The sequence below is a fragment of the Gastrolobium bilobum genome, unplaced genomic scaffold, assembly GCF_033153095.1.
Source record: "Gastrolobium bilobum isolate Gb01-03AN ecotype WA unplaced genomic scaffold, APGP_CSIRO_Gbil_v1 utg8540, whole genome shotgun sequence".
Classification (NCBI taxonomy): Eukaryota; Viridiplantae; Streptophyta; class Magnoliopsida; order Fabales; family Fabaceae; genus Gastrolobium; species Gastrolobium bilobum.
This window is the reverse complement of record NW_026898089.1, coordinates 370,751-436,977: the sequence shown is the minus strand read 5'-3', so window position 1 is coordinate 436,977 and position 66,227 is coordinate 370,751. Positions and strand designations below refer to the sequence as shown.

General features: G+C 33.3%; 6 protein-coding genes across 6 annotated transcripts; 4 read left to right on the top strand and 2 right to left on the bottom strand.

Annotated features, from left to right (window-relative positions):
- Positions 1–8,362: 8,362 nt before the first annotated feature.
- LOC133312795 (receptor like protein 29-like) lies at positions 8,363–11,572 on the bottom strand. Its single transcript, XM_061514065.1, has 4 exons — positions 11,527–11,572; positions 10,193–11,493; positions 8,819–8,927; positions 8,363–8,643 (listed from the first exon to the last, which is right to left on the bottom strand). The coding sequence occupies exons 1-4, from the start codon at positions 11,570–11,572 to the stop codon at positions 8,363–8,365; spliced, it is 1,737 nt and encodes a 578-aa protein (XP_061370049.1).
- A 12,904-nt stretch (positions 11,573–24,476) lies between these two features.
- LOC133312799 (uncharacterized) lies at positions 24,477–25,479 on the top strand. Its single transcript, XM_061514069.1, has one exon. The coding sequence runs from the start codon at positions 24,545–24,547 to the stop codon at positions 25,355–25,357; it is 813 nt and encodes a 270-aa protein (XP_061370053.1). The 5' UTR covers positions 24,477–24,544; the 3' UTR covers positions 25,358–25,479.
- A 2,297-nt stretch (positions 25,480–27,776) lies between these two features.
- On the top strand, positions 27,777–33,178 carry LOC133312782 (protease Do-like 5, chloroplastic). Its single transcript, XM_061514047.1, has 8 exons — positions 27,777–28,166; positions 28,603–28,752; positions 29,132–29,194; positions 29,340–29,429; positions 31,070–31,192; positions 31,816–31,903; positions 32,342–32,416; positions 32,937–33,178. The coding sequence occupies exons 1-8, from the start codon at positions 27,912–27,914 to the stop codon at positions 33,041–33,043; spliced, it is 951 nt and encodes a 316-aa protein (XP_061370031.1). The 5' UTR covers positions 27,777–27,911; the 3' UTR covers positions 33,044–33,178.
- Positions 33,179–36,628: 3,450 nt separating this feature from the next.
- On the bottom strand, positions 36,629–37,870 carry LOC133312798 (uncharacterized). Its single transcript, XM_061514068.1, has 2 exons — positions 37,770–37,870; positions 36,629–37,201 (listed from the first exon to the last, which is right to left on the bottom strand). Exon 2 carries the CDS (start codon positions 37,180–37,182, stop codon positions 36,847–36,849), a length of 336 nt encoding a protein of 111 aa, XP_061370052.1. The 5' UTR covers positions 37,183–37,201; positions 37,770–37,870; the 3' UTR covers positions 36,629–36,846.
- A 2,398-nt stretch (positions 37,871–40,268) lies between these two features.
- LOC133312768 (KH domain-containing protein At4g18375-like) lies at positions 40,269–49,338 on the top strand. Its single transcript, XM_061514026.1, has 8 exons — positions 40,269–40,426; positions 41,183–41,793; positions 41,943–42,434; positions 44,636–44,875; positions 44,961–45,236; positions 46,356–46,411; positions 46,548–46,644; positions 47,287–49,338. The coding sequence occupies exons 2-8, from the start codon at positions 41,206–41,208 to the stop codon at positions 47,416–47,418; spliced, it is 1,881 nt and encodes a 626-aa protein (XP_061370010.1). The 5' UTR covers positions 40,269–40,426; positions 41,183–41,205; the 3' UTR covers positions 47,419–49,338.
- A 7,029-nt stretch (positions 49,339–56,367) lies between these two features.
- On the top strand, positions 56,368–59,339 carry LOC133312767 (F-box protein At5g46170). The gene is made up of 2 exons (XM_061514025.1): positions 56,368–57,987; positions 58,862–59,339. Exon 1 carries the CDS (start codon positions 56,841–56,843, stop codon positions 57,963–57,965), a length of 1,125 nt encoding a protein of 374 aa, XP_061370009.1. The 5' UTR covers positions 56,368–56,840; the 3' UTR covers positions 57,966–57,987; positions 58,862–59,339.
- Positions 59,340–66,227: the final 6,888 nt, after the last annotated feature.

The window sequence follows — 66,227 nt, the reverse complement described above, 5'->3', positions numbered from 1 at the left end:
GGGCAAAAAGTTCTGATTCCATAGACGACAATGCAATACAAGTCTGTCTTTTGGATTTCCAAGTAATAGCAGCTCCACCCAAAGTGAATGCATATCCACTGATGAACTTACTATTTCTGATTTCTGAACACCATGACGTATCAGAATATCTATCCACAATTGAAGGATAACCAGAGTAGTGTAGAATCCCCAGGTAGAAAGTAGCTGCTCAATATAATGAGTCTGGCTAAGGGAGATAACTTGCCTATCAAAGCTTACTTTCATACCAAGAATGGTATTTGCAATACCAAGATCTCTCATGTCAAATTCTTTAGCTAAATTAGCTTTTATGTCATTCACTACAGAATGATCAAAACCAAGAATTAACATGTCATCCACTAGTTGTCTTTACATCCATTTCATGCACTACATAGTGTTCAATAGATGTCAAAGCAAGAAGAATTCTTATAGTTGATAGATAACACACAGGTGAGTCGACACCAAAATAGTCTACTTCACTTTGTTGTCTATAGCCTTTAGCTACTAAATGTGCTTTGTATCTGGCTATCGATCCATCACTATTCAGTTTCTTCTTCACTACCAACTTACAACCTATAGCCTTAGCCCCTTTCGGCAAATTGACTAGCTATCAAGTATGATTATGCAGCAGAGAGCTCCTTTCATCATCTATGGCTTCTGCCCACAGTAGAGATTCCCTAGATCTCATTGCTTCCTGATAGAAGAATGGATCATCCTCTAGATGGTAAGTGACAAAGTCCTCGCCAAAGTCTTTGGGAACTCTCTCTCTCGTAGATACTCTAACTGGAACTGATTCAACAACCAGTTGTGTGGGGTAAGTGTCAGAAGGGCTTGCTTCAGATTCTATAGGAGATTCATAAATCATATCTGTAGATCCGGAAACACTCAAGCCATGATCTTTGATAAACTTATTCTCAAAGAATTCTGCATCTCTGGATTCTATCACCGCATTTGTAGATAGATCCAAAAATCTATTTGCAGCACTGTCTTCTGCACTTCCTAGATATACACAAGTAATGGTTTTAGGTCCCACCTTAGGTCTCTTAGGATCTTGTATTCTTACATAAGTAATACATCCCCAAGTCTTAAGAGGATCATATCTACAAGAGCGCTTATGCCATATCTCATAAGGAGTCATAGACAACTTAGAGTGCGGCAACCTGTTCAGGATGTGATTGGCAGTTAGAACTGCTTCTCCCCATTAGGAGGAAGGCATACCAGCTGTAAGTAACAGAGTTTAACATTTCAGTTAATGTCCTATTCTTGCGCTCAGCAACACCATTTGATTGGGGCGAGTAAGGAGCAGTGGTTTCAAGTATTATGCCCTCCGAAGCGCAAAATTCCTTGAACCCTGTCATTGTGTACTCTCCTCCTCTATCACTCCTAAACCTCTTATTTTTCAAGTTGAGTTGATTTTCTACTCTTGACTTAAAAATCTAGAACCTTTCAAAAAACTTCATCTTTCGATTTCAACAAATAGACATGACAATATCTAGAAAAATCGTCTACGAATGTTATTAAATACTTCTGACCACCTCTAGTAATATAATTTCTAAAGTCACAAAGGTCAAAATGTATCAGATCAAGAAGTTGTGTGCTTTTAGAAACTGACTTAAAAGGTTTTCTAGTGATCTTAGTTTGTGCACATACTTCACATTTGTCAAATCTAATAGAAGCATTTAATAGAGTATCAAGAGTTTTAGCTAGATGTTGCATTTTCTTGTAGTTCACATGTCCAAGTCTATTATGTAACAACTTTGGATCAATTAAAGTTGAACTCACATGGTTTATGCTCACAGTATCTAAACTCAATCTATACATACCATTAATCATGAATGAGCAACCAAAATAACAAGAGTTAACAAATAAAGTTACTCTACCATTCATAGTTGAGAAAGGCATACAAGCTTTATCAAGCAAAGATATAAATTTTCTTTTAAGTAAAAGTACTACTCTAACTTGTTTTAGAGTTAGTAATTTACTTGAAGAAAGCACCAAATTTGCAGTTCCAACATGAGTCACATCTGTCTCATTACCACTGCAATTTTCCATTGTGTCTTTCACTTCTATGACCTTAGTGAGTAAATTTCTATCATTTGTAGTATGACAGGTAGCACCGTTCTCCAACCACCACTCAAAAAAGACACTGGCCTTTCCATTCTTCATCATTCCAATGAAAGCTTGAGGCTCAGGTTCATTAGTTAACATATTAGCCTCATTTTGTGGTGTGTTGTTTTTTTTTTAACTTATTTGGTAGCTTACACTCTGCTGCCCAGTGATCTCACTTTCCACAGTTATGGCACTTGTCCTTCTTCTTCTTTTGAAGATAGTCTTTTTGGCCTCTAACTATGAAGAAGATTCACCTTTTGGTGACTTGGACTTCTTCTGAGGTTTATTGGAATGTGAAACTAAGTAGGCAATTAACTTTTATTGTCCTATTTGTTCCAAACTCTTCCTAGAATAGTTTTGATCCTAAATATAAATAAACCCCTTTAATTTATCCAGTTCACTTTGTTCTTTCAGTCTTGAAAGAACTCTATTCAGCAGATAGTTTACTCAATGCAAGATCGACAAAAAGATTATCAGACATATCAGATTTATCATCTTTTAACTTGTTCCTTATGTTCTCAAGTTTAATTAACTGAATTCGTATTAAATTTGAATTCAAAGAACTTCTCTGCTATGAGAGCTTTGGAGAGCCCCTCTTGTTTTGGAACTAAGCATTCAAGTGATTTCATATCTTTTTTCATCGTCTTATATTCACTACAAGTCATAGCGAGATGAATATTTAGAGAATTTAGCAAGCAATCCCTACAAAATTATTCATCTTTGTTCCATTGATATTAGTCCACAATTTTCAATGGTAAATGCAAGATCATTTAATATATTATGAAATATTTCATGTTCTTCCATGCCAAATTGAACATGTAATTTCCAACCATAAAATTCAATAACATCAAATGATTTCATTTCATAATATCATAGGAATTATTTTTAGGCATTTTAATCAAAGCTAAGAGTTAGAAAGAGTGCACCTTGTATCTCTCTCAGACTTCGCAAATTAAAGCAAAAGCTCCAACTTTCATCAACTGCTCTATAGACTTAGAATTTGCCAAAACAGACCCCAAAAACAGATCCGAAGCGCCCAAAAAACTTAAGATGGACTACCCCTATGGCCAGAAACTCACCGGAACATTTTCTGATTTTTAAAATGTTCCATACAGAATATTCCTCAACAAACAGAATATTCCCTCAGAATATTCCTTTTCGCAGGAATATTCTTTTTAGCATAAAAGTGTACCTATAACTTCAAACAGTCATATCTCCTTCACCCGATCTCCGTTTGAGGCGAATGACCACTCAAAACGATCGTCTCGACGAGTAGAACAAAGCCCAATAGGTTTCACTTTCTGAAATTGGCTAAAATTTCCGGGATCTGGACCGAAAGGTTGCGGCTGCAGTATCTTCAAACTCAGATCCTGGAAAATCCTTCCGTCGAATCACGAAAGTGATTTAAAATATGAGTTCCTCTCGTTGAGATCTTTGAATAGATAGCTCAAATCCGACACCCGAAGCTAATACTTTAAGATTGTTGGAGGTTATGAGGTTGAGAGAGAAGGGTTCATAGGTGCTTAAAGTATTACACCAAGAGATATCAAGGTTGGAATGCTCAACAGTGTTATTTAGGAAACCCTAGATATAATACAAGCTATTGGGCTCCAGCCCATATGGACCCAAATAACCATACTTTCACCTATTGGGCTTATATGTGAACATACTATTATTGATTATACTATTAATATATCCAACAATATATTGATTAACTTTTATTTTGTAACATGAGATAAAATTATTCCTTACAATTAGATGTGTAAATGGGTCAGACTTTGGCCTTCATGGTCTAGGCCTACGTAAATATATTTTGAGTATATTTGGTCTATTAATCTATTAAAAACTTGGTTTATAGGTCAAGTCCAACCTACTGTTAAAAAATAAAACTCTAACATGGCCTGTAGGCCTTTTAGGCCTATCAATTATGATATATTTATAAGAATAATATGAAACCAATAAATTTCGGTGGGAACCTGGCTTAAAATTCTCTTTTTTCTAACTAAAATTTCCAACGAACGAGTTGGTGCTCCAGGGAAGGAACTAGGGTGAGAAATAAGAAGCGACACACAAGAGAAGGAATTAGGGTTGTGAGTTGGGACTTAGGATAAATGTATAATAGTTAAGATAAATATATTATTTCATTTTAAAAATTAATAGGCCGGCCTACAGGCTTGTAGGCCAGGCTTTTCTTAGTTAGCCTATTTGTTAAATAGCTCTTTCTACAAGCGTAAGCCTATTCTAAATTCCAAAAAGGCCAAGCCAGGCCAAACATAGGTCAGTCTGACCCACGTACACCCTACTTACAATTAAAAAATGATGTCATTTTGGAATGTGAGAAAAAAATACAGGATATTTTAGTAAATTTTATAATATACGAGGAAAGTAAAATTTACAAAATACTCTATTTTTTTTTTCCTAAATCCCGAAACGATGTTATTTTCGGGTTGTAACTTGTAAGAGATAATTTTATCCCCGGTAACAGGAAGAATTTTGTTCCTACATATATAAGGGAAAATGTTTATCTTGTCACGGGAGATAAAGTTATCTTTTGCAACTCTAAAACGATGTCATTTTGGGGTTGCAGTAGATAATTTTATCTTATGTGACAAGAGAAACGTTAATCTTATATATATATATATATATATATATATATATATATATATATGGGATGGATCTTTTGACTCCAGAGTAAGACTTATAAGTCTTGCTCCCCTTATCAGTCGTTGATGGACAAAAATCGACAATCGTCATTTATAATGTAATTAACTAATTAATTAATATGACTTCCTAAACTATAACCGTTAGATGAGCTAGGCCAAGATGGAGAATAAGACTTGTAAGTATTACTTTGGAGTCAATATATATATATATATATATTAGCTAATTAGTTATTGTTGAATGTGTCATTATAACTATCTAAGCATGAGATAGAAACAAAGGTTGCTCTATAATTCCAAAATAACAAGTTATTAATATGTGAACTCTTAGGCTCCCACCATAAAGCAGTCGTGAAGTGAAGAAGGGGCTAATAATGGTGGAAAGTTTTGTGAAAGGGAATGCAAAATTAAAATTCATATGAATTTAGACGGGGAAACATAACAGTGGTCAATATGTAGCTAATTATGAAGAATTCTTCAAGTTTTCTTCGTACATAAGAAATAATAAGTGCGAATGGGGAAAATTTATGTTACACTACTTTTCTTTTAAGTCTAAATGTAGTCTAAAATAAAAATTTGATGAATTTGAGGGGGTGATCATCCATCTTAGCCCGTTCTCTGGCTCGACCATTGTGGGCTAAGGTGGGTGATTGGTGTAGCATAAGTTTTCTCCCTCAAGCTTAATCTTTTAATTTTGGTTTTTATTATTTCTTATATACAAAAAAAAATAAAATCTTTTCAAATCTGACTATATATTGACCCATTATTGTGTTATCTGCGTGAATTGTGAGACCATTTGCCCCCTCTCATAAAAAGTTTTTTAACTCCACTTTATCCTATAGTTGTGAACAAGCAGAGTCTCCTAATATCTCATAAACTGGGGAGCAAATCTTGTGCAGTCTCACTCTTGTTGAAATATGGTCATGGAACGGGTTATTTCTAAGTGAACTGCAACCTCTAAGTCTCGTAGGAAGGAGAAACCACAACATTTCCTTGGCAAATGTAGAATTCAAATTCTGAGGAAGTCTCTAAATTGAGGCTCTTATGATTCTTTGTCGAACATATATATGAACTACTACATCTCTCATACATTACTCTGATATTAATTGAACAAGCTAAATCATCAGCGAATTAAATGATCACAAGACTAGTTACCCGTATCAGTTATGTCTCTTAATTGAGTTAAGCATTCTGTAGTTTAATTTGCTATAATGGTGACGAGACTTTCATATATGTACAAAAACACCAAATGCTTCGAGAATCAGAGCTTTAAAAACATCTGTCCCTCAACGAACTCTAAGATAATTCCACCCTAAGGTATTAGAATGCCATAATTAGTTATGTATTTAGTATAACATTAAACAACAAACTATTGTATGTGATAAGTGTCAAAGACACTGTTTCTAGGATCAAAGATATGTTAGATAATTGTGAATATGGTCAAGAACATAGTAAAAATTAATAAATGCAAAATACTTTAGGGTTTTAATGTTTGGACATGATTTTGACTTCGAATTATATTAATTTCAGGTTTAAAATGAATAAATCACAACATTGATGGATCAAGGAAGTTGGAAGAGACAAAGTTCAAGTCAAATGAAGACCGGAAATCATCATTTTGTGCTCGCTGGCTTGCTCGCTCAAGTCCAGCAAACTTGCCCAGAAAACCCTAATTTAACCTACTGCTCACTGGCATGCTCGCCAAGCAACTCGCTTAAGCGAGCAACTTAGCGAGTAGTGACCCAATTGATGGCCCACAAATATTTTCATAAAAAGGGCACAAATTAGGTCAATTTCATTGATTCTTGTGCTGCCAGAGGTATCTGAGAGAGGCAGAGGAGCAGTTTCTTGAGGAGAATAAAGAAGAACATTCAAGATTTCATCATTACTCTTTAATCACTAAGTTTCCTTATGACTTTTCATTGTTTTTCATCTCTTGTTCTTGTTTCTATGACAATACTAGGTTAGCTTTTTTTATGTGGTTAGGGTTGGTAGAACCAATGGGTTCCTAATGTTCTTTACTGCTTTCTTGTAATTGATAGACATGTTTCTCGTTATGCAATTAATCGGTTTCCAATTCCTAGTCTCGTTTATGATTTGGCCAATCTTGAAGGAGCATTAGAGTCTTGCATGACAATAGGAATGTTAGTGTTTGATTTCGATTGATTAATTGTTGGGGTTTGTATGATCTAGGTATAGACTTATGAATCCTATGGTTTTATGATTCTTATTCTTATGTCTTGCTTTAAAAGAAATCACTAATGGATTAGGGTTTTGAATAAAGTAAAGGATTAAATCACCAAGGGATTGAAGTTTAATTAATTTAGAAAGAATCATCAATAACATGTTTTTGAATATTGATTACATGAAAAGATAGATTCATTGGGAAGACATTGGGGTAAATCGAATCCCTAGCCACGCTTGATTTTAATTGATTTCAATCCATTATTGTCTTCGTTCTTGATCTTGGTTTTGTTAATAGTTAGTTTTAAAATTCTGTTTTTTTATAATTTAAAAATATTCTCAAGAAAAACCATTTTGATCAATCCAACTTTGATCGTATAAATACGTTAGTGCTTGATACATCAATTATCGTGGGTACGAAACCCTACTTTTTCACTATATTACTTATACGACCGATATATTTACCGTGATCGCAACAGCTTACAATCATAATTTTCTAATATAGCAGGAAGTAATGAGTTTAAGATCACACGTACCTTCAAGGTGAACCATCTTTTGCATGGCTGTGGGAACAATCATGATAGGCATTGATATTTTGAAGCTCAATACGTTTATGGTCATGTCTATCTTGCATACATCAATTTGAATAAGTGATCAGAATTCATAACCTATTTTAAGTGATTCAAACAATTTTTCTGAAAAAGTAACGGAGAGAAAGATTAAAGAAAAGAATTGTAATGAAGTGTCAATAACGGGAACATCTAAATGTATTCTTGGTAATCAAAGCCAAGTATAATTAATTAAGGATCTGTTTGCTTGTATTTGTTTAAAGAAAATAGTATTTGTTATTAAAAAGCATTTGAAAATATTTTAAAAAGTTTTTGTACTTTTATCGAAAGCCAAAAACCAATTAACCGGTGATACAATTGGTCCAAGTGAGTCAATAGATCAATCATGAAACATACCCGGTGAGAAAGAACTGGTTCAACTCGGCGATTTTTGGCAAAAACTGGTGACCCGACGAGTTTTCTTTGAACCGGTTCACTGATGGATCATGCAATTTTTTTTTTTTTTTTTTTTTAAATAATTGTTAAATGCAGAGTTTTTACACTAATACCAACAACTCAAATCCTTAAATTGCAACATACCTATATGTATATTTAGGCTCTTTGACTCATTTGAGGTTTCTCTATATGATTTTACCCCACTTTTTTTTTCAACTAGTTCCTTCTCTTCCCTTAGCGGAATTGATTTTTTTTTTTACCCAGCTCTGACCCCTTCCCCTAACGGAGCTAGTTTGTTTGTGTTTTTTCCAACCAATTCAGCCCCCTTTCCCAATGGGTTTCCTCCCTTTCGATTACAACTTCACGACCATCAGCAAATTTGTATCTTTACACAACACCATATGTTCCATCACCAATCTTGTTCTCAAGTGAGAAATTGTTGGTTGCTGCAACAAGCTTAGCAAGGGTGAACTCCTTTGCCATATCTGGATATTTTGTTGATGAGGTTCCACTCCTCTTCCTTCTCATTATCCTTGAACTCTGATGCCTAATGGTAGATGAACTCGAAGGTGGACTATTATTTGAAACAGACACACCCATTGACTCTGCCACCTTTAGTGATTGTTGGTTGCACATGATTGTAGTTTTTCTTCTTCCCAAAACAAACCCTAATCCACAAGCAATAAACTACTATGCAAATACCAAAAACACCTCCCACGGATCCAACATTGACAAATGAAGGAGAATTTATATTCAAGTTAATAAAAAAAAGTTTAGCCGGGGGAAATGGGCATAATTAGTTGAAAAAAAAAGGGTTTCACTAGGGGTGGGGGGTGCTCGAACTCGCTGGACCCCTGGGCGGAACCAAATGCATCCTAGCGGTAAAATCATCCCACTTTGCACTAAACAGGTGAATTGGGTGCGGGAAGACCCCAAATAGGTCAAAGAGCCTCTGTATTTAAGTATTTGAATATTTATGTGAAATATTGAATATAATATATAAATTTACATGTATTTATATAGGTCAAACGGGTTAATCAATGACCTACTGATTAAACCAATAACCCACTAAACTAGTATCCTAACCAAGTTAACAAACATGAACGAGTTTAATAACATTGCTAAAAAAAAGAGTCAAGTCTTAAAAAAATTATATCATAAAAGTATTTTTTTTTTAAAAAAAAACTTCACAGAACGGACTCAATTGTTAAAAAAAAATAAAAAAACATCCGAGAGATGAGATGGATCCGTGCTCTGCTGCTTATAGTTCCAAAGGTGTACAAACCCAATAATTGTTATCTAGACTCAGACAAGAGTTGCATGCTTACAAGGATGACATTGACAACACTATTCCTCTCATGGTACTGGGTAACATTAATTTAGCAGTCTGCCTTTGTAGGCTTCAAATAACAGGCAAACATATCATCATCTTGCGGTCCATCCGACAAGTTTAATACTATACATAGACAGGGAGAAGTAGAGATTGAAAGACCAATTTGTAAAAGAATCCTGATCCCATTTTTTTTTTATCATTTTCTATTGTTTCTTATTATGAATTGCAGGTCAAGTGATACATATCTAGCACAAATTATAAATTAATTTACAAAATTATATAAAACAAAGCTCCATAACACATTAGAAACAGTCCATGCAGTTTTTCATAATTATTAATATTATTTCTCTCTGTTCTGTTCTATACTACTACTCAAGTACTCATTGTGTTAAAACTTTGCAAGTTGCAGGTAAAAATTGAGAATTCCTCATAAGATTCTCTCTATGTGTCCCTCTCAACCAAAACAAGTTCTGAGGTGTGCATCTTTTTTATGTTGGCAGCAACAAGGGTGCTTGCAGCATGCTCATTCGTATCAGAACCGACAGTGTCCTGTTACTCTTTCTAAAAGGCTGCCACAGACAACAACACTCGAGCATTGGACTTGTGAGTTGAGAGCCAGCATTTCCCCAAAGATACAAAAATCAAATAGAAAAATCCAAATGTGAACCTTTTTTCTTTCACCTTTGCATGTAGATGAAGTCCTAGCATTACACTGCATGGAATTTTTATAATAATTTCCAAGGACATCTCTAACAAGAACATTACCTATTAATACACTTAAAGTTTCAGTACCACCAAATATATATATGAGTAAAGCATTTTATAAAATTACATTCCCAGTCTCACAAAAACAAATTCAGGAAACTAAGGATAAAATTTAAAACCAAGTTAAATTGGATGACTTGTGGATCCAGCCATGATGAAGTTGAACTTGTGTTGCTTTCGTACCAAGATGGCTTTATTCCCGCTGGATCTTCTGGTGGTCCTTCAGCAGAAGAGTTGCCATTTCTGGGTCTTATGCTCACACAAGAGGGTATTTCCAAGTATGAAGAGAGGTTCTTTTTGTTTTGCTGATCATCAATGATGCACAGGTCACTGTTTCCTCTTACATCCAACCTCTTACCAAGCTTTTCAATGAAGTCATCAGGGAGCTGTAGAACTCCATTCAGCTTGTTGTGGCTAATATTCAGTTGATCTAAGTTTGGGAGCAAACCTAGATTTGGAGGAACTAATCCACTGAGGCTATTGTTATCCAGTGAGAGAGCTGTAAGGTTCTTCAAGGAAGAGAAAGAATTGGGTATGGAACCAATCAATCCACACCCTGAGAAGCTCACTGATTTGAGCTTCCAAAGGTTCCCTATGAAGGAGGGTATCCCTGCTTTGATGGGGTTGTCATCAATGACTAAATATTCTAAAAGCTCCAAACTTGACAGGTTTTCAGGAATTGGCCCACCAATATAATTATGACTCAGATCAAGCAACACTAACCTCTTGAGCATTCCTAAATCAGGAGGTATTTCTCCACTAAGCCTGTTTGAGCTCAAATCCATCTTTTGGAGAAGTTGAAGTTGTCCAAGAGAATAAGGCAGATTCCCTTCAATTTCATTCCAACTAAGGTCCAAAATGGTCATACTTCTCAAACCTCCAATTTCCATGGGGATTTGACCACTGAAGTTATTATAACTCAGTTCAAGTTGCTCTAGACAAACCAAACCACCAATCTGTCTTGGGATGTTTCCATGTAAGCTATTCTGGGACAGGCTAAGGACCCTAAGACTAGTAACACCACCCAAACTTGGAGGTATTTCTCCAGAGAGTGATGGGTTAGACTGCAAAGCCAGGTGTTCTAAGGAAGAGAAAGGACCAAAGAGAGTTGTGGTTAGAGTGACTGGTGAAGCAACAAAACAGTTAAAAATTGAAAGGGTTTTCAAATAACTGAGTTTCAGCAAGGATTCTGATAAGTAAGCAGAGGATTTGCAAGGTGGGGAGAGTATATCAGGACCAATGTGGATCTTTGTGACATGAAAGATTGGTGGGTCACTGCTAACTTCACACTCAACTCCAGGCCATGGAGTGTCTGTACATGGCTGAGGGTGTGCTTGGGCCCACTCAGGATCATCCACAAGAGCATCCATCACTTCAAACAATCCCAACAACTCCTCCTCTTCCATTACCATTTCTTCCCCTCGTACATTGCTTCCCATTGTCATCAGTTCACCAGCAAACAAAAGGAACCAAACAAGGAGAAGAGACAGAGAAGCCATTTGAAGACAATGGCTAAACACTAAGAAGCTCAAAGTGAGACAAAACCACAAATGGAGTTTGCAAAGTTAGTTGTTTTGGAGCCAATTGAAAAGACTAAGATCCACTTTCTCCATATAAGCTTTCTTGAATTGTGTTGATGGCAAAGGAGAAGAATGTAAAGGTAAACTCTAAGCATCTCATTTTTGTGAAGGCTACCAAGAAAAATCCAAAACTGTCACCCTTAGCTTCCCACAATTTGCAATTGTGAGTATGACAGTGTTAGTTTGCATGGAAAAGGGTGTGAGTGAGATGGGGAAAGACAAATGGTTTACTATAAAAGGCAATGTACATTTCCAGAACAGTTAAATGGTTAATTCAAATAAATGTAGCATTGATAAGACATGGCTGTGTGCGCATGCATGGGACAAAGTCATGGACCCCCGACCATACACTACACTCAGTGATAATCAACAGAGACCTACATTCTTTTTCAGTTTAATTCATGAACTCATGCAAACCTTCTTCAGCTTTTGAAATACCCAACAAAAAATTTTCATTGCAGAGTTAACTACTACTACCCTTATATACCCTTTCCTAGTGTACTATAAACACTTGCCTCCCTTTTTCTACAGTACATATTTTACCAATTTTAAAATAATATTAAATAATATCAAAGCTATAAAAGGTTTCATTTCGTCCTAGATATTCCTATAGTAATTTACAAACTTCAAATTTTAATTTGTAGAAGTTTGCACTCCCACTCTGTGAATCTAGAAGTTGTTAGTTTGGGCTTTAATGTATGGGTTGCTGATGAGACATGGCCCAAGACATAAAGGACCACTTGGTCCACTTCTCCAACCGTTTCATTAAACGAAACCCACAAACGAAGTACTTTTAGCAAATTTCTTGCGTGTTACCGAGGAGATACAGATTTCCTCATTCTAAGCCAATGACTCACTGAGGGTGTGTTTGGTCAGAGGTTTTTAAAGAGATTAATAGACAAATGTGAAGTGGGAAAATTGGATGTCCATGTTTGATTGAGAGAGGTTCCTAATTTAGGTACCTAAATTCCTTTGCTAGCAAACCACTTTATCTAGCATTTTGAAGCAAGAAAGCAGGCCAAAGAAACCCTTTTCTGATATGGTTTTCTCAATTAGCTATGCATTTGGGTATACTGTGTAATAAGGAAAAGACTTATTTTTTATGGGTAAAGGGCAGTTAGCCTCATTAGACCGTACATCTTTCTTGGTATATCCAGATAGTAGATAGGAAGATAAACTGAAACATTCTGGAGCTACAAAGATGGTTATTAAATCGTTAGCGCCGCATAAAAACATTTCTCCTAGAGTAGCTGTTAATACAAATAACATAAACTTGTTATAGCTTATCAATATTTTTTAAAAAACAAGGATATTTTTATAATATCACAATTTTTCCCATCTATATTTTACCAAAAGTCAAACATAGATTTTACAAAAGTTACCTAATTTTCCCGGTAAATTTTTTTTCTATCAAACAACTTTTTTTACATTTTCCTACCAAACTAATTTCCTAACCATTTCCCTATTAATCACATTTCCCTATGATTCATAAAAATTTCTCTTCAACCAAACATTCCCTGAGAGAAAGTGAGAATCTTTGCAACAATTCACCCACCTCCAATTTAGGGTGTGTTTGGGAATTCATAGGAGAAGAAAAACGAACGAAGAGAATCCAAAAAAAAAAGAAAAAGGAAGAGAGGAAGGAAAGAAAAATGAAATATATTATCACTACTTATTCCGGAGTTAAAAATATGATAATCGAAAAATTAATGAGACATATTTATAATTTTATCATTTCTTAAAACACTAATATAATTATTATATTTTACGAATGAAGTTAAATTTAAAATTTCTAAAATAATCATTTATATAATTTTCATATTTAAAAAATGATTCTCACTCTCAACAATTATTTTATCTCTCATTCTAAATTTTTTTTTTCTCACGAAAATTGTCTATTTCACATTATAACTAAATTAAAATTATTAAAAAATTTATAAATTACATATATAAAAGTAAATCACTTATCTCAAAACAATACAATTGAAAACAACAATGTACCAAAAAAAAAAAAAAAAAAAAAAAACAACAAGAAAACAATTTCCTCAAATAACTTTAAGAAAAAGCGGAAAGACATATAAATAATTTATTATATTTTTCCTTTCAAACCCCCAAATTGAGAGAATTCTGATTTTAAAAGTGAAAAGAGTATTTGAGGGTTTTAGAAGGAGAAGACATAAATAAAACCTTCCTCCTCATTTCATTTCGCTCCGAGCAATCGAACCAAATGAGAATAACAATTAAAACGAGTGAAGACAATATTAGGGTTATTTTAGGGATTAAAGTCATATTGGAGTGACAAAAGAGTTAACTCAACGGGAGTGGTTCTGAAATTTCTTAAGCAACTAAAGATGTTTCAAAATTTTGTTTGGATTACTAAAGTGGGTCACCCGTTTTAATACCTAACTTGAGCTTTAATTATTGGAAAAAATATTTATCCTTTTAAATGACACAACTTATATTTTTTCATTCTTACAAAGGGGTGAGACTCATACCTTTATATTTTTTTGTCTACTCTCTCTCCTCTTTATCTATCTCTTTCTCTCACTAAAAATGACACAACTTTACATCCTTTAAAATAATACACATTTTTCACTTAATTGTTTGGATACAAGCTTAAAGAAAAATGACAGCAAGCAAACCACAACTCCAAATCGTGGTTCACTTCAAGGAAAACCACACAAACCCTTTAAATACTTGTCTGAGTTTTTTTAATGAAGACAAAAGTACTTATCCTAGATGAGAAAATAATAATTGTAATCTGAATAACAACCTAATAACTATAATAAGAAGATGCAATTAGGATAAGATTAGCTAAATTAAAATGGAGACTATCCTATTAACAGTCTCTCAATTAAGGACATAATATTCCTACATCCTTGTAAGCGCCCTTGTCCTCGGTATTGAACTTGCAATTTTTACCAGCTTAATCTTAAGCTTAAATATAAATGTTAATATATAATTGTTAATAATTGTTAATTGTTAATATATATATATATATATATATATGAGTTTAGCGGATGTACAGTGACTGCACCTAAGGATTGGTGCAGTCATATAAAACTACGTCGTTTTATAGTGTGAAAGCATTAAATTTCAGAAACCATAACCATACAAAGGTAGAAATAAATATAAAACATTAAATATGAGGAATCATAACCATACAAAGATGGAAATGAATACTATGTTTCCTTTTTCTACAATTAATTTTGAAAGCAAACTTCCTTTTCCTTACCCAAAATGACGTAGTTTTTAGGTGACTGCACCAATACTTACATGCAGTCACATTACAAATCATTTTGCCTATATATATATATGATAAGCGTTATTTCAATCCAAAATCTTAAGGTATTAGGTGAAGCTAAATTAATTATTTTATATTTCTCTAACACACTCCCTCGTGTAAGAGTCCTTTGGGCTTAAAGTGTGGATATGGTACAAGCCCATTATTGATTTGTCTTGTGCTGCACAAGCTAATTTTTTTATCTGCCTTGTGCTTTTCTTAATTCCATCTGAAATTGGAGGCGGTGAGGATCGAACTCGTGATCTCGTGGTCACTGAATCTCTGATACCATGATAAACGTCATTTCAACCCAAAACCTTTATATATATATATATATATATAGGGTCAGGATCATTTTACACCAGTGTAAGTTACACTCTCAATCTTGTCCGTTGATCCCACTTATATATAAGGTGTAAGAACCTGCACCGTTAATTAAGGAAATTAATTAATTAATTATGTAAAATTAGGAAATAATTCCATAATTGACCCTAATAATTATTATGAGGCTTAAATAATTATAGTAAGTGAGTATTAATGGTGAAAGTCACTTTTCGGACGAAAAGTGCAGATACTAGTTCTGCTAGTCGGTATAAATGCGTACCGATGAAGTATCCCAGAAAATTATAATAAGTGCATGAATATTCCTAGAATAATATGTAGGACTGTGATTTCAAGTTTCAAGTTAAAATAATGAGAACTGGTGCCAGAACTGATACTGGCTATGGAAAAGCGCGTACCAGAAAGGTGTTGCGATAAATAAAATAAAAAAATGATAAATCTCAAAAAAATGAGTAGGTTCAGAATCCTAAGTTTGGGATTAAATTGCTAAGCGTAGCAATTAGCGCTAATACAGTGCGATTAAGACTTAAGTAACTATACATAACTAGTGGCACATGATCCTAGGTCATTTTGTGCACCTCTACGTAGCATTTTTCTGGAGCCTTTGAAATCAGTCACCCTTTCCACCTTCCTCTCCATCCTTGTGAGCCAAGGAGCCACATTTCTTAATGAAACCTTCACCTAAACACTTGTGGTGAGTGAGAGTGAGTTTTGGGAGGGTGTTGGTGGCCTTGTTTCTGAGTTAGAGGGTCAGTTGTGTTAGAGTGAGGTGCTGACTTTGAGTTTGGAGAGGGTGTGGACCTTATGCTTGGTATTTGTGGTGCCAAGGAGTCATCTTTTGTGCAAGAACCAACCTTTGGTGTGCCATTTTCGTGTGCCTTGAAAGTCAGAACTGTAGAGGCAGTATGGTGAGCTCCAAGAGCCATTGTTGCTCTGTTTTGAGCTTGGGTAAGTGTTACCAACCTTGATCATGAGTTGTTGATGTTTAAAAATGGAGTCTTGGCATGTTAATGAGTTAAACAAGTGTGTAATATGTATATGAACCTTGAACAGAGTAAAAATGCATGCTTTAACGATTTAGTAGGTTAAAAGATGAACCTTTGGAGTGATATCTCGCGAAATGCAGAAACTGCATTCTGTCGCGAAATATTCGGATATTGATATCCGGATATAGGGATCTGGATATCCGGATATTGATATCCAGATAATGGCATAGAGATATCCGGATATTAATATCCGGATATGCCCCCGACATATATCCGGATATTCTGGATTTTCGTGAACAGTAACGGTACTGTTCATATAGAACTGAGTTTTGGGTTTGGGGACCCTAGTTTGTGTAAGTTGAACTTCTGTAATGACTAAGTTAAGTCAGAATCAAGGGGATTAAGGGCTTGTGGCTTTGTGATAAGCCTTAAGACATGAAACATAAAAGAGAAGCGTTGTCTTAATGTTTATGCTTATGAGCTATGGTTATTGATATGATTGCTGGTCTCAAATCAGATTGTGATTCTGCTGTGTTGGGCTTTGAGCTTTGATTGGACTCTTGCATTGGATTGTTAGCTTGCAAGGTAAGCTTTCGTGTCCTCGGTTTAGCCATTGTTTGTTCCACCATGTCCCATGGGGGGATGGTTATACGCATGATGTGTTTTAATGTATTGTTTTGTTGAAATATTATTGAACTGTTAAGTGCAAATGCTATATGATATGTATGTGGTGTTCCGTCTAAACAGGAAGCCATGGGGTATTCCTGTGGGCGGGTACAGCATATTCCCTCAGAATATTCCTTTTCGCAGGAATATTCTTTTTAGCATAAAAGTGTACCTATAACTTCAAACAGTCATATCTCCTTCACCCGATCTCCGTTTGAGGCGAATGACCACTCAAAACGATCGTCTCGACGAGTAGAACAAAGCCCAATAGGTTTCACTTTCTGAAATTGGCTAAAATTTCCGGGATCTGGACCGAAAGGTTGCGGCTGCAGTATCTTCAAACTCAGATCCTGGAAAATCCTTCCGTCGAATCACGAAAGTGATTTAAAATATGAGTTCCTCTCGTTGAGATCTTTGAATAGATAGCTCAAATCCGACACCCGAAGCTAATACTTTAAGATTGTTGGAGGTTATGAGGTTGAGAGAGAAGGGTTCATAGGTGCTTAAAGTATTACACCAAGAGATATCAAGGTTGGAATGCTCAACAGTGTTATTTAGGAAACCCTAGATATAATACAAGCTATTGGGCTCCAGCCCATATGGACCCAAATAACCATACTTTCACCTATTGGGCTTATATGTGAACATACTATTATTGATTATACTATTAATATATCCAACAATATATTGATTAACTTTTATTTTGTAACATGAGATAAAATTATTCCTTACAATTAGATGTGTAAATGGGTCAGACTTTGGCCTTCATGGTCTAGGCCTACGTAAATATATTTTGAGTATATTTGGTCTATTAATCTATTAAAGACTTGGTTTATAGGTCAAGTCCTACCTACTGTTAAAAAATAAAACTCTAACATGGCCTGTAGGCCTTTTAGGCCTATCAATTATGATATATTTATAAGAATAATATGAAACCAATAAATTTCGGTGGGAACCTGGCTTAAAATTCTCTTTTTTCTAACTAAAATTTCCAACGAACGAGTTGGTGCTCCAGGGAAGGAACTAGGGTGAGAAATAAGAAGCGACACACAAGAGAAGGAATTAGGGTTGTGAGTTGGGACTTAGGATAAATGTATAATAGTTAAGATAAATATATTATTTCATTTTAAAAATTAATAGGCCGGCCTACAGGCTTGTAGGCCAGGCTTTTCTTAGTTAGCCTATTTGTTAAATAGCTCTTTCTACAAGCGTAAGCCTATTCTAAATTCCAAAAAGGCCAAGCCAGGCCAAACATAGGTCAGTCTGACCCACTTACACCCCTACTTACAATTAAAAAATGATGTCATTTTGGAATGTGAGAAAAAAATACAGGATATTTTAGTAAATTTTATAATATACGAGGAAAGTAAAATTTACAAAATACTCTATTTTTTTTTCCTAAATCCCGAAACGATGTTATTTTCGGGTTGTAACTTGTAAGAGATAATTTTATCCCCGGTAACAGGAAGAATTTTGTTCCTACATATATAAGGGAAAATGTTTATCTTGTCACGGGAGATAAAGTTATCTTTTGCAACTCTAAAACGATGTCATTTTGGGGTTGCAGTAGATAATTTTATCTTATGTGACAAGAGAAACGTTAATCTTATATATATATATATATATATATATATATATATATATATATATATATATGGGATGGATCTTTTGACTCCAGAGTAAGACTTATAAGTCTTGCTCCCCTTATCAGTCGTTGATGGACAAAAATCGACAATCGTCATTTATAATGTAATTAACTAATTAATTAATATGACTTCCTAAACTATAACCGTTAGATGAGCTAGGCCAAGATGGAGAATAAGACTTGTAAGTATTACTTTGGAGTCAATATATATATATATATATATATTAGCTAATTAGTTATTGTTGAATGTGTCATTATAATTAGTTTTCGTGAACAGTAACGGTACTGTTCATATAGAACTGAGTTTTGGGTTTGGGGACCCTAGTTTGTGTAAGTTGAACTTCTGTAATGACTAAGTTAAGTCAGAATCAAGGGGATTAAGGGCTTGTGGCTTTGTGATAAGCCTTAAGACATGAAACATAAAAGAGAAGCGTTGTCTTAATGTTTATGCTTATGAGCTATGGTTATTGATATGATTGCTGGTCTCAAATCAGATTGTGATTCTGCTGTGTTGGGCTTTGAGCTTTGATTGGACTCTTGCATTGGATTGTTAGCTTGCAAGGTAAGCTTTCGTGTCCTCGGTTTAGCCATTGTTTGTTCCACCATGTCCCATGGGGGGATGGTTATACGCATGATGTGTTTTAATGTATTGTTTTGTTGAAATATTATTGAACTGTTAAGTGCAAATGCTATATGATATGTATGTGGTGTTCCGTCTAAACAGGAAGCCATGGGGTATTCCTGTGGGCGGGTACAGCATGGGCTGGTATTCATGTGGGTAATAGACGTATTCCTGCATTTCTCTGATCAGTAGAATTGTTATAACACACATGGCATGAATATCTGTTGCATTGCACTATTTTGGAACTTATACTGTTGAACTGCCTTTGAACTTATATTGCACATGTAAGTGAGCTTGGGGTGGAAGATCCTTGAGGACCCCTTGTCTTACTGAGATTTCTGTTTAGAGATCTCACCCCACGTTTGGGGCACATATTTCAGATTCAGGTAACTCTGGGGTTGAAACCTCGGGTGGCAAGAGGCCGGAGCTGAGTTAGCTGATATTGCTGTTTATCTGATTAAATGCTGGATGCTGATATGCCATCCTATGATTATGTTTTATTATGTTTTTGCTGTTGCGACTATGTTGGGCTTGTATGCCTTATTTGGTGAGCATGAGGATTGTACATGCCACATTGACTTGACTTTCTTTAGGTTAGCTTGGAGTTGTTTAAATTATCAGGATATTCTCCGGACTACGTGTTGTAGATCCGTGAGTAGAAACTCATCTATTTCTATGATACAAGGTTATTCAGTGTAGGTAGTGTCTTTTGCAATATCATACGGGCGATGTTTTTATAAAAATGATTAAGTAATCAACTTGGCTAAGTATAATGACATCATAATTGAAAAGAAAAAGATATTCCGCATTTTTAAATTAAGCGTGGCTTAATACGATAATATGTTAACAAATCGGGTTAACACGGGGTGTTACATAAGGGCTCAAACTTTTTAGTAATGTGAGTCATTGGATACAAGTAGATCAATGGTCAAGATTAAGTGTAAGACTTTTAACTCTTACACAGGTGTAAGAATATCTTGCCTCATATATATATATATATATGGTAAAATCATTTTTGTATCTGCTTTACGTACAACAACAACATGTGTATGATTATGATTCCCACATTTAATGCTTTTATCTTTTGTATGGTTATGATTCCCAACATTTAATGTTTTCATGTATATATATGGCAAGTATTTAATTGTTGCACGTACAGCAGCTGCAGAAATGTATACCTATATATATATATAAATAAATATATATACGGGGATGAGATCCTTTGACACTGTTGTCAAAATTTGAAAGTTGACACCAAATCCTATCCGTTGATTTTCGTCAATCAATGATTATTATTTATTGGAAATTAATATTAATTAATATGATTGATTCTCAATAAATGATAACAGTTGATTGACACTGTATATTTTTCTGTCACATAGGATAAAGTTATCTTCTGTAATTCCAAAATTACGCCATTTTGAGGGTTGAAAGAATTAATAAATGATATTTTGCTAATTCTGATAATTTCTTTATTTTTATTTTGGTAATATTCCTTGTTAATTTTCCTAACCCTCAAAGTTATATAATTTTGAATTACATGAAATAACTTTATCTCCTATTATTACAAGATAAAGAGAAACGATAAACCCGTGATTTTAGTGGCAAATCCAAAATAATGGCCTCCCTTTCAGCGATATAATTAATAGACTAAACACCAATCAAACAGACAAAACCTCATCTTTATCTGGCTGTCCCTGGAGTGTTCCTCTAGTTACTGCAAAATCCTATTAAACGGGGTTTTATAATTAGCGCACAATCTTTAGATGATTTGATCACGCAAGAAAGATACAATTAATTGACCAATTCTAAAATGACAACGTTTTTCCAATGTTGTATCCTACGAACTCTTGTTCCCTAACATTGCCGTAATTAAATTAACAATATGACCAAAGTTCATCACTCAATCTAAAGGACCCAGCAGAGATTTTCAAAACCAGCACCAAAGCAGAAGTGAATTGAAATCATTAATGCTTTATTAGCTACAAATTCATGAACCTTTACCCCCATTATTTTATTTATTGAATAAAGTTCTAAAATATGTGTGCCACACAATCTAATGTTAGCATCTTGTAATTGGCTATATAACTATATTCAACTCAATTAAAATAAGGGTGTTTGCCACACCTTATGGGACCCAAAACCTGGAAGCTGCACAAGGAGAATTAGCCACTTGTTGGTGTTAAGGGTTTCATGCTACACGTGTTAAACTTAGTGTTGCACAAACGAAAAGATTTGTTGCACAAGGACCCACAAACACCATTATAATGCCTAAAGTTACGCAGACTTTCGTAAATGATTGCTTGGCTTTCGGTTCTGTAATTTTGGTTTTTATTTGTCATTATTCAACTTTCCTGCGGATAAAGATACACCTAGCTAGACATCATCTATTACTAGTATTCTTATTTATCATTCAAGGATATCTTAAAAGTTCGTTTCATCGCACAAGTGTCTATGTAGATTATCAAATTCACACCCGTTCAGACATTTGGTTCAATCATACGTTAGTTTCACTTTCAGCACAGCTACAACTTCAAGATTATATAATTAGAACAAATTTTTAGCTAGGGAGTATTTCTATTTTCTTTTAAAACAGAAAATTGGGTTACATTGGATAATTATTTTCTCATCAAATCAGATTAGATTTGAATTTTATGTTCGTAAACTAAAATATTTGTAAAGAATCTCGGATACACCACCCAAAAACTAGCTCAAAGAGTGGGAGTGTTCAATGCCTTATAAAGGCCCAATAGTTGCCCACATAATCAATGTGAGACTATATATCTCAACACGCCCCCTCACGCAAGAGCCCTTTGGGCTAGAAACGTGGAATTGCACAAGCCCAATTTTTTGTTTACCTTTTTGTGCTTTTTTTTATTTTAATTCCACTTGAAAGTGGGGGGCCGTGACACCACTCCAAAAACTAGCTCAAAGGGTGGGAGTGCTCAAGACTTTATAAAGGCCACATTAATTGCTCACATAATCAAGGTTAGACTATATATCTCAACACGCCCCCTCACGCAAGAGCCCTTTGGGCTAGAAGCGTGGAATTGCACAGGCCCAATTTTTGGTTTACCTTTTTGTGTGCTTTTTATTTAAATTCCACTTTAAAGTGGGGGACAGTGAGACTCTGATACCATGTAAAGAACCTTGAGATACACCACCTCAAAAGCTAGCTCAAAAGGTGGGAGTGTCCAAGGCCTTATAAAGGCCACATTAGTTGCCCACATAATCTATGTGGAACTATATATCTCAACACGCCCCCTCACGCAAGAGCCCTTTGGGCTAAAAACGTGAAATTGCACACCTGAAGGTTCTTAACAATATTAAATGCTTATTAATTCCAACGAGTGTCTTATGGAAGTATTTATTTACATCATGGAAATGCTAAGGCAAAAAACTTTAAATTGACTTTTAAAAAAATAGTAGTGCTAAGACCGCATCTCTCTTGAAAAATTTGGTTTTCATATATCCTTGCTAGAGGTGGCAAAACGGGCCAACCCGCCCCGACCCGCCTTCAACCCGCCAAAAGCGGGGCGGGGCGGGTTGACCCGCCGTTTGATGGTGGGTTGGAAACATCAATCTACCCCGTTTTGAGGTGGGTTGGCGGGTTGGCGGGTCAACCCGCTTAAAAAACAAAAAATAATTAAAAATAATAATAAATTATAATTATTAATTTTATAATATTACTTATTTTTATTTCATATTTCCCTTAATTTTTTTCAATCTCAAGCCTAAATATACGCTAATATTCAGTCAAATATTTTTTAAAAACTTAATTTTGCCTCTATATATGGATAATCTTTGTCATAAGTAAAGTTTTTTTTCTTTATTTTTCTAGGGGAGTACTAAAATAAAAACAAAATGTATATCACAAAAGCTTAGTAACAAATAAAATACTACCTAATAGTAAAAAAAAAAAAAAAAAAAAAAAAACTAACCCGCGGGCCGACCCGACCTGACCCGCCACCAACCCATTTTAACCCACTACTAAACGGGGCGGGTTGAGGTGGGTTGGTGGGTTGAAAAGTGTAACCCAACCCGCCCCGTTTTGGCGGGTTGGCGGGTTGACCCGTCGGGTTAAACCCATATTGCCACCTCTAATCCTTGCTCAATTTTTAGACTTTTGCATATAAATTTACACAACAAAATCGTCATATTATATAAAGATAGAAAACAAAGACATCTTGCGAATTAGAGACATTTCAATAATAGACGAATTGATGTGAGATGAAAGAATCTCTAATGAAATACAAATATTAATATATATGCTTATCAATCTTTTCCAAGTAGAAGTTCTAGAGAATTCCTAAAGAGGTATATACTTTTCTATGAAGGTTGAGGGTATGGTCATCATAAATGCTTCTGTTTATTCTAATAAAGTCCATGAAATCGTAATGAAACAAGCAACTTAATCTCGACATAATAGCTTATAAAAATGACTTTTCTGCTTGCACTAAAAAAATGGGGTTTGATACTTTGTTGGCATGACTATGTTTGAGGAATTATTAAATTATAGTATTTATCAAATATACCTGATAATCATTAGAGCTGAATGAAGACTTCGAGGACACTTTGTTACGTGTTTGAACAATGCCATCTTATCATGACGTTTATGATATTTACTTTCGCTTTGTTTCCTTTCTTTTCATTTTCATGCATAATATTTTTTAACTTGCATAGCTATCATGTAAAATAATTGAGAGAAAACTGAGCCAAAAGATTACCTAAAACTTTGAGACCAAAATGTATCCTACCCATTTTGATTGCTAAACTCAGACCCTCGTATCGTATCTATTTTAAGCGTAATCAATGCTCTAATTGTACCTATAATATAATTTTTCTTCTCCTGTGAATCATGTTATTAAATACATCAAGTTATATATGTGGTTGTATTATCACATTCATCTCCGTGAATTTAGTGCATATATTTGTCGGCATAAATATCAGAACTGAAATCATTAAGATAATTTTATGTGGCATATACAATGTTGTTGGGTGAGAAAACTCCAAAAATAATCACGAAACCAAGATTCAACTCAAAACACATCATATAAGGTTTTAATTATTACAAATTAGGTGGCACATTTTAATTCAATATTTTATTTGATCATTATTCAAATTAATTAATGAGGGGAAAGAAAGCTTGCCACGAGATATGGGAGGGTATACTTGTACTTGTAGGGGATCAATCATTTGATACCTAATCATCAATCAAGCACATATATAAGCTCCATACCATTCATTTGGAACTCCCATCAAATCTCAATTTTATTATAATTAAACACTCTGATAAGCCTCAGCACAAGCTTTACACTACTACTGTCACTGCTCTAACCTCTATAGTATGGCGCCCAAACCACAGTACCTAGAGGAAGATTGTATGAAATACCACAAAACAAAAGATCATACTCATAAAGCAAAGAGTTTGTCCTTCTTTGCCTCTATCTTCTCCCTTTTCATTTACATCTCTATCTTCTATATCTTCGACCTCTCTCCCTATGCTCTCTTCAACAACAACATATTTTGGTTTTTCATGTCCAACACTCTCATCCTCATCATAGCTGCTGACTATGGAGCATTCTCTTCATCCAAACAGAAACAAGATCTCTATGAAGAGTATGCAAAGCATAGTCAAGCAAGAAACTATGTCTCTTCATATGTCCCCAAATATGATGAACAAGTTGATAAAAAAGGCATTAGTCCCAAACAAGAGCCAGATAGTGAGATGTTGCAGGAGAAGAAAGAAACTATATCTGATCATAATAATGATCAGATTATCCCTGAACGTGTACTTGAAATTGTGGAACAAAATCAACCAAAGAAACATAGTGAACGCTCCAATAAGAAAAAGCCAGTACTTCATGACTTGCAAGTAGATGATGATGGTTATAAAGAATTTGAGGAGAAAGAAACCCCTACAAGAATTTACCATCGAAGTAAATCTGATAGACTCAACAGAGCTAAGCATGTGGTGAATGAAGAGAGGATGTACTCAGTTCGAAGGTCAGAGACTATGAAAAAAGAAGCAAAAGTAGAAGAAGAAAATGAGTTTTCTACTATGACAAATGAGGATCTTAATAGGAGGGTGGAGGAGTTTATTCAGAAATTCAATAGGCAGATTAGACTTCAGGCAACTAGAAATGTCAATCAAATTTAGAAGTTCTTCAAGTGCTAGAATCCACAGGTTATTCCAAAAATTTTGCTGTCTTCTGCTTTTGTACTTGTTTAAATGTTGCATTTTGTTCATCAACGTGTTTTAGTTGGTGTATATAATGGAAGAAGTTCAGATCCTTTAAATATATATCATCTTTGGTTTGATTTTGGAATTTATGTATATGTATAAAAATTACTGTTGAGATTTTGGCCCCTAACCATATTTCAAAAAAAATTAAAATTTCACTACAAGAAATAAGAAGATTATATATACTCTAAGAAAACAAAAAGAAAATATAACATTATATATATTTTTTATTTTGGAGTTACCCAATACTAATTATCTTTTTAAGACGAATTGACTCCCTCTGATATCTCCTAATCCGGAGTGTGGAGCAAGACAGACATAAAGATATTTAAGCTCCTCCTAAAAATAACATGTGGGAATCGAACAGAGGCTCTTTTCATTTTCTTACTACCAAATGAGCTACCACGATTTGGTATCACATTATATATTCTATACATTAACTTAGTCTTATCTTTTCTCACGGTATGTAATCTATATTTCTCTGTTATTCCTCTTAGATTGTCCAACAATAATTATTAGTCCCGAAAACTGGAAAATTAAACTAAGAACCTTTTACAGAAATCAAAAAGAACCTTTTACAGAAATCAAATTGTGATCACAAATATTTGTTCTTAATTAAACTTATGACAGATGAACAATAATTAATCCGAAGGGGTGACACACTTGGTAGTGAATTGTCCTAAGGATTGGGTTTTGAGTTCGATCCTTGTAGACGAAGCTCTTTGGAGATTGAGGCAAAATCCTTGCGCTCTAAATCTCAATAGAGAATTAGTTTCATTCTTCCTCCGACGACAATTATTCAATATATATACCCTCTCATTCAATAAGGAATTAGTTCTAGGATACCTCCTATTATACTAAAAAAAATGAACAATAATTTATCATACTCAGAAATTATTATTAGTTAATTAACGCCGAAATGTTTTGCCGTTTATCTTTATTGTTTCTTCGTATAAAAGGTGAAAGCGATGCTTGAACGAACAATGTGTATGTACTGTGTACAGAGTGGGAGGGGGGCTTTTAAATAGGATTTGTTGGAATTATATTTACAATAATTAATGTGTTAGTATTACCAATAAAAATAAAATAAAAGGACATTAATACGGCTCCAACGGCCATGAAAAGAAATACGGCCACAAAGGTGTTCGTATGAGCTTAATAGCCACATGACTTTTTGTCTTAATAACTCTAATCAATTATTTGGGTTTGAATTTCTTCTTAATAGCATAGTTTTGATTATTGATTTTGACTACCATTTTTTTAAGGTTTATTTTGCTTGAACCGGAAAACCCTCATTTTTTATATTTTACTAGTACAGGTTTTGTCACTTCAATTATTAAAAAAAATTTGTGATTAATTTAGGTTATTAATTATGCAAATTATTAAATTAGTCTTTAACTTGTTACCCTTAAAAAGGGATAGAATATTATGTCTGCTTTTTTTTATATCTATTTTACCTACTCATCTTCAATATCATTGGATCAGAATCTCAAGAGAAGATAGAAAGAATGAGATTCTGCTCTAATAACATTGGAGATGAATATGTAAGATAGGTAAGAAAAAGATAGGTAAAATATCTTATTTTCATAAAAAAATGAGTTTAACTTAATTTTGATTTAAGAACTAATTTAATAACTTTTCTATAATTAAGAAATTAAATTAATAATATTTTACACTATTGAGATATTAAAATAATTTTTTAAAAATAAAATAATGAAATTTTGCATTATTAAGAGACTAAACTTTGACAACAAAAAATTCGATGATCAACATAATGACACTTGTATATTTTGAGAATGGAAATAGATATTTATTCTAATTCGTATCAAGATATTTATTGTAAATGTGATTTAAGATTGTGCCCGTATCTTTATTTCGGAAATATTTAATATGGTCGAGGACCATTGAATTTTTTGGTACTCCCTCTTATATTATTATTTTTTTTTTCATTTTATCTCTGTTATTTTTCTTCTTTTTCGATTTTACCCTCCTATTTATACTAAAAGACTACCTAAAAATGTTTTAGAATCTTTTTAGGTGACTTAAAAAGTAAGTAAAAGTTTATGCACGGTAAGCCATTATTTATAAAAGTTTAATTTTTATTTATTGCATTTAATATTTTAAATTTTAATATAATTATTATTATAGTTAATTTTTTTTAATACAGCAATAAGTAAAAGAAAAATTATAATATAGTTCACTAACACATTTTCATAAATCTAAAGATACAGTTGAAGTACACTGATATGAATTATGAAGTCGCCTAAATAACTATCTACACTTCAGATAAAAGTAAACAAAACTAAATAACTGCAATCATGAAAATCCAAGGAAAAGAAGGGTCTAAACCGTGACATTATCCTATGTCTTTGAGCTAGGACTAGGAGTAGGACCATGGAACAACACCACCTAGTTTTTGGTCCTTTTGTTTTGATTTGAACAGTTAGATTAGTGTGCTACAGAGGGAGCCATGGCACTGTTTTCTCTCCAAAGTAAGCTTTCCCCGTTGTCAGTGTTAACTAGGCCCTCCTCATCCTCAACAAAGAACCTTCCCTCTGTTACTGCCACTGTTACTAGGCGACGAGCCATAGTCTTTGGTTCCAACCTTGTAGTGGCTTCCTGGCTCAGTTTGGTTAATCTCTATTCAGCACCGCTTGCACTAGGTCAACAGCCACAAGATGATGAGCTTCAGGAAGAAGAAGACCACGTTGTGCACCTGTTTCAGGTCTCTTTTTTTATGACACCCCTTTTCTCCAATTTTCATAATTTTGCTAATATATCATTGCTTTAGTTTCATGTCTTGTGACGGGGTGAATTGAAACTGGAAATAAATTTGAAAGTTGTTAGCTTTTCTTCATGTATAGTTTCAACTTTGGCAATTGGGTTTTTGGGTTTTGATTTTTGAGTCATTCTTGCCCAGACTGTCTGTATTCATTATTCTTTACCTCGTTTCTGTACATTTTCTTCTTTATGCATAGCCAAGTTAGTAAAATTTAAGAAAATCATTACGTGGTTTAGAAGTTGTAATCAGAGTCCATTCTTTGTTAGAATTGATTTTCATTTTGTTGACTTAAAATCTTTTGTTATATTTGTTCTGTATAACATTATCAAATGATGATTTTTGTTCCTTTTCTTTTTAATTAAACTTGGGATTATCACAGGAAACTTCACCGTCGGTTGTTTTCATTAAAGACCTTGAATTGACTAAAGTCCCCAAGACCTCTTCTAATGAAGTCATGCTAAATGAGGATGAAGATGCAAAAGTGGAAGGCACTGGTTCAGGCTTCATTTGGGATAAATTTGGTCACATAGTAAGGGAATTTGTTCCTCCCAATTAGATTTGATTTTACTTGATTATCTTATTTTACATTTGACTGGTGGATCATTTTTTTTTTTAAATTTATGAGAGTAGTTATCTCATAGGGCAAAAATTATTATTTGCAAGATGTCACAATGCTGCTTTCAATTTAATGAAGATTGAAATATGGAAAACTGTTCAAAGAGTTTGATGTCCCTTCGGTCATCATCAAAATAATTGGACAGTGAATGACTAAATGTAAGGCATGTATGCATAATTTGACAAGATTTCTTGATAAGGAATTGCATACTCTGCCATGCCGTAGATATTGTCTTTGATATGCGCAGGTTACCAATTATTCAAACCAATCATTTGTTTTTTCTGGTGGACAGGTTACCAATTACCATGTTGTTGCTAAACTGGCTACTGATACAAGTGGTTTACAACGTTGTAAGGTTTTCCCTTATGCTATTAATTCCATCAAACTTCTTATTTTAGATGGGAAAAACATAATTCTGTTTGCCTGTATTTTCCATTATTTAGTTTACTAGCATTTATCTGAGTAGCACTAGTACTGCATACTCATACTCCTGTTTACAGGTGTTCCTAGTTGATGCCAAAGGGAATAGCTTTTGCAGGGAAGGGAAGATAATTGGATTTGATGCAGCATATGATCTAGCTGTTCTGAAGGTATACATTCTGATCCTCTTCTTTTTTCTTTTTTTCCTATTCTGAACATTTGATTTATTTTTTCACGCCTGTAGGATTCTTCTTTCCAATCCATTACCCATCTTCTGCATTGTAATTCTTGCTAGCATGATGAAGATGTTAGCATATGGTTGATTACTTGATTTATTGAACGAAATTTAGTTGTCATCAACTGCTTCAAATTCGCCTGAAATGATGTGTGACATGTCCTCATATTTGATATTTAAGCACCAGCGTTTCTGTTTTAAGTTGTTTTCCACCACAATCGCTATTATCGTCAAGTTCACCAAATTATTTTTCCCAAGTCCATGAGTATTTTGATTATAAGGTCATTTGAGACCACCATCAAAATGTGAAAGCTTAATCCTAAATCTGCTAGTTCAAAGTTTCTTTTGAGCATGTTGATATTGCCCAACAAACACTTAATTCCTCAGCTTGCCCACATTATTGTAGGCATCAATTTTTGCCATCTAAGGTTCTAAAAACTAACAAACAATCCAAATTGTTGTTCTTTACACTGATAGGCCTAGTAAGTGGATATTTATCTGGTACAAAAATGCTGACAGATATTCAAGGTGTAAAAGCCTACTGTTTTGCTCCAGTAAGAAAAAAGTGACTGTTTTTTATAATGAATTTTTTGCCAAGCCAACTGCCTTATTCCTACATGGCAACCAAGTATTCTAGCATCTTAGATATTTGCTATGATAGTCTAAAATGAAAATGGGTATGGGTGAAAGTGTTAGCAATGTTTATATGGTTAGTCTTTCAAGTCAAAGGATCTTATTATCACCAAAACAAAGATGACCTCGCTATCTTAGGAGGAAATAGGATCTGCCATTCTGTAAATTTCTATCTCTGAGTTATGAATGACAATGACAACAAATCATCCCTTCTTACAGTACTCAAGGTATATTCTGCTAGAGGCTAGTTAAAGTTAAAGACACTGAAGACTATTAGCTTGCCGATGACAAGATGTGTTACGAGTCATGAAGTATTTGTAAAGAAGTTAGGATGAAGATACACTTGTTTGGTCCTTTGTTAAAATTAATCAAGCTAGTGTGCACTGCAGAGGCTGATGTATAGTTATTTATAAGTGTTGTGAATTTGCTTCCTATCATGGTAAGTATAAATGACTTTGAAAAATCACACAAATGGAGGGCACACATTTTCATGGTTGCAATTTCTGAAAGTGATTGAAAGAATTAGTGGCATCAGTATGCTATTAGATTCTGCATTCTGCATGCAGTTGAGCTTGATATATCATCCTTAATCCCAACAATACAAAGGCATATCTGCATGTAGCATCTATTTATTGGCTTGTGATCTTAAGGTAGCTTGTATCAAATATCATCACATAGCCGGCCTTCTGCTTGTGCCTTCCATTCGTCAGAAAAAAAATTAAGATTTTCTAGTGAAAGGTAATATAATTAAGCCCCATTTGATGGCAGTTAAAACGTGGCATTTATTTATTTATTAGAGGGAAGTTGCCTAGTTGTAAAAAGAATTTTCATTGCTTATCATTTTACTACATAAGGTATTCTAAGTTACATTTAACTTCCACTTTATTCTCTCTCTCACTATAGGCCATTGTCAGAAATGCCTAACACTTGCTCTATTTGCAGGTTGATGTTGATGGATATGAAATAAAGCCTGTTGTTCTTGGTCAATCTAACAATTTACATGTTGGCCAGAGTTGCTTTGCCATTGGAAATCCTTATGGATATGAGAACACTCTCACAACTGGGGTAGTTTTTTTATTAATTTTGAATCTAACATTGTAGGATTTAAGGAGAAAGCCCCTGAATCTGCTATTATGAACTCTATCCCATCATGCAAAATTGCTGTAGCTGAAGGATGAAAACTCTTGGACAGAATTTCAAGAAATTATTTCTGTGTTATCTTATTTAAAGATCTTGTCATTATTGAAATTATAGGGATTTAGGAAGGGGAGGAGGAAAAGAGAGAATAAAAACTTTGAATAATATGATCTTGTGTATCAAGTGTTACAAAAGACAAAGAACTAAGCTCTATTTATATTAATAAAAAACTTCTAATCCTAATTAAATAAAGAAACAAATCATTTAATAGAAGAAAATGTGAAAACGAATACTAAGAGATCATCTAAAATAATCTAGAATATTTTAAGATGTAATCATGATATTATGAGATATCCTCTACATAATACATATTCTAACAGTCATGTCGAGCTGTAATTTCCCATATAGAACAAAATCTGTTGATTCTGCTTAACAATGCCTAATTGCTAGGCAATCAACATGTAACCATTACGAGCCACCTAACATAGGTTAAGTATTCTGATGTACCAAAAAATATAATGTGACCATTGCATATTGTCTAAATTACGCAGGTGGTCAGTGGTTTAGGCCGCGAGATACCTTCACCAATTGGAGGGGCCATTAAAGGAGCTATTCAAACTGACGCAGCTATTAATGCAGGTAAGCTATACCCTTAATTGAGGTTCATTATGTTAGGACGTCAACCCCAAATATATGTTACCCCTTTTAAGTAAAAATTAAGGAAAGGCATTTATTTGGAGAAGCTATAGTTTTTCCCCTTACTCATTTTTTTCCCTTGTACTCTACAATTTATTGGGTATTGATTGAAACTAGGTAATATTAACATTTCAACACTTCTCATCATTATTGATATACTATGGTCTATCCATGTATTGTTGATTTGATTCTACCAGTTAGGCTAAATATAACTTCAGAGCTTCTACCATAGCAGCTGCCACAAAACTGGTTTTACTACCCAATGGTTCTGGGCTAATTTATAGAATTCTCCATATTACTTTGGATTTTAGTATTTTCCATACTTGCATTCTCATACGACAATGTAGGTATATGATCTTATGTGTGCACGGATGTGGCCAGGAAATTCAGGTGGACCATTAATTGACTCGTATGGCCACGTTATTGGAGTAAACACAGCTACCTTCACTAGGAAAGGTAATAAGATGATTCCTCATTTATTTTTATGAGTATTGTTAGAGGAATAATATAAACCATTAGAAGGCACTCACCCAACACGGGTTCCATCCTCATCGGGCCTGTGCATTATCCACCCTTCAAATCCAGTGGGCTCTCATGTGAGGGGATGTGTTAGAAGAATATAAAAATCATTAATGTAGTCTCACCTAACAGCTTAAGCTTTTGGTTTGAATTTGAATTGGTTATTTACAAGTATACTTCCAAAACATACGTATCCTTCGTTTAGTTCTATGGTGTGTATCAACGAGTCATTATGTTTCTTTGGGAAGCTTCGTAACCCACCGAACCTGCATACATCAATAATCTATTGAATATGATCAAATGGCTACACTTTAAATTTCAATCACTTTAACCTGAAAAAGAAATTCAATTGTTATTCCTTTTACTTTGACCAGCGTTATCAAACTAAAATAGAATACTTCGGACTACTGAATTATTAACTTCTGAGAATGCTTTTGCTCTTTTTGATGCATTTCAGGGACTGGAGTGTCATCTGGTGTTAACTTTGCAATTCCCATTCACACTGTTATCAGGAGTGTGCCTTACCTTATTGTCTACGGAACACCTTATAGTAATAGGTTCTAATTATGCATGTTACATTTGATAAACTTCAATTCTTGAGTAAAACTTTAGATAAACTATGAATATCATTTTTACATTCAAGTTGTACATGAGTTGAAAACAAGTATTCTAACTTTAACTTACTAGTACTTAATTTTTTTTCTTTCTAAAATTGTGTAAATTTTGTAACTTTGGTTTTCGCAGCAATGCTCATTTTCTGAGACAAGGAAGAAATTTTTTTAAAGACACAAAAAGGAACCTCATTACAGAATTATTGAACAAAATGTGAATTTGTTTAAAATTGTGATAATGTTACAAATTTACGCTTTGATTTTCTCTTACCTGAAAAGTGAGGGGAAAGGACCATGATCACCTACTTTCATTCTTCTTGAATTCTCTTATGGAGATTACACTTCTGACTTGATTTCAATCAGTAGATGTGGCGCATCCAATATCCAATATTTTGTTAAGGAATTAGGAACAAACATCAATATGAACTGGTTGTCCACTTTGTTTCTAGATTCCAACGCATTACAACTTATTGGAGCACATTTTCAATAATGTTTGAAGAATATCTACTCCCTTATCAAAAATGAAAAAAATAATATATGGGTAAAATTAATCTTAAAAATGTGGATAATGTAAATAAGTTTTTTTTTTGTCATATTTGAAAAATAATGTACCAAGTGCCTGATACTCATGCAGCAGGGAAAATACTTTTTATATATAGAAGATAGAGAAATGACAAACACACACGTGTATGCAAAATATTGTTGGAAACTTTGCTAATCTTATGTCCCATTAAGTTCATATAAAAAAAAAATATTATGCTTATTTTACATATTTTTCTCTAACAGTATTAGAGTATAATTTCAACCAATAGTAGGAGGAAAGAGAAAAAATGAATGTTGATTTAACGATGTTTGAGAAAAAGTAGATAAAATAGACATAAAAAAATAAATAAAAATAAAAAATACCTTTATCTCCTTCGTAAATTAAAAATACTTGAATCGAGATGAAATACTGAGTTAAGAGGAATTGAATAGATTTATGCAACTCCAAATAAGAGCATCAACTGAGCAATCATATTAAGATAGAAATATGGCAACTTCATATTCTCTTTTCTGACTTTAATTATAATGTTTGTATTTCCTACAAAGTAGAAAGAGAGAGAACACACGATATGTGAAGAAGTCAATTGTATTATGGTTGCAGAGTTAACCTCATAAGCTAACTAGTGAATTTGGGTTTAGCATCCCCTTTGGAGCTGAATCCTAGTTCTAGCAATTTGAAGTTTTGAACACAAATTAGTGAAAATATTAAAGGGAAGATATACAAAAAAAAATAGAGTAAAATAGTAGTTTTCGCAGTAGAAAGGGCAAGTTGGTGAATTTGGATCAGATGCAATAAATTTTTCTAAGAGTGATTCTTCCGTGCACAAGGAAAAAGATTATTTGTGTACTTTCCTTTAATGAATTGGTTACTTTCATGTAGTACCTGAATTGGTTAAGTCCACTTAGCTGCTAAGTTTCTTTACAGGCTCTCTTTAAGTCTGGTAATTGGAAACAGCCATGGGGTGCTTCTTATTCATGGAATCATGGTGAAGTAGAGGTTGGGGTGCCCCTGCCTTGGTTTACCACGTACTTCTTACTATATAGCTGCTAGAAAATGACCCATGTACGGAGCTTGTGCTTCTACCGTTCCTAACTGAAGTCACCTTGGTACCCAAGAAACAAAACCTCTGCTCCTTTTCAGTTAGTTTCTGAGATTTCTGGGGATACCAGGTTTGGCTAAACTTGAGTCTAATGAATTTTGATTTAAAAGAAGGAAGAAAACGGATGGATTGAATTTGATCAAGTATGAAACAGTTAATGGTTTCTGTTTGGATATTGATGATGCTTACTGATATTTGCTCAATGCCAAAGTTCTGCAACTGTAAGCATTGGGGCAGTTTTAACTTTACATTCGATCATAGGTAGAGATCCAAAGAAGGCCATGAAAATGGCCATTTCTGATGTCAATGCAGACCTAAAAGTTCTAAATGGTACCAAACTATAGTTGATAATGAAGGATGTAACAATTGCAGCGCCCTTTCTGGGATCCATTGGAGGTTCTAATGATTATCCTTGCTGAAACTTCATCTTTCGTATTTGAACGTTTTCAAGATAATTTTTCTAGCATCTGAAAAGTTTTCAAAAATGAACCAGGAACTTTTCCTAGTACTGATGCAAATTGCTACTAGCAAAATTCTTCTGACTATATCCAAGTACTTGCCGTCAATTACCAGTTTGGTCATAGTAAATTAATCTGTTACATTTGAATTAGTCAAAATAAGTCAAAAAAAAAAAAATTATACCTATTTACTAGCCTAAGCATTTCATCCGGCAAATAGTGTTGGAACTAAGAACGTGAGTTGCTTGTTTGGTTTTGAGTCAACACAATACCTTTGCAATAATGTTCAAGAATCCATCTAAATTGTTACACTTGGACTGGTGCATTTAAGTTAAAAGAAGAACAAAAATAAAAACAATACACCTTAGCCTTAAATTATCAATACAAGGTACAAACCAATAATGTTCTAGCTTTGCACCGCCGTCACGTTCCACCAGTGGTTGGATTTCTGCGGATAAATGGGCTTCCTTATGTGTGTATACCACATGGATCAGTAGAAAACCAGTTTTTCCTCCTTTCAAAGTTGTTTTATTTTTATTTATTTTTCCGACTTACAAGTTCTTGTTTTATATTCTTATACTCATTCTAGCGCTTGAGTCTTAATTATATTAAACTATCATTCTAGTATAAAAAAACAGAGCTATTATCAACCCAATAATGCCTTTAGTTTAATAAAGAACAGCTTTGGAATTTCCAAAGTTTCATGCAAACAATCAAATAGTACAAACAAACAAAACAAACACTTTGTCCCAACCTAAGTGTCTATGTTGCTCATACTTTACAAGCAATATCATCCCATGGATGCTTTTAGCTTAACTCTGAACAGCATTATGGAGGTACAGTAAACTACCCGGCAGTCGGCACTACTGGATTTTACTCCAAGAATGTCTTAAACAACCACAGAAAATTTAGGTTCCACACACATACGCATGCAATAAGTGAACTTTGGATTCAGAAAGAAAGTAAAATTAAAAAGCTCTGGACTTTTAGAACTAACATAAAAATATATTCACACATAAAGAAAGATAACAAATGGCTTTAGGCAGCCTCTTTTTCCTTGTAAAATCCAAATTCAACACATCAGCTGCAGAAGAAACTTCATCAAGTTTATGGGAGTCTTAAGCAGGCCTTCTAGTATTACTTGTACAGTTTCTTGTACAAAAAAGATGCCTACTTTACAGTTATCAAGCAAACTGGAGTTTATTCACCTTTTCTTCATTCTCAGTCCTTCTAATTTTAATTAAGGAAATTCACCTTTTCCTCATTTCCAAGTTACAAGGTTTACTCGTATCCCAATAAAATTTTAGTTGATATATCAAATTCAGAACCTCAATCACAGAAGAGGTAGCGTGAAGTTTAGGAACCATACAGCACAAGATTTGAAGAGAGGAGGTAACGGCAGGAATAAAGCAACAAAAAGATATAGAATCAGTGTAATGTCAGTAACATAATTTTATTTTTTTTGTTCCAAAATCCAATCAAATCTTTAACAAAAAACATTTTACACTCGTGGTAAACCACAATCCTTCTTTAATGATTGAAACCTAAGCAAGTGCCACAATACTATGTTTTAACACAACACAGGATTCATGAAACACTAAAATCTTCAATTCCATTGACAATTCATCAACAGAGCAAATGAAACCCAAAAGTACTCATTTTTCATGAAGTGATAGCAGAGACAATTGTTCATCTACAGAGCAATCCACATGACATGACGTGCGACAAGAAGAAGGAATAAGAATAAGACCAAGGCACCTCTGCTCCATTGGAGAAGGCGATGATTGTCGAGTGCTTCGGTACTCCACAGTATCCTGGAGAATAATGTTCCCTTGCTTGTCAAGGCAGTAGAAGCCACCCAAGAAGAACCTTCCATCTTTGATCCCAACCAGCATTCGGCGAAATAGCATCTTCCTTACCCAACTTACACGGCCAGAACCATCTGAGCTTCCTACTTGAACCGGAATGGGTTGTTCTGCTTCATGTTCCATCTTAGCACTTGAACCTCACCTGCAAAAGACACCACATATCCATCTAAATTCGCCAGCAGTACCACCTAACCAGGAGGATACCCATCCCAAGCTAACAAACTTGTAAGGAAGCTATTTCTCAAAGGTTGCAGAGGCTCTTTTTCCTTATAGCCATTCTAAACCTTGTCAAAATACAGAGCTGACAAAACTGTAATTTGAAAAATACTCTTAGATAAAACACAGGACAGTATATTGAACTTAAGCCAGCATAGTTTTGTCTTTGCATTTTTATGAGAGACAAAGCTGAAAACCATTTCAAAGCCTTTTCACTTCCTAATTTTCAGCATAGCAAATCAATTATCTCAAAGTTTGACCATTTATTCCAGAAAGGGCAAGAGAATACAACAGAAAGGAACATTCAGACCACAACTGATTCAGAAACTCAAAGGAATATCTGAATTATAAACAGCATACCCTCATGCTACTTATAACATAACACAGTCCAACAAAATCACAAAATAAGGGGAAGAGAGTAAGACATAAAAAAAAACAAACATGATTTAACTAAAATCTTAGATTGTTGAAGAAGTTCTCAAAATAATTATTACCTACGGAACGTTTCTTCACAAAATCACTGCCTCCTTCTATTCCTCAACTCAATCTCCGACCGTCGCTTTTAAAAACCGAACCCCTCTTCACTGACCTAACTCGAAAAAACACAAACATTCTGTATTTTATAGGTATTATCTACTGTAACATAAACAAAAAATATTTGACATATTTACAACTTATTTTTTATAACTTTTTACGATCATATTTTAATATCGTTGATTTCTGTCAATTAAATTTATTAATTAATTATTAATTCATAATAAATTATAATTATTGAACAACGAAAATCAATGATGTTAAGATATAATTATAAGAAGTTGTAAAAAAAAAGTTGTAAGTATAATCTTACTCAATTAATTCATGTAACTAAAAACTCTGTTTAATTTCTAAAGGTCGCATGATTTTTTAATAAAAAATTAAAGTAATTTATTTTTAAATTAAATCTATGAAAAAAATTTAGGAGGTGTCTTTCTTCTCTCTCTTTTTCACAAAAATATATAATCATATAAAACAAACTTATTAATTACTTAAATAATTTATGTCTATCTATCATGGTACGTGTCATTCAGTTTATATTTTTTGTTTTCAGTTAAAATTGGAAAAAAATTGGGAAAATAAAATAACATAATGTTCATTTATCTTTATTCATTAATTTTAAGTATGTATAATACTTTAACTTTATCTAAAAAAAGAAAGAAGATTCTTTTATTTTTATTTTGTACGTAAAGCGATTTAACTTTTGTTATATCGTTTTTTAAATAATGACATGTATTCTTTTTTAATTTTTTTATTTTAAATGCTCTTTTAATCTAATTAATCTTCATTTTATTTTTAATTCAAACATCTACTATTATTTGATTTGTGCTGAATTAAAAAAGTTTGAACAAGGCACGAGACGAGATCCACACTGATTATAAGTTTAAATAAAGAGGTTTGATTTTCTCATGTTATATGAGAATTCAATTCTCATGTTGTAGAGATAAAAAGCATGTGAGACTCATGTGTTAGAAAAAATTATATATAAGACCCATGTCAGCACGAAAATCAAAAAGTATGTAGGAAAATTTGAATTCTCATGTTAAATGAAAATTATAAAACCCTTAAATAAAACGGTAACCACTTAACGATAAGTTTATAAGTTTTGGAATTGAAAGTAAGGATAGGATCCATTTACAACTTTATTTTGCAAATTACACTAAGGGCATGTTTGGTGCATAGTATATGATAAGGCCTGATAGTATAAGATTTGATAGTATAAGGCCTGATTGTATAAGACCTGAATGAATTTTAATACTATCCAGCGCTTGGCACGGTATTGTGTAAAATAATATATTGTATAAGATAATATCATCTAGTATTTGATAAGGTACTGTATAATATTATATATGATAAAAATAAATATTTTTAATAAAAATATCCTTTAATAAATAATTTATATAATTCTTCAAAAAATTTCATATGATATTAATTTTTATAAAAATTTATTGATCAGTGTGTCCAAAATATAAATTAATTTTTATAAAAACAAAATATTCAATATTTTAAAAATTAATATATTGAGAAATTAATTTTTATTTTAATAGATTAATATTAAAATAATATATCAATTTTTGAAAATTACATTGGTCATCAATGTTAATACATCAATATCTTATCAGGCCTTATCCCTCACCCTTAGGCCGTAATAAGTTATACATCGTTTTGATGTATTAAGGGATTATGCTGTATAAGTTTATACTATACGATGGTCACACCAAACAACTGAAAATGTCATAACGTATAGTATAAGCTTATACTATCATGCCTTATACGTCACACCAAACATGCCCTAAGTATGATTGGTCGTACTTTAAAAATTAAAGTATGACCGGTCATACTTAGTGTAATTTGTTATAATTTGTAAACAAAAAATTTATAAATATAACGTTCACGTCGAAAGTAATAATAAATATTTCACCAAAACAAAAATAATAAATAATATTTTCTTTTTTATACTAAGTTTGATTAAATAATGGGATAATAGTATTTTGAAAAAAATGAAGAATTTCTTTATTTGATTTCTTCTAATAATAAAAACGAAAAAAATATGAAAGAATTTTTTTCATTTGTTCATAATTTTATTTTACTTAAAATACTATTTTTTATTCTTTTTAAAAAAAAATTATTTAATTAAGAAATAGAATATTGTTACTAACCGTTATTATCATATCTTAATTATTGATTTTTGTTCGGTTGATTTTCGTCAATCAAATATTATTATTTTCACAAAATAAACTCATTAATTAATTATTATCTCACAATAAATAATAATCATTAATTGAGTGAAATAATAATTAATATATTATAATAACTTAATAATAATATTATTGGGTAATAACAATATCATATACTTTTAATTAAGTATACATAATTATTAATGACAGCCTGTAACGTAATTATCTAAAATAATTTAAAGGGGTAAAAAACAACTAAGGAAGAACAAAACCTAGGAAGATTCTCAGTAATCAAAATCCTGGATAGCGTTCTACGACGAATCCTAGGAAGCTCGCCAAAGAGCACCCTACTCTTTCTCTCCTCTCGCTCGCTCTCTCTCTCTCTCTCTCATTAGGGTTTTAGCTCGCTTCTTATTCTTCTTCTTCTCTCTCATCATCAGGTATGCAACTATGGGGTTTTAGATTTTTGACAATTCGCACCTATAATTGTTTTCTTCTTATTCTGCTGGAACTCTCAGTTGTTGGGTTTAAGAAAGTTCATTTTTTTTTCCTAGAATCATTTGGGAATCTTCACTTTTTGATTTTTTTTCTCTTTTTTCAAGCTGTATGAGGTGCCTTGCCAGTATAACACGTTATCTTACCTTGTATTTCATCTTGTTAACAAGAGTTTTGTTTGTTAAACAGACGGTTTTGTTACTACTTTATTGGATTTTCTTTTCAAATTTTACTGAGATATATGGCGCAGTTGATGTTAAATTATGCTCTCTGAATCTGTAATTGGTTCATCTTATAATTCTATCTCCATAATTACCCCCACAAGATTTTTAATCTTAACTGTAGCTCCTGTGTTTGCTCCACCGTAATTATTTCTGCTTTAGTCACACTTTGGATGATACAAGTCCATGTTGAAAATGGTGTGAAGTCTTATTCGTATGAGTATGGGTATTTTAGTTAAACTGCATTTATGTTCCCACCATGTTAACTAATAGCTGATTAGTGGGCTTATGTTTGTGTATAATATTTTTATTTTAATAGCTTGATTTGGCAATAAAAAATGGTGAGTTTAATAGTGTTTTATTGTTTCATTTAAACTTTTAATCTAAGGGGTGGCATGGGTGAGCAAGTACGGTGAAAAGAAAGAAAAAAATATTTTACAACTGATTATGTGTGTATCTAACATTATGTTTTGTTTTCAGAAGCAGTGCAGGTAATTTGTAAAATGGGTGAGACTGGGAAACGATATCGTTCGAAGAGAGACCATGATGGGGACAGCAAAAATCAAAAGAGACGTGTGAATGACAAAGATGAAAAGGGCAATGATGAGATGATTGTGTATAGGATACTCTGTCCGGATGGTGTTATTGGGAGTGTTATTGGTAAGAACGGAAAAGTGATAAATTCAATAAGGCAAGAGACCAGGGCAAAAGTCAAGGTTGTGGATCCATTTCCTGGTGCCAAGGATCGAGTTATAACGATTTACTGCTATGTTAAGGAGAAGGAAGATGTTGAGGTTGATGATGAGTTCAATGATAAAAAGCCCTTATGTGCTGCCCAGGATGCTCTTCTCAAGGTTCATTCTGCCATTTCAAATGCCATGGAAACTGTTGGAGATTCTGAGAAGAAACGAAAGAATAAGGAAGAATGTCAAATCCTTGTTCCATCGAGCCAGTCTGCAAATATCATTGGTAAGGCCGGGGCTACCATTAAAAAACTGAGAGTTAAGACACGGACAAATATCAAAGTCATTGCCAAGGATGCTGCTGACCCAGCACACTCATGTGCCATGGAGTTTGACAATTTTGTGTTGGTTGGTATATTTAATATTTTCAAACATAGTAACTTACAATTTTTATATCTTCAATCATATTTTAACTCAAAAAAAAAAAAAAACAGTTGTTAAAGCATTCTTTTGAAGTGAACTTCTATCTACTACATGCTTGTTTTCGTTGTATGTAGATTACTGGTGAATCTGAAGCAGTAAAAGCAGCATTATTTGCAGTTTCTTCAATTATGTACAAGTTCTCACCCAAGGAGGACATTCCTCTTGACACCACTGTACCAGAAACTCCTCCCAGCATTATCATTCCTTCTGAAGTTCCAATTTATCCACCTGGTGGACTATATCCAGCATCGGATCCAATTATCACACCTAGGTCCGTTCCTCAAATTTTAGGATCTACAAATGTACAAGATCTGCAAGGTTATGCTGATGCAGGAAATACATGGTCTCTATACTCATCTTCCCTTCCAGTAGTTTCTGGTCTTGGTGCTTCCAAATCTGAGGAGTTAATTGTAAGAATGTTGTGCCCTGCTGACAAGATTGGGCGTGTCATTGGGAAAGGAGGGGGTACAATTAAAAATATGAGGCAGGCTACTGGTGCTCATATCGAGGTTGATGATTCCAAAGCTCGTCATGATGAATGCTTAATCACTATAACTGCAACAGAGGTGCACTATCTATGCTTCTTCAATTTGTTTATATAAGATATAATTGCACATCCAATAATTGTGGTTGTGGGACTGGGGGGTGTTAACTTGGTGGAGTACCGGAGTCCATGATATATCGTGTACACATAAAAAAGTTTGACTTCAACTAGTACTATTTATAAACATTCCTTCTTTTCTTCTTTTCTTTTTCCTTTTTTTTGGGGTTGGGGGGGGGGGGGGGGTCATTTCCATAAGATCAATTCTCAAAATTATGTGCAAGAATAAGAAAAGTAAAAATCGCATAAGAATTGAATATCAAGATGAGGAGTTGATTCTTACTCATTAGGAACTTGTGTGCTTTATTGTTAAGCTTCAAGCATATGTTGTTTGAATTTTTAGTTTGATCTCTAGTTTCTTTATTTCCTTCTTTCTATCAAGTATAAACTATTTTTTAATCAAAATTATGGTAGATATGTTTCATTTTAATGTTACTTTTAGATATCGGGCTTATCTTAAATATTTCTTTGTCTAGATTACTAGTTTGCTGAATATTCTCTATGTTTCTTTTTATAGGCATCTCCTCTGCTTTTCTTGAGTGATACATTTCATGCATATCTTCCATGAAAATTTAAAGCACGTTAGATCCATTATTGAAGAAAATCTTTTTATAGTTGATACTAGTTACTATTGTGGCTAAATGCCTTGTGCTCTAATCATAGTTATCAATCGCGCAAAATAGTGGCGCTATAGCTCTAGAGCTGGGTGGGGTGGAGGTCCTCCACTCCTAGATGGCTTTCGCATCATGTTTCAGCCTAGTGCACATAGCGGCTGCAATATCAGCTGTCGCAGACACAAATGGATATCATACCAAACCATGGGGGTGAAAAGAAAACCCTAATATTTTTGGGTGTGGGGAATTCCCTAAATTACCTCAACTAAATTAAATATTTGAGTCTTAATAATGTAAGCACCAAATTAAGTATTTTACGTCTCTCTACTAGACAATAAAAAAAAGTCTCTGTTCTTCAACCCAGTGTGCACTCTGTTCAGGGTTTGCTTCAAGTCTTCCTCAAGCCAGTACAGCCAACCACCATTTTTTCACTCTGTTTAGGGTTTTCTACTCTGTTTCGCTCACAGCCAGCCTCATCCCTGCTCCACATCCACCATTCTAGCTAGTCTCTGTCTTGCACAAGCAATGCATCTTCTTGCGCAGTTCCGCATGCATTTTCTTCCTGTATTTCACACGGTGGCCTTTGTTTCAGATGGAAACCTCTGTTTCGGAAGCTCCAATCTCTGCTTTGGAGTTTCACATTGCTATATCCTCTGTTTCCTTTAGTTATTTGAGTCTTAATGATGTATGTGTCTTAACTTTTGAGTATTGAGTGAATGAGTCCTATGTTTCAGTACCCCTTATCTTCTGTGTAGTGGCTGCTCCGCAACCCGCTATACCATTGTAGCATTTTGGGGTTGGCTGCTCCATTCTGCTATCTGGGATTGACCATTGTTGCTCTAATTGTGCCATCCCTCATAATAATGAGAATTGATGCTTATTTGAAGGTCAACACCAACAGGGTCCACATGTTAATTACAATATGGAAATATTTTATTTCAAGATATTAAATTTTTTTGGGTGAGGGAGCAAGGGATACTGTAATGTTACTCCAGTAAAGAAAATATTTCAATTTCATTATGTCTGCAGCATATGTCAGTGAGGTGGCATAGATGGCAAGTCTAAAGCAATGGTAAAACTGCTTCTTTATGACCGCAAAGTCACAGGTTCGATGCCTAAAAACAACCTCTTTGCTAAGTTGCAAGTGTAAGATTATGTATAAGGATTTTCCTCACCCCTACCCTCGCAAGTCAGGGTTTCATTGGAAGTGGTTTTGATGTCAGCAGGGTGGCAGTCAAGTATACATTTTCTTTATCTCTTCATGCTAGGCGGTAGGTAGTTTTTTTTTTTTGTAGGCTTCATTTGTACATGGTTAATCTACAGGTGTACTAGCAGATAAACTTGGTCCTTATTTTTGTTTGACCTGAAAGCTTCTTCAAATTATTGAATTGTATGATCCGTTATATGCTTGGTTTCTTAGTTGGTGGGTTTTGTTGACTCCCATATTGTCCTTACTATGTATGGTGTAGCCTTTTCCTATTTTTTATATTGATCATGTGCTGTTTTTCGATCGTAAAAGGAAAATCTATCATGTAGTATGTCTATTTTGTAGTCGTCAAGTGATTTGAAATCCATGGCTGTTGAAGCTGTTCTACTACTGCAAGAGAAGATAAGTGAGGAAGATGATACCACAGTTTCAATCCAGCTCCTAGTTCCATCCAAGGTGATAGGATGTATTATAGGGAAAAGTGGTTCAATCATAAATGAAATTCGAAAGAGAACTAAGGCAGATGTTCGAATCTCAAAAAGTGATAAGCCTAAATGTGCAGATGTGAATGATGAACTCATTGAGGTTTGAAGTCTTTTTCGCTTCATCATTCTTCTTGTTTAATTTGTATATTTATTTTGTTGAATATTCTTTTGGATTTCTGATTTAGGTGGTCGGCGGAGTTGATTGTGTGAGGGATGCACTTATCCAGATTGTCTTAAGGCTGAGAGATGATGTATTGAGAGAGAGGGACACTGGCCATAACCATAATCCCCCTATAGGTGCTGAATCCTTGTACTCAGGTAGCTCTGTTCTTTCAATGCCATCTGTGATGTCTTCAGTTCCTCCTTTCCCTGCTCCACTGGCTTATGATCAGAGGACTGAAAATGGAACTGGCCTGGGCATGCTTTCTTCTAGCAGCCTTTATGGATATGGATCTCTTTCGGTATGTCTTGCCACTGTTTTTTCTTGTTATAGTAACTTATCATAACTGCTAGAATATCAGGACTGTTGACCTAGATTGTGATGGATATGGCTTGTACTAGTTGTACTTCATTAGTGCTTGACCTAGATTGTTAATATAAATGCGTCTATTACTTAGTGATTAACACACATCTTATTATCAGTGAAATATACTATTTCTCTCTTTTCCTCCCTTTCCCTATGTTTTCAAGAATAAATAATCTCTTATGATGTGATCATTGTCTTGTATGTATCTCATGATTTATAGGTATTGATTCTAATTTGAAGTTCCAGGTTCAATATATGGGGAAAAAATAGTCTTTTTTTTTTTTTAAAGACTTATAGATATGAATTAATTTCGTGAAAAATTGTTTTTTTGATTTCATGCTCTATTTCTTAAAATGCATGGTTGAGATGTACTCTTATCTCCCTAAAAGTTATGAAAATAGTTTCTTTTCTAACCCCCCCCCCCCCCCCCCCCAATTATGCATTAAAAAAAGAAAGAGAAGCATAGGCTGCAATTGGCATGATATGGTGATGCTAATTGAGTTGCAAAGACTTGTGACATTTTATGCCCAATGGTGATGTTAATTGATTTTATTCTTTTGAAACTAGAATTATAATTATAGACAATTTGATTGAGTGTAGGTTCAGCTAAAATGTTATTTTTCATCATACACATGTTTTCATGGCTTATACATTGATTTAAAATGTGAAAAATCTTGTAGCAATGCAAATTGAAATTATATTAGATAGCTCCTTTGTTGTGTCCGTGCATAGTATATATTCTAGTTTTTTATTAGTCTTTTGGGTTCGAATATTGTTGTTATGAAGTTATGAGTACTGTTATAATGAAGTAGATAAAGTGGTGAATACTGATGGATTTTAGCATTCTTTTTTTTTTTTTTTTATGGGAGTGGGTGGAATTGTGAACTTTTTTCCTCAGAGCCCATTCTTCTATTCAGCACTTCCTTTCCTCCGGTGCTGTGTAAAGTATCTATTTTTCTATTACAATATGCTAATATGTGTTTAACTCTTTCTCTATTTTTAGTTTTTAAACATATGTCACCGATATCTTCTCTTGTTTGTTTCTCTGCAATAGATTGGAGAAAATGGCTATGGATCTATGTCTTCGTATGCCACCAAGCTGTATGGAGGGTTAGTATATATTGTTATCAAAGTTATATGCATTCTATACTTTACAATGGACTTGGTCCTTTTTTTTCTTTACTTGGCTTTATGTTAAACTGTTAATTATATTCAACTTGTGTTTATGTGCCTTCATTATACACAGTTTGCCTCCCCCATCAACTCTGGAGATGTTGGTTCCTGCTAATGCAGTAGGCAAAGTGTTGGGTAAAGGAGGGTCCAATATAGCCAATATCAGGAAGGTTTGTTCACACAATTTAATTTACTTTTCTTTTATTCTATGTTAAAAGGTAACTAATTCATGGTTTGAAAGGTATATTTATATTGTTTATCTTAAATTAATGCCAAATGGGTCCTTGTTGCTGTATCTCACTGACACTGTATGCTTTTGAATTGTGATGAACTGAGAACAGTTACTTATCTGAAAATTAAACACTGTTATATCATACTTTCTCAAGTTTAGTGTTTAGTTTATTTTGATTTCTCACTTTGTTACATTATGATATGATGTATCTTCTCAGTCCAGTTATTTGATGTAAAAGAGAGATATCCAACTTTCACTAATTAGAAAAAACATATTAAGGTTTTTCCTATTATTTTATCAGTTATGTTTTCGGTTTACCACAGTATTTTTTTAGATGTCATGTAATGAAACTATTTTGTGAAGTATTTTCTTTTTGCTCTTACTGATACACTCAGACAGACACACACACATACACAGAGTTCGGTTGAACCTCAATGGCCAAAGTATCTTGCATATTCAAGTTTATACATCTTTGGTGGCTAATGGAATACCAGTTTGTTTATACTTCTATACCCTTTGTACATGTACTTAAAATTTGCTTCATTGAATGGCAATTTTATGTTTCGTTGTTTCAATCCAGATTTCAGGAGCAACAGTAGAGATTTCTGACTCCAAATCTGCCCGGGGTGATCGTATTGCTCTTATTTCTGGCACACCTGAACAAAAGCGTGCAGCTGAAAACTTGATCCAGGCATTTATAATGGCTACATGAGTTGTTGGAGTTATTTCTGGGGGTTTGAAGGTGAAAATTTAATTCTCAGTGCATGTTCTTGTTCCTCTTCTTAGGTCCTCTAGGTTGGTCGTGGAGAGAATTTTCTCTAGGGTTCTTCAACTGGACTCCTGCTTCTTCCGTAACAGTGATTACCAAGATTATGCCTGATCATCCAGTGCTGGTTTTGTATGTAGGAGCTATTGTTCCTTTCTTTTCTGTTTTCTTAATCTACTCTTCATCTGCGTTTTTTCTTAGAAATTTAGGATCTTTCTGTCCATTCATACTTTTTTACTGATGAATAGTGTGGAATCATCTTTATCTCCATTAATTAGTATCAGAGGAACCATAAAGGGATTATGTTTATTTTGATTCTGCTGGTTCAACCTTTTATTCTCCTTTCTTGCTGAAAGTATCTGCTCCCCAATGATACAAATAAAATGCAAATTCCCTTGCAATCTCCTCTTTCTAGTATCCTTGGTTTGCGGTTACTTTGATCATAAGTGGGGAAGTTTCCTCACGCCAAGCGCACTTCATTATATACATATAATCTGAAAAACCATTGGAATTTATTTTGTAGATCTTGTGTTCATGCTTTCACTTCACAGTTATCTTGTCATGGATGCCACTCACAGAGATGCTTGCTGCTGCATTTTATGGTAGCAAGCCTTCCCCTCTTCCAATGTGGTTTAAAATGATTTCATTGGATCTCCTAAATTCTATCGAGTGAAATTCATTTTATGATCTCTATCTCTGCTGCCTGCGGCTTACCTATTGTCCAGTTTGCAACTTAACATTTAGTGCATTGGATCTCCTATATTCTATCAAGTTAAATTCATGTTATGATCTCTACCTCTGCTACCTGTGGCTTATCTATTGTCCTGTTTGCAACTTAAGATTTTGTATCTCAACTGAACTTGTATTATAGTTAATTGAATTTTGGTAACCAAGGTATTAACCTGCTCTAATTTTAGTGGTTTTTCCCAAATGAAAAATAAATTTATAGGCACTGGTTTCCTATCCGTAAGGCATCTGCTTATTTTTCAGATATTGTTTTTTGAAGGGTGCAATAAGATTAAATCATCCTATTTCATCAACGTTTGCCTCGTCTTTATTTCCATCTTCTGTTGAAAAATCATCCATATTGCCTGTTTCCATGTTTTAACATCAGCACGACGACACTAATGTACTCAAAACTTCCTTTTTCTAGCTATAAGTGACTGGCCTCTCTCGGCTTTCTTTCTATAATGTGCTATCATCCGGATACTTTTCAGTGATAATGTTGAGACATTGCCTTTCTTAGCTACAATTTTTCTTCATTTTGCGCTAGTCATCTAGTTTCTTTGATGCTATTTCACAAGTCTCCCTAGCCTCTAATCTCAGCATAATAATGCTCGATAGAACATTTTTTTATCTTTTAAATGATATAATATACATTTTAACAAACCCTCCCTTGGTTCTAGGTAACTGTAGATTTTCTAGCTGGACAATTTCCCATCTTTGATTCTGTATATTTATACATTTTTGTCCATTCGTTGATTATTTTCCCATCATTCTTATCAGTAAGGATGCCTAGTCTGAGTTTGGTCATTAGGTCCCTAGGCAACCATTGTCATTAGTGGATAATTCAATGCATTGATGATGTCATGCATGATATTGGTTTCTCTTGGAGATTAATCTGTCCATATTTCCATGTGAAGGGGTATGATTCATTGGGGGGTGGAATTGTATCTAAATTTAATATCAAGAATCTTGTTAGTTATTACTATTTGTGTAAGAATTTGCTTTTACGTTGCACATCAAGTAGTGAGTGGTAGATGTCTATTGTACATGCAGCTTTCTTCATTCTTTTGATTTCTACGAGGTTACTGTTTGCGTGTCTATCATATGAATTTATGTTATATATTCCCAGGGATAACTGGGTACAATCCCTTCTATGTGGTACTTGCTAGGCTCAGTCAATCTTTTTGTTTTTAACATGCATCAATGGATTTATTTTTAAAGGGGTCATTATTCGTACACTACATTTGTGATATTGACTTTCCGATCAACCCGAAAAGAAATTAAAAAGAAGAAGAAATATGTATTGTTCTCTAAGTTTTTGCTAATATATATCAGTAAATTTATCAATAAAAATCGTACCTCCTATTGGGCTATATTCTGCATGGTTTTGTTCGAAAGACTGGGTGATCGATCATGTTACATTGATTAGTCATTTGAATTGGATGTATTTCCCAGTTCATATAATACGATGCAATTATGAATTCAAGGCCATTTTTCTCAAATTGATGGAGTTCTTTTTCATAGAAACAATCTGCGATTGAAAATTCGGAAATAACGATAAAGGGGGAAGTTCTGACAGACACTTTAGAAAAGTAGAAATCCAACATAGAAACTAAAAAGCAGCTAGTGAAGACTGATTGTACTGGATAAATGTTTCTCATACAAACAATGGCCTCATTTTAACGGATCAAATAGATTTTAAAAAGATATTTTTACCTACTATCCTAACTTTAGTTCCAAAAAATAAAATAAAAAAAATCTTGGAAGTATCATGGAGATAATAAGGCTTATCCTGTATCCGTCTAAAAAGGGTTGCATATAAGAATGCCTTTTTTAATGTTATATTGTCAATTCGCTACATAATTCAGAAGGACTTGGACCACGCAAATGGAGTAGCAGCTTGTTATCATTAAAAGTGTATTGAATGTCACATCTACAACAGCTTATTATGATTGTTCTTCCCTAATGTAATGGTATTGCCCAAGTTAATGTCCTACAACAGTTTATCGTATCCAAACTTCAATTGCTCATCTACTCGTTTGTGCCACAGGGTTTCCCCACAATTCCATCTTTAATACTTATTAAACTGTCTCTTAAGTTGTTACCCTCAAGGCAACCAATGGAAAATGTTGGTGGTGTTAGGTGATGTTTCTGCAAGTGGATCTGGGATATTTTCTATAGGCAATGTGGATATAATATCTCCCCTTATTTTTTCAAGTGCTAAAGTGTCTTAGTTTCAGCTAGCATTTAACAATTTTATAACAAAAAGGATTTATCCCTCTACAACCCCCTTCCACCCAAATGATGGTTGGCGTTCTAATTCCTTCAACATTGCGAGGTTGAAAAATAGAGTAATTATAATCATGTATAGAGATTAATTAATTTTGTGAGATAACATGATATAGTCATTTCAGGTAAAATAAAAGTAGTATTTTTTATTTATTTTTTTGATAAATATTACATTCATCAATGGTGACAAAAATCATAGAAGGGAACAGTAAAGCACGGACACGCTCATCCAAAAAAAATTTGCGTGTCCGACACAGACACGCTTGGACATGCGATCAACATTTGGTGACACGCGGTCAACTCTCCGACACGTTTTTCGACACGCGGTCAATTTTTTTTGACACGCGGTTAACGCTAGGACACGCTCGGACATGTTTTTTTTTTTTTAAATCTTAATTTTATTTTGTTAACTAAATATAAAAGAAAATTTATAAATTAATTTTTTTCTGTTATAAAATTTGACATAAAAAATTAAGAAAGTACGAAAAATTATTTATATTTATATTTATGTTATAAAATTTAAATATTTGATTAGTTATATGACTTATTATGGACTCTTATATGTATTAAATATAAATTATATTATATATATTAAAAATTTTATTTAATATCAAAACGTGTCCAAATATGACATTTTTTAGAATTAACGTGTCGGCGTGTCGTGTCGTGTCGTGTCCCGTGTCCGTGTCCGTGCATCATAGGAAGGGAATATATGACTATGAGAGGCGGGGAACTCTCAGGGATACTTAGGGTGTGTTTGGTACAAGTATTTCAAAAGTATTACTGGTAAACTCAATTACCATGTTTGGTAGAAGGAACAAAAATCAGTTCCCGAATATCCAAGGATTACCGATAATTTGATTTATAAAGAAAAATCACTATTTAGATTACCAAAAATAATACAAAAAATAAAGAAAAACCAGTTTCCTTTACTTGGTAATTCAGAATACCAAGTAAAGGGAAAGCACAACAATAATTTTTGAGACAAAAATACCTCAACACACATAAAAATCTAGACCCACTCTATCAATTACAAAAGTAAAAAAAGTTTGGGGTTATTTTTGTAAAATAACCTCATATTCAAAGTCATATTTCGTTCTAAACCAAACATGGAATCAGTAATCTTTATCCAATATTTCCGGTAATATTTTGGCGAACCAAACACATTTTTCGTAAGATTCTAAGTAAACTCAATTTCTATTGTATTCCCATTAATCGTGATTCTCGGATACCAAAAAATTTCTCTTGTACCAAACACACCCTTAGTGTCTGTTCTGGATTTCTTTTTTTTAGTTTCTCTTCTCCTTTTAAGTAAAAGTTAGGCCAAAAAGAATTTTACAAAAACTCTTATAATAAAAAGAGTTTTTTCTATAATGAAGAAAAAAATAAAAAATAAAAAACTCATAGAAGGAGCTTTTTTTAAGTTGTATCATTTTTTTTTTGAAATATGTGCCTTTTTTTATAAATGAACAGTTTTTAAGTAACTTTTAAGTTAAAATTTTTATATAATCATCAAACAACTTGTAGCTTTATTTTAAATTATTTTTTTTCAGCTTTACCTTAAAAGTAACTTCTAGGTTAAAAAAAGTTTACAAATAAACTCCTATAATGTCCTAAAGATAGTTCTAAGTTACAATATTTAAATATTTATGCAATACTTAATGTACTTCTATATATATATATATATATATATATATATATAAATATATATATATATATATATCAACACATGTACTTATGCTATATTAAATCACTTGTGCTTTGGATTTTAAAATTTTAACAAAAAGAAAAAAAAAAGGATGGTTTCAATAAAACAATATGTCAAATGACTTTTTTTTGTAAGTGATCATAATTACCTCTTTGAGGCGAATCAGAACCCCGGTATCCTCACGGGTTCGACTCTTTGAGCCGCATATGGGACTAATCAAGAGTTCGGGTGCGAGTCCAAATATTACGGTACTTATACCTCCAGATGGTGTTGGTGGAATTCGAACCGAGGTCCTCTCCCACCACTCAGTCCCCACACTACCAACTCAGCCACCACACTTGGATATGTCAAATGACCTTTTATGCGCTATATCTTCTAACTTCTGATTCTTGTTTTTTTTTTTTTTTGAAATAAGATTCTTGTTTTTTAACTATGATAAAAACACCGAGAATACTTTTGCAATTAGGTCCAATCATGTTCGAACTGGGTTATGTCGGATAATTGAAAAATTAGTAGAGAAAACCAGAAAAAGGAATAAAAAAAATTGGAACTTCTTACCCATTATTAAGATTTCATTAATAATAACACATGTTTATTGTTTTTTATATTGTCGGAGATAAATTTATCTTTTAAACATGCATAAAATTATGTGAGATTTATATTTTCTCTTTTTTTCTCTTCTTCTCACATATTGACCTCATACACTTTTATGTGTATACAGAAAGTAAGTTCATTTCTTACAATATGAGAAACATTAAACCCTAATAACAATTTGGCTAAGTATAGCATACCCAAAAAAAAAAACAATTTGGCTAAGTTTAGCTATACCCAAAAAAAAAACAATTTGGCTAAGTTTAGCTATACCCTTATCACATCTTATGTTTTAATATTATTTTAGAAACGATGTGGTTGAGTTGTCATAGTGTTTGCAATCTATGTTTTCAAGCTTAAACCTACTCGAGTGAATGTCACTTTAAGCCTAATCCTGGTAAATACGAAAAGTCGTCCAGATTACAAAACTAATAGGTTGAAACTGATTTATGCATTGCTTTGGTTTAAATAATTAATCATGCAAAAGTAACTCAGACGTCATACCTTATGCAAAGCTAGAGTATTATACTATAGTTGATTATAATTGTCACATATATGTTTTAAAGTACGTTATTGTCTAACTAAATCGGTATTATTTAACTATACGAGCTTCTTTGAATTCTCTCTTTTTTAAGTTAGAAGTTTATTATAAGCTAAAACTAAAATAAAAACTAAAAGTTGTTTGGTAAATACATAAAAATCTTAGCTTAAAATCACATATTTCAAAAAAAAATATATCTCTCTCTATCTCTATAGCTCTTCATTTAAAAAAAACACACACAATTCAAGAAAAGCAGATAAGAGCTTAAAAAAAACTTCTCCTAGGAGCTTTTAACTTTTAACTTTTAACTTTTTTTTCTTTATAAAAAAAGAGTTTTTCATTATAAGAGTTTTTCTCAAAACATGTTTTGCCTATCTTATGCTTATAAGTAGTTTCTAACTTAAAAGAGAGAGAATTCAAACAAGCACTAAATCGAAAACTCGACGAAAGGAATACAAGAAATATTGTAATCTACACAACTAAATTGCTTAACAATGCCACTAATAAGAATTTGAGTTCTAAGAATGCAAATCAAAAAGGGTCGGAAGATACTCTCAATAGCAACAAAACTTTCAAGGATTTGCTTTATATAAAAAGAAAAAACCTGGAAGTAGGGAGGTCTATAGATTAATATAACTAGGAAATCCGAATAGCAACTTAGACAAAGAAGGGAACATTAGCGATACATAAAAGCCTCCGAACAAATCCAAAAAAAAAAAAAAAAGGCCTCCAAACAACAAACAAAGAATAAATTTTGAATAACTCACATTAGTGGTGGTACTCATGAGATGCCATAACAACTCCTTTGATATCATCCAACGAACAAAATAAAAAAATTAGCACAACCTTTGGTGCATGCCTCAAGAGCCAATAAAGGGTTGTTTGAGTAGCTTTCGTTCCCAAAGGAACAACCGTTGGACCTAACTAGTATAGTAGTTTTCATTTGAACTTTATTTTTAGCTTGCAGTTTATTTTTTTCCCCAAGGTATGTATATACTTTAAGAGAGAAAAAATTCTTTAAGACTGTTTAAAAAAAATGAAATCATATGAAAGAAAACATACACTTCGAACGCAAATTTTAACTATTGATGAAAATAATTTCATGTGGGATTGCACTCCAAATATACTCCTAGGGTTGACCATAATTTCAGTTCCATAGTTGCAAGTGGCAAAATAGGTTATACATCTTACATGCTTTGTGTCTGTACTTTCATATGAGTACGGAAATTGTAATCTCAATCATCGTGAAATTTGAAGTGTTCATAAAGCATGTGCCATGAATGCCACATGCCACAACGTGCGCTTGTGTTCTAATTTAGTTTGTAATTTCTTGGATCCAAATCTAAATTATGAGAACAATGTTAAGTGCACATGGAATGTGATACCTAAATGGGATACAAAATATGCATTTTATAGGAATTTTCATGTTATTATTACAACTCCACAGGTAGAATGAGAGACAAATCAATTAAATCTGGCATTAATTGCAAACATAATTATAGGACTTAATTTGTTGCTTTTTTTATTAGTTATTGATAATCAAGATGAATTGTTAGTCTTTTTTGGGTGTTAATTATAAACATTTATTGTGAAAGTAACAGCGGACAACTCACTATGGACACTACTGGGGCTGGCAATGTGCTGAATTGCCCGTGAATGTATTTGCATATTGAGTTATTCCTATATCAAAAAAATATTTTTGGAGTTACTGCAGATAAATTATCTGCATTTATTTTCAAAATAATATCATTTTGGGGTTAAAAAATTAAAAAATTGTAATTATAAAGACTATAATAACTCTAAAATAAATTAAATTTACAAAAACACCATGATTTTCGTCTCAAAACGATGTCGTTTTGAGCTTACTGCAGATAACTTATCTACAGTGACTACAGACAAAACGAACCCTTCTGGGAAATGTTATATTTATTATTTTTATTTTTTTATTACTTCTTACTATCAAATCTTAAATGTTGATTTTCGTCAATCTAATGATTATAATTTATTGGATCACACTTATTAATTAATTATTAATTTCTAATAAATTAATAATCGTTACATTGACTGAAATCAATGATTAAAATTTGATAGTAAGAAAAGAATGTAGTAAATATAATCTCCCTAATATAAATATGTTATAAAGTAATGTATTTAAAGTCCTAATCCTAATTGGAACCAATTCTTTGTAATTAGGCTCAAGCTTCGAAGGAAGCCCATCTCCAATGCAACCAGCATTGCACATGCTTCCATTATTCCATAGCTATGGAAGAAACATTAGCAACATGTTGAATAAAGGGAAAGGGGTGCAGTGCAGCTGCATTGTCACCATTCACCAACCATCATGCCCAAACTCCTTTACCATCTCTTGGATCAACAACTGCATCCACATTTGCTTTAAACAGACCAGTAGGTGGCTTTTATCCACTGACTTGGATCTGCACCAGAAGCTAAAGTTCTGTTTTCTCATATAAGCATGTGGAGAGACTCAACACCACCCTATTCAGCAACGATTTAAAAGTTTATGCCCAAAAAGAAAAAATAAAATAAAAAGTTAAACCAACTGTTTTACACTTTTAGGTATGCTTGCAAAACACAGTAACCCAAATAAGTTTTTTTTTAATATTATTCTGTTTTCACATATTGAAAAAGTTGGAACCATCTGTAACCTTATTTTAGACATTTTCCGTCAATATTACCAAAAACAAATTTCAAAACCGAAAACAGCAAATAAAATTGTTATTCGTTAACTTGAATACAAACGCAAACTAAAATTGAAGAATACTACATAAGGAAAGAGATAAAAAAATGTTTACCAAAAAAAGAAGAAGATAAGAATAAAAATGGGTTGAAAGAAAACTTGAAAAAGAAACTATAAATTAAAATTCTAACAAGAAAATATAAAAAAAATACAGAAAGCAAACACAAACTGAAAAAGAGAGAAATAATAGACAAAAAAAGGCAATTGTTATAGAGAAATTAGGGCAAATATATTATATAGTGAGAGTAAGAGCTAGTTAAAAACACAATAATAGAGATAACAGAAGTAGAAGGCACCAAATAACGCACCAACACAATCACTCACCCTCTACCACTGATTCACCTTTTTCCTCGACGCGCATAATATCTCTATCTTTTTTCTCTCTCTTTTTTCTCTTTCTCGTTCTCTCACATAATATATGTGAAGACAAGACCAAAACCGTGGATCTGTCTCCACAACCCACCATTTCCATCTCTTCCTCTTTACATCTGTTTCCGCCATTCTCGGTTTCTGGCTCTGTACCCTTTCACCCTCTCTTCAATTCCCTCAACTCCATTCCATTCCATTCCATTGAGACTCTGATTCTGCACTGCGGAACTGAAACCTAGGCATGCGTATGCTTCACCGATTCATAGATCTGCCTCAAACCCATTTCCCCAATAGCTGAAATTTCAAACCTTTTTTTATCTGATCAGACCCAATTCCCATCTCTCTCCAAAAACCCCCCAATTTCTCTCTCTCTCTCTCTCTCTAGAATGTCCTCTCTGCGCGCAGATCTACCCTCCCGGATCTACCCGGAACCGGATGGGTCTGAAATCGACCACTTCGATCGGCTCTCAGACCATCTCCTCCGCCTTGTGTTCAACAAGATCGGCGACGTGAAAACCCTAGGTCGATGCTGCGTCGTTTCGCGGCGCTTCCACTCCCTGGTGCCTCAGGTCGATAACGTCGTCGTTCGCGTCGATTGTGTCATCTCCGACGATGATTCATCTTCCTCGACGGCATCCTCGGACAAATCGCGCGGCCCCATCTGGAACCTTCTACGGTTAGTGTTTAGCGGCATCGTGAAGCCCATTCAAACCCTAGGCCAGTTCTTGGGTCCGAAGAAAGCTTCTTCGTCTCTGGCCGTTGGGAGCGAAGAAGATGGAGAAGGTGGCGTGACCCACCACTCCCCAACGCAGGTTTTGAAGAATTTCAACGAGATTCGGTTGCTTCGGATCGAGCTTCCAAGCGGGGAATTAGGTATAGAAGATGGGGTTTTGTTGAAATGGAGAGCTGATTTTGGATCAACTTTGGACAATTGTGTAATCCTAGGTGCTTCCTCTGTGGTTCAACCTAAATCTCAAGATGGGGTTGATGGCATTGGTAGTGGCAACAACAATGGTGATGACAATGGAAGCATACCTGACTCGTTTTACACCAACGGGGGTTTGAAACTCAGAGTCGTTTGGACCATTAGCTCTTTGATTGCTGCTTCTGCAAGGCATTACTTGCTGCAACCCATAATTTCTGAGCATAAGACTTTGGATAATTTGGTGTTGACTGATGCTGATGGTCAAGGGGTGCTTTATATGAATAGGGAGCAGCTTGAGGAGTTGAGGGTGAAGCCACTTTCTGCTTCTTCGGCTTCAAAGAGGACTCTTGTTCCTGCCCTCAATATGAGGCTTTGGTATGCACCCCAATTGGAGTTGCCTGATGGTGTTGTTTTGAAGGGTGCTACTCTTGTTGCAATTAGGCCCAGTGAGCAATCACCAACTACTGCAAAGAAGGAGGCCTCTGATGTGTCTTGGGTTTCAACAGCATTTGAGGAGCCTTATAGGACAGCTGCCAGCATGCTTGTCAAGAGGAGGACTTATTGCCTTGAGATGAACTCCTTCTGATGCTTTAGTTGTTGGATCTAAGGTTTATTTTTGTCCAATTCATTTCCTCTCTTAAGTTTTGTTTTTCTGATTCGTGCTTAAACTAGATATAGAATTGAGTTGCAACTAAAAAGTTGTTAAGGATGATTTCATGTTTGGCTAATGGATTGCCACTTGAAGATAACTGAAAACCTCGCGTAAGTGTGTGTTTATCTGCTAACTGAATCCGCCTGAGCTTTATTGGCTAAATATATATATATATATATCTTTTCCGTATAATTCTCTTGGGTTAAGTTTGGATTCAGTTTTCCCTTCTCTATAATGCAAGTTTTCAATTGAAGAGAGAGAACTTTATTGTTTGAATTCAATTTTATGTTAATTGTTTTTATAATGACTGCCTAATTGTCTGATGCATCTGTCTGCTAATTGGTTCAGAAGGGGTGGAATGACAAAATACATCCTGTACCATGTTATTTAGTTCAATAGGTATAAAGGTTGTACCAAATGATGGTAGTTCAGTTGGTGCCAAGGAAATGAGCAGGCGGGGGTGAGAACATGTGTTTGATCCTCCTCAATACTGTCTTTGGGAGGGGTTTAAAGTCTTAATTACAGGACCCGCCCAAAATCAGACTAGTCCCGAAGCGATAAACCGATTGGAATATCTCAAAAAAAATAAAAAAAAAATAGGTATAAAGGTTGTATGGAATGCCTTTTGCCTTGTACTTCCCTGCTAGCTTACCCGGATTTGACGGGGATCGGACAAGATTCCCTAAAATTTCCATCACTTTTATTTAGTTCTAATGTATTGTATTGTTTCCTTATTTATGCAATTAGATTCTTTTAATCTAGCATTACCTTATTGCTCCTTTTTTTAAAGTTTGAAACTATTATTTAATTGTTTGAAATGAAAATTTCAGGGAATGCAGAATCATTTGAAAAATGGGTGAACGTTAATTTCCTCATAGCAGGAATCAGAAAACACAAATTTTCTTTGGGCGTACGCTAAGTGGAAGCAGCTCGGCCACCTCCTAAATATGGTCTTTGCCGCGTCTGAAACTGATATATGAGTAGTTATTAAAGGAGCTGCAAATCTTGCTTGAACTGAAAACTGAATGCATCTGCTGGTTCTTTTTATATGAGGCAATGCTTGTAGGAGTGCACACCCTGCAACTAGGATGATCTTGTAAGAGCTTTGAGTTTGTAGTCATCTGCCCTTTCCAGTTCTTCCTCTGTGAATATTTTAGGTATCAGTCTGGTTTGCCTTTGTGATATATTTTTCTCAAGTTAAATGAGCAACGTACTTTTTGCTTCTGTAATTTTAAATAACTTCTGGATGAGTCAATCATACCAATGCAATACTTTTCCTGAACTTACTTTTTTGTCATTTGAACTGCACGGGAGTTTAAAACTATAATAAGACTCGTTATTATACTTGTAGTGTAGGGTTCACTATCTATTTATTTCCCTCATGACATAACATTGTCATTTTACTTACTAACATGTGAGGATTTAAATTCATGTTTTTTATATTATTAAATACTTTTTAAATAAAAATGTATAAAATTCAAAAAATTATTGATTAGGATTTAAGATTTTTTGTTTTTTGAGATATTTCAATCGGTTCATCGTTTTGTGATTAATTTGATTAGGTTGTGATTAATTTGATTAGGGGTGATTTTGGGATCAAGCTTAATTTCATGGTGTCAACTGAGCTATAAAATAAACTCTTCTTTTTGTAAAGGGCTAAGTTTAAGTTGAGTTTATGAAGCAAACCTGAATTAAACCAAATTTGACTTGGTTGTTATGACGGAATTTAAAAGTATAAAAAGGTTTATAGAAGTAGTAATTGGCGTATAGCTGTGTTATAACGTAATAAAAAATAGTGGCTGCTACGCAACTTGAATGGCAATTATAGGCAAGTGAATGCGAAAATAATGTGCCAGTAACAGCTAGTTGATGTTGCTGGTTGGGAACTGATACCATGTTCCATATAGGGATGGATATATTTGGTTTCTTTAAATCTCACAGGGTGTCCTGTCCATGGTTTTGATCGTTGGTTACTTCGTGTCAAAACTGCAAGCTTTCTGGCTTTAATTTTTGGTAGCATGGTCCCCTCGGGATTGGTACTGACTTTAAATATAGCAAGCAGACTTGGTTATTCAGATATCGTGGACTTTAAATTTAGCATACTTGGTGACTCTGACAGCTGTAGTATATGACTCCTACCTTATAATTGCAAAATTGTATCTATGACTATGAGGATGTTAAGAAAATAAAAATAAAAATCTAAGATGGTATTAAGAAACAATTACAGTAGAGTCTTGGCTGTTATCAGCTGTGAGTAGTGTATGATTATCATCATTATGCAAGAGGAATAATTCCAAATCTTCATAGCTAATTTTTTAACAATTTTCTTAATTATTTAACAAAAGTATTAAATATTTTGTATTTTTAAATAATAAATTGATCTACTTTTTTTTATCAATTATTGAAAGAATTATTAAGAGAATATGTTAGAAGTATACAGCAATGTGGTGACATTATTGTTGCGTTTTAAAATTATTTGCTACAAACTTAAATTTCACGGTTCACCAGTTGCTCAATTGAAAAGCCACACCGAGTCGCCGACCCACAACCTCCTAATGGAAAGCGTGAAGGGGTACTGGGGTAGAGAACACAAAAGGTCTATTTGACTGTGTTTTGATTTATTTATTTTTGAATTTGGTGTTTGTCATTTTAAATGATAAAAGTTATGTCATTTTAAGAGAGAGATATACACAAGGAGGGAGAGAAAGTGAGTGATTTTTTTTAATTTAAATTTTAAATAAAAAATATTTTTTTGTATCTATCTCTCTCTTAAAATGATATAACTTTATGTCATTTAAAATGACAAACACTTTTTCCATTTTTTAAAGGGAAAAAAGTATCTAATGTTACTTTAGACATCTTTGTTAATGTTCAACAAAACGACGTCGTTTTGGGGTTGAAAAATTAAAAAATTAGAATGATAAAGACTATTATAACTCTGAAATAAATTAATATTACAAAAACACCATGATTTTCGTCCCAAAACGACGTCGTTTTAGTGAACATTAGATAAAGTTATCTAAAGTAACTTTAGAAAACACAAACCCTTTTTTAAAATTGTTTTGTAGAATAGTTATAAAGTATTTTATGTGTTTTTTTTATTTAAAAGTTGAAAGTAAAAACACAAAATAAAAATAAGTCAGACATGTTTTCTAAATTTAATTCTAAAAATAAAAAAACAGTTATAGTTTTTAATTATTATTTTTTATAAAACAGACCTTGCCTAACAAATTTCTTTATTTTTTTATTCTTAAAAAAAAAACTTTTTTTAAAAACGGTATTCAAACATGTTGAGTTTCATTTTTTCTTCTTCTCTCTCATTCGAATTACCTATCTGGTAGAGGCTAAGTTCGGGTGTAAAGGAACTATAATTAAAGTAAAGAATTTTTTTGTAGTCGAAATAGTTATTCCTTTGGGCTTCTAATCATATTGTTTCATTATTATTATTTCTTATTTCTTTTAGATGAAAAAAGTGATGGTATTAGTGTGCAAACTAAACATGAATAAAATACCATGTTTTAATTTATTTATTTTTAATGAAAGTTGTGTTATGGACCAGCATACGGAAAAGATTAGCACTCAGGTTGTCATACATTCCAACGCAAATTATCACATAATGTCATTTATCCGTTAGAGAAGTTGTGTCCTATTGAATACCAAAAAGAAAAAAAAAAGTTGTGTCCTACCAAAACATTATTGTTCTCAGGTAAACTTTAGCTATATATAGAGAGGTTTGCACGTTATAGGTGCAAACCTTGCAAACCCTATCCCCATCTGGCACCCTTGTGGGCATCTCCTCCTTTAGTGGAGGAGCTAGAGAGGGTTAGGATGTGCTATTATCCCCTTTCAAGTTCAAATAAGTTAAAGGGATGTTTGGTAAAAGAGAAATTATTTTTTATACTGTAATTATGATTTTCGGAAATATGGTGGGAAATGAGTTTTTTAGAAATGTTATCACAAAACTATTTAGTAGGTAAAAAATAATACCAAGAATATTGGATAAGATTCTTGATTTTGTCATCTTTTTCATCTATTTTTTTTTTATTTTCCCGGCATGGTCGTATTCTTCAATGGAATTTTCATTCACAATTTACACACAAAACGGATTCCCGGATAAATTTTCTGAAATGTGGTATCAAACATAATCTTCTTGGAAACCCTCCTTCACTTTTCTAGGTATCTCAAAAAAATCTTCCTACCAAACACGTTATTAAGGGTTATTTATCTTGTTTTTGGTCATATACAAAGTGATCCGCCTTCAAATTCATAGAAGTCTTTAGTTGTGAACAAGATTTTTGTTTCTTTTATCGTATAGATTGTTATTCTTACATGGAATATTGCACTTGCAATTTTATCTCTCATCACAAAAAAATTTGATTTGGATAAGAATGGTAGAAAGAGCCCAAAACCCTTACAAGAAAGAAATCTTTTACTAATAGACAAATAACAAACCACGATAAATAAATCAACACCACATCTCAACTCAAAACTTTAGGCTCAAGTTGCATGAATATTTTTTGCACTTATATGATACTCACTTAAAACATTTCTAATAGACATGAAACTTCTTACTATTCACACTTATTTCTAACAAGGTTTCGCCATTATCCTCCATAAAAAAAATTTGTCACTAGACCCAATATTAAATACGACGCTCTTATATCGAACAAGTAGTACGAGAAAAAGGGCATTTGAAGGCAAGTATGGTGCATTGTAGAAGCAAATATCGTTCCCAGGAACATTAGGCAACCAGTGGAAAATATATATCCGACAGATAAGAGAACTTTGAAGGAGAATGAGCTTATTTTGAGGCCTGAATTACTCCAGAAGTTAGAGTCTGGTGTTGAAAATAGAATGAGTAGTCATTGTCTACATAGACAAGTTTCCATTTCATTATATTATTATGGTCATAATGAAACAGAAGAGGTGGGTCATAGTCATGTTTGGTCAATTAGATAGACATTTACCTCAATGCCATTTCTTTCTTTCAATCATCAATCTAGGTGCTTCCGGAAGCAGTCATGGTTCATCCATGGAAATTCCACTTAGGCTCATATTCTTAATTAAGTTACGCTGTCTTTATCAATGTGCAAATGCAAAACCCAAATTCTAATGCAGTACTGCTTATAAATAAGCATGGAACGAACCTGTTGCAATTTTAAAACATTTGCGCAATACCTGGTGTTGCTCAACATTTTTATAACACATAGCCTTAGGGTTTCACATTTATTTTTTGGTTGCATTTTTTTATCTTTTTAAAATCAGTTTTGAATACATAAATTTTAATTAATTGTATTTATTAGAAACTACCTATAAAAATTCAAATCAGAAAAACGAAAAAAAAAAACTCTAATTTCTATTTAAAAAATGGGATAGGATATTGTAACAATCAAGTAGTGTTACTAACACCGTTAGATCGATTATATTGATCTAACAATTATATTTATTTTCATCTTTATATGGTTATGATTTTCCATATTTAATATTTAATATTTATTTTTACCTTTGTATGGTTATGATTTCCTATATTTAATGCTTTCACTTTAAATATGGGGAATCATAATCATACAAAGATGGAAATAAATATAATCGCTGGATCAACATAATCGATCTAACGGTGCAATTGATTGGTAGTAATATTGATAGTGACACTACTTGGTTGTTACAATATTCTTCCTCTTAAAAAATATTATTGAATTGAAATTTTGATATTTAAAAACTTTTGAAATGTATTTCCTTGGTCAGCAATGAACTAAAATTCTACCGCAACTAAGAAAATTGAAAAAAATAGTTATTTTCTCTTATAAAAAAATATTTTTAAAATTAAAATATAATATAATAATTAAGGTTAAGTCAAAGGATACTTTTTTTGTTTTTTAAGTGAAAACTTTCTGCAACCTACGTTTTAATATATAATATAGATTAGAAAATATTGTATTTCAACTTCAGTTTTATGAATTTTTTTCTTGTGTGTTTGAGAAAAGATCATTTCTTCTTAATTTTCTTCTTAAGTCAACGTGATTATAATAAGGGTTTAAGTTTTCTCATGTTGTAGGATAGTAGGAGAGAAAAAAGTAGAGAGGAGTTAAATGTTGGTCCCATCTTTTATATTAAAAAAGAAAAGAAAAATTAATTGGCACGGAAAACGAATTTGTGTAGGAAAAAATGTTACTCTCATGTAGCATGAGAGTATTATTTCCCTTATAATAAATATGATTAACTTTGAAGAAAAGGTTTACTTTTTTATTTTCAAAACAAATTAATATTCTGAAGTTTTATTTCTTTGATTTGATCGATTATTTGCCTGCTACTCAAGTTTCATAGCTAACAGAAATTGCAGGCATTACAGTTGTGACGACAGAGCAAGTGTGTTTTCTAGGACCGACCTCTATTTTCTTTCTGTTTTTCGTTCTCTAACAATAATTCATATTGGTAGTTATTTTATTGAGTTTTATAAGAGCTACATTGTAAGAAGAGTTATTGTCTAATGTTATAGAGATTCATTTTATGTACCGTAGTTTTTTTTATTTTTTTTTCTTCAAAAAGTGTGAGCCCTACAAAATGTTGTGTGTAGGAAAATTTATTGTGTCATATTAAATGACAAATGCAAATCCCTATTTTATTATGTAATTAGCTGTTTATGCTTCTAGCTTTATCTGTTTGTCACATGAGGTACCCTACCTTTGTACACTTACAATCCACGTGAAATGAGGTCTCTACTTTGTGACTCGAACACAAGCTTGTACACTGCAAGAAACATGGCTTCTTGCTCAGTCATAACCGTCAAGTGACGGAGTCAGGTTGCGACTAGCTCGGACTTTGACACTGGCTTGATTTTTTAAAAATAATATAGATTTTCTTTAAATATTATGATACAGTTTTGGTATTTGTTAAGTTTTCAAAAATGGTAGAGTCTTGCCACTGACTTTCTTTAAATATTATGGTACAGTTTTGGTATTGGTTAAGTTTTCAAAATTAGTACGATCTTGCCACTAATTGAGTTTTACCTAGCAGGATTTATTTATACGGACTAAAATTATTTCCTGACTCAGCCCCTAGCCAACGCTCCTTTCCCCCCTTTCTTTGCTTTTTTTTCTTTAATATTTTACAAATTTATCTGTGTAATACCATAAAAAATAATTATCTCATTTGAAAACAAAATTTATTGAATAAAAATCTATTAATAATTTTTATATTATATATTTGTGTAACATAACTCTTATTCAGTATTACCACCTGATCAACTATTGGATTTTTTTTTTTTTATCATTATATATATTGGTGATTTTATATATAGCTAGGAGCCATATCCCATATTATAATCGAAGATGTCGCTTCTATTTTATTCTATCTTAATGTTCTTTTAAAAATTTCTGTGCAAAAGTAGATGCATCCAAGTGGGAAGAATATATATAGGACACAGCAAACGGTGAATAAGCCCCCACATGCTAATATTAATGCCGGCAGAGTTTGTGACAGAGAGGGGGTGAACCACTGGACATAACATAATTAATATAGCAAGCAGGTGAAAAGGGAAAAAAAAAAAAAATTTGGGGTTATCTAATAATTGTACTTTGCATCATCACACTAGCATTTTGGAGCATTTTCAGGTGGCACTTGCAACTTTCTAACCTTTCTAAAAAGACTGAAGATGGGATTTGTCAACTTTTGTGGCTTTGGTCTCTTAAGTTTATGGTTTCATGTTTGCAGTAGCTTCTCATTTGACCTTTAGGTTGTGACGCAATCAACTAAATTTAAAGCTTAAATTATTAGGTGACATTGTGAGAAAGAAGCAATTAGATCTATATTTCTATTGTTGATTACATTAGCATTTTCATGACAAGGTTACTTTAAATAATGGCTGCTAGTCATTCATTTCTTTTAATTCATAGCATACATCATCTATTAATGTATTATTAGAAATTTAAGGAAGATATTTTAAAGAAGAAAACTATCAACTAAAATGAGATTTTTCATGTTAATTCATCAATAGAATGAATACAGACGAAGTACAATTCACAAACAATGTGATCAAGGAACTTGTGGATTCCTTGTCTTCTCAATTTGACATGCACAATTTATGTTAAAAAGTAAAGACTAGTCTCTTCTTTTTTAATGATCGGATGTTAGAAAAACTATCCATATGAGTTGGAGACATTTTTTTTTTATATAATAAGTTCATATCCTTTTACCAAA

Excerpts from the sequence above, each read along its gene's own strand:
- LOC133312795 (XM_061514065.1), bottom strand. The coding sequence starts at position 11,572 with ATGGCTTCTCTGTCTCTTCTCCTTGTTTGGTTCCTTTTGTTTGCTG. Across the intron at positions 11,494-11,526 it reads TTGGTTCCTTTTGTTTGCTG|GGGAAGAAATGGTAATGGAA; the intron begins GTGAACTGATGA and ends GCAATGTACGAG. Across the intron at positions 8,644-8,818 it reads TCCGCCCAGGGGTCCAGCGA|GGTTTGTTTTGGGAAGAAGA; the intron begins GTTCGAGCACCC and ends CTTGTGGATTAG.
- LOC133312799 (XM_061514069.1), top strand. The coding sequence starts at position 24,545 with ATGGCGCCCAAACCACAGTACCTAGAGGAAGATTGTATGAAATACCAC.
- LOC133312782 (XM_061514047.1), top strand. The coding sequence starts at position 27,912 with ATGGCACTGTTTTCTCTCCAAAGTAAGCTTTCCCCGTTGTCAGTGTTA. Across the intron at positions 28,167-28,602 it reads ACGTTGTGCACCTGTTTCAG|GAAACTTCACCGTCGGTTGT; the intron begins GTCTCTTTTTTT and ends GGATTATCACAG. Across the intron at positions 31,193-31,815 it reads AGAACACTCTCACAACTGGG|GTGGTCAGTGGTTTAGGCCG; the intron begins GTAGTTTTTTTA and ends TAAATTACGCAG.
- LOC133312798 (XM_061514068.1), bottom strand. The coding sequence starts at position 37,182 with ATGGAACATGAAGCAGAACAACCCATTCCGGTTCAAGTAGGAAGCTCA.
- LOC133312768 (XM_061514026.1), top strand. The coding sequence starts at position 41,206 with ATGGGTGAGACTGGGAAACGATATCGTTCGAAGAGAGACCATGATGGG. Across the intron at positions 44,876-44,960 it reads TGAATGATGAACTCATTGAG|GTGGTCGGCGGAGTTGATTG; the intron begins GTTTGAAGTCTT and ends TTTCTGATTTAG. Across the intron at positions 46,412-46,547 it reads GCCACCAAGCTGTATGGAGG|TTTGCCTCCCCCATCAACTC; the intron begins GTTAGTATATAT and ends CATTATACACAG.
- LOC133312767 (XM_061514025.1), top strand. The coding sequence starts at position 56,841 with ATGTCCTCTCTGCGCGCAGATCTACCCTCCCGGATCTACCCGGAACCG.